Genomic DNA, 72,089 nt, shown 5'->3' with positions numbered 1-72,089 from the left:
TCAATGCCGCCCGTAGTGTAGATCCAAAGCTGAATTCAAGCTGTGAACCCTGCTGTCCGCAGTGTAGATCGAAGGCAGTAGTTGACACAGAAATCGAGAATGCTTTTTTGTCACATACTTTAACAAAATCTGAGGACACAGTACAATTGCCTCTGCCTTAAATAAATCGAGACTGAATTCAATGTTGTCTGTAGTGCTGATGCGCCACTGGTATCAAATTGTAAACTCTACTGATCGCACTGTAGATCGAAGGCAGAAGTCAGCACAGATATCGACGAAGAATTTCTATCACTTATTTTACCAAAGTGTGAAGACATAGGGGGTCATTATGATGACGGGCGGACTTAGTCCGCCCGCCATCATACCGGGACCCGGAAACGCCCGCCATAGGGGCGAGGGTTCCGATCAGGGCACTAGGATGTGCCTGCCACACAGGCGGGCGCATTCTGTATATGTACCATTGTGGCGGGCGGAGCAGAAATCTCCGCCCGCCGCAATGGTAAAAGTGCAAGTGGTGCTTTTCTAAGCGCGACATGACAGGTACCGCGTGGTGCCTGCCATGTTCACTTAGAAATGCGGAGGTGTTCCATAGGTACCCCCCATGTGCACCCCCCAAGCCACAGACTCCCAGGGGGCCCGCAAAGGGCCCCGCAGGCAATCTTCACATGCCTTTCCTTGGCGGCGTTGCCGCAACGGAAAAGCATCAGCAAAAGCCCAGTGTAATATGGCGGGCAGTGTCTAACAGACACTGCCTCCACATTAATGATTTTCCGCCCCGGCCGCAAGGCGACCGGGGCAGAAAACAGGTGGGCGGTGTGTCACACCGCCACGGTCCCCTCCGCCATCCTAATATGGCGGGGGGAATTGGGCAATAGATGTCGGGCCGAGGAAATTCGCCCGACATCGTGATGGACCCCATAGAGTAGAACTGTCTCTGCCTTAAATAAATCAAGGATAACGTCAATGCTGTGCGTAGTGTAGAGCCAAAGCGGAATTCAAGTTGTGAACCCTGCTGGCCTCAGTGTAGATCGAAGGTAGTAGTGGATACTGACATAAGTCTGCAGTGCTGTGGCGCGGAGTTCGGAATGGGCCTGTATTAAAGAGGCACGTGGTTATGGCTGCAGCCACATGGCAGGGTGAGGACATTCGCTGTGGCAGAGTCTTTTCTCCTTGCAGTAGTGAATCACACCCAAAGCGTATTTATACTCTTACGCTTGAGTTGCGTATGTTGGACCAGCCCACTCTGCTTCTGCTTGAAAGGGGGGGAGACAACACAGCTACATGACCAAGATATTCCCCAGAGTCTGAGATAATATGGTTGAGTTATGTTACTTTGTTTATTGTATAGCGCAAATCATCACTGGTCTCTAAGCGCTTTGAAAAAAGAGGAACACAACCAAGTCACTAATACTCCGCCTGCTGCCGGGCTAACCATTAGGCAAGAGCAATTGCCTTTTTAAACAGGTAGGTCTTCAAGGCTTTCCTAAAGGGGAGCAGCACTGGTTCTCCTTGTAGAGCTTCCGTCAACTCATTCCAGATTTGGGGAAGGAGAACCGACAAAGCTCTACCACCTTTGGATTTAAGTTTGAATCTCGATGGGCAAGCTTACAGGCCTTGGAAGAGCGTAAGGCCCTACCAGGGAGATATTTTACCAGTCGGTCTTTAATGTATTTTGGAGCATTCCCATAGATGGCTTTGTGGGCTATGCAGAGGCACTTAAATTGCACTCTATGTTCAATAGGCAGCCAATGCAGTTTAAGTAAAAGGGGGGTAGCTCGTGTTCTCCTTGGGAGGGAGAAGACGAGCCTGGGTCCATCATTCTGGACTACCTGTAATTTTCTGAGAAGTTTCCGAGGGAGACCAAGGTTAAGAGCATTACCATAGTCCAGCTGAGAAATAACTATGGCCGACACAATGGATTGTAGTACAGGGACAGAGAGGATAGGGACCAATTTCCTCAGTTGCCTAAGTAGACCTGTACAGGTGCCTACCACTGCGGATACTTGAGGGGCCATGGACAGGTCTGAGTCAATTTTCCGCCCTAGGCTTTTTACCACTGTCCCTGGAGTTGGTACCTGCCCCATTTCGGGAGGCCAAAAAAGCTCACATCAAGGGCTGTTTTGAGATGCGATGGTAAGCACCTCGGTTTTATCAGGGTTAACCTTCAGGAGATTGTTTGCCATCCAGTTTACCATGAATCTCAGAAGATTTTTTACCCGGTTTTGGGCTTGGCTGGTGTTGTCCATCTGGACCAGCAGTTGAGTGTCATCCGCATAGTTAAAAACTTGGCAGTTTCTATGTGTTAGCTGTTCCACTAAGGGCTGCAAATAGATATTAAATAAAAGAGGGGATAATGCTGAGCCCTGGGGCACACCACACGTTACTGGGCTGGCCGATGACAGTTGATCTCCCATTTGCACTCTCTGGGTCTGACCGGTTAGAAAGGAGTTTAGCCATTTAAAAGCTTGCCCCTTTATCCCCAGATTCGGCACAAGTGTTGAATGCTGCTGACAGATCTAAGAGAATCAGGGGGCAATACTGTTTATTGTCAGCCCTGATTCTCAAGTCGTCAACAACAGATGCCCTCACCAGCTCAGTACTGTGGTGTGCCCTAAAGCTTACCTGTCTAGGGTAGAGTAGTTCATGATCTTCCAAAAAAGTGGCCAAGGTGGTCAAGACTTGTTTTTGTAGGATTTTAGCCAGAAATGGAAGTTGAGAGATGGGCCTGTAGTTTTTTAGAACTTTTGTATAAGTTCCTACTTTTTTTAAGAGGGGGATAACCCTAGCTTCCTTCAAATTCACAGCCAGGTACCCTGAGTCTAATGACTCATTAAGTGGATCCAGGAGTTGCTTTTCCAGACCCGGCAGGGCCATTTGAAATATCCTCTGCGGACACGGGTCCATCCTAGAGCCCGATTTGGTCTGGTTGGCTATTGCCGCCAGACACGTAGCGTCAATGTGGGGAAAGCTATTCAAATTCAAATTCAAAGTCCCACTCTTGCCGGGAAGGCTGGGCGGGTCTACAAAACTGAGATCAGTCGAGGTTGTAGTGATGTCCATGATAATGTCCCGGACTTTCTGAAGGAAGAACTCCTGAAAGGTATCACAGTTAGGGAGGTCGATTGAAGCAACTCTGCCCCTCCTCTGTGTGAGTTCCTTCAAGATGGCAAAGGTCTCTTTTTGTTTATTGCCGGCCCTGCCAATTCTATCCTCATAGAAAGCTGCCTTCCTTAGTAGGATATCTGATTTGTACTTGACCAGGAGGGTCTTATAAGACTCAAGATCCGTAGACTTATAATTGAGTCTCCACTTCCTCTCGGCTTGACGGGAGGAGTTGTTTTTCTCCTCTTAAAGTAGCATCAATCTAAGGGGCTCCTTTCCCTTTCACTTTAGCTCTCTCAGTCCGTTCCGGGGCTAGTGCATCAATTGCGACCAGCAGCCGAGATGTTAAAGCTGCACTTTTTTGGTCTAGATTACCCTCACGTATGGGTGGAACGGATATTGAATTAAGCATGGAAACTAAGGATTCAGCTTCTATTGACTCCCAGGCTCTGACCTTCTTCCATAGGGGCGCAGTCAATACAAGAGGGCCGTCACACTGTACCCAACATCTTATCAAGAAGTGGTCCGACCACACACAAGGACTGATATCAGTAATCTCCACCCGGGGTATAGAAGACCAATTCAGATCCAGAGTGTGGCTCCTGACATGAGTGCAGTAGTCCACTGTGCAGTACACTAGAGGTATCAATACTATATTTTCACATGGAAAAGTTTTTTGTTTCTATAGTGAGTTGTGTATAGCATATCACCGGTACCATTGGGATTCTGAAAATTATTGTTAATGTGCAAATTTACTCCCTTATACATAGTTAGTTGCCGCATCTCCTAACATTCAGCTATTGTGCGTTTGAGAGGATATGGTATCTTGGGAAGGTCCATTGTCCTGTTTTGTGCTGCCTCTGAGGTAGTAGGGGGGGTGGTTGTGGTGGTGGTGCTGGGTGTTGTGATTTTGGTGGGTGTCGGAGGTGCATGATTAGTACCTCTATCACATATTCGTCTTTAAATATGGGTGTGAGTTGGGTGTAATTGACGCAGTAGATAGTCGACCTCCTTACACCAGTTAAATGTTGCTGTTAATTTGTTACTGGTAAGTGGAGCTATCGCCTGTTTTTTTAGTGGTTTGTGGCGATTTTGGTGGCGGAAGGAATCAATTGAAGAGTGGTGATATTTGCAGTTTTCGCTAGGTTGAGATTGGGATGATAATTAAAAAAGATAGAAAAAACAGATTTGCTTAATGAACATTATAATTAAGAATTATCATTTAATTAGCCTTTGAAATTCACTGAAAAAACCATAGGTTTCAGGCAGGTTATAGTTAGGAATTATTGTTTAAAAAACCTTTGAAATTCACTGAAAAAAACATAGGTTTCAGACATGGTATAGTTAAGATTAGCATTTATAAAATCTTAGAAATTCATAAAAAATACATAGGTTTCAGGGGTGTTATAGTTAGCTGGACATTTCACTCATACAAAACCATTGAAATTCCTCTGTTATAGTTAGTTTTTTTAACTGTAACCCTCGCACCCACAATCCACTGGTGTTGATGTTACATATTACATCATTCATGACATGGTCAGTGACATCACTGATGACATCACTGATGACATCTCAAATGACATTTCATCCGCCGAAACGCGTCTAGGTGATCATTTTGGAATAAATACTTTTCTTTGAAAAAACTTCCTCCGGAGTCAGCGCCTGCTTTGTATTTGTGATCAGGACAGGTACAATATATATATACATATATAAATTCACCAAAAAAAACATAGGATTCAGGAACATTGGGATTAAGAATGTCGAAGCTTAGGAGTTTGGGAGCGAATGTCCAGATGAAGTTCCCGGCACTCCTGAAGGTGATGTGGGGAAATAAGCTTCACAATTTTAGTTCTCCCTAAGATGAAGACACCTTCCTGATCTCTATGAAAGCTAAAAAGTTAACTAATGCAAAATATTAAAAATAAATTAACATGCATTGAGCACAATTATGAAGGAGCAGAAAACTTTAACACAACGCTATAAAGGGGTTAACGTTTTATAGGGGTCACCTCTTTCTTCTTTTGCTTAGTTTTGGGGGTTATGCTTATTTTTATTTATTTTTTATTAGGGGTTTGTTTCGTGCTGGTACAAGAGTGGTCCTGAATAGGCAACAATGACCGCCAAAAGGAAGTTTGGGGGGTTCCTCAGTGGGTGGTGGGGTGGGAGAAAGGGGGGGGAAGTAAAATAAAAATTAGTCCTGATAGTACCAAAAGTAAAAGAAAGCTAAATATCAGCTTGAGTATGGAGCTTGCTTGTTTGAAAGTTTTAATAAATGGCCAGTATTAATAAAATAAAGTTTATAAGCTGGAACGTAAATTGCCTGAGGGATAGAAGGAAGATGTCGAGAGTGATCGAATTCCTTGATAATTGCAAGGCCCATATTTGTATCCTAAAAGAGACTCATTTAGAGGCGCTCAAGTGTAGGCTGGGGTTTGGTAAGCTCAGATGGGTTCAAGAAGGTTTTTACTCGGTGGTAGCTCCAGGGGTGTTGCAATTATAATTAGAAGTAACACAGGAATATAGGTTGAAAAGTTTGACACCGACCAATCCGGGAGATGGCTTGTGGCCACGCTTTCATTACGTGGTGTCCCCCTAGTATGTGCAGTCTACTATGGTCCAAACAAAGACAACCCAGGGGCCTTGCTAAAGCTTAAGGCAAGCCTCCTGGCCTCATCTGCTCCTATTATTTTGGGGGGGAGGGGTTTCAATCTGGTATTTGATGAGTTTTTAGACCGCACCTCTAAAGCTAAATATATTGTCCCTCGTAGATCATACGCTGAGCTGAAAACTATTATCAAGGAATTTAATCTTTTAGATATATGGAGAGTGAAAAACGGTTCTAAAAGGGATTTTTCTTTTTACAGCAAAAAATATAGACATTATTCTAGAATTTATTTTTTCTGTTAGATCAGACTATTTTTTCAGACGTTGATTCAATCTCCTACATCCCTGCTATTCTCTCAGATCATTCGGCTGTGCTATTGGTAGCTAATCTAAAGCAGAATAAATGCCAGAGGAGGTGGACTCTAGATAGGTCCCTACTATCAACGGAGGGGGTAAAGGCAGAAGTAGCAGCGCAAGCAAAAGAATATTTTAGGTATAATCTTGGAACTACAGCGATCAGATAAGAAGGGAGTCCTTTAAGGCTTTTCTAAGAGGCCTCTTGAGCTTGCTGATGATCAGACAAAACAAATCCATGAGACAGCTGGAGGAAAACCGGCTGTGTAAAATCAAAGAGAAAGAACAGGAGCTGCAGTGGGCCTCAGTAGTTGCTCAGAACTTAGTGCCTCATTTACAAACTGAGCTCGAAGGCCTCGGGGCAGAATTTCAGGCCAACCTGGATAAGATCTTGAAAGCCAGGTGGGATGCCAGTAAACTTCAAAATTTATCATATGGGGAAAGATGTGGCTCTCTCTTGGCATGGAAGGCTAGTGCAGACAACGTAAGGAACCAGATAAACTGCCTATGTCAAAGAAGTACAGGAACCACCCTATGTGATGATGATGAGGAGATTCGAGAGGAGGCCAGAGTATAAATGCAGGCCCTGTATAAGGAAGATCTTAATTTTTGATCTCAGGACACAAAGGAGTTGGTAAATCAGATAGACCTTCCCCAGCTGTTGCAAGCGGTTCTGAAAAAACACACACTGAGCAAAGGTCCTGAGGCAAGAGTGCTGCATCAACTGAGATGTAGAGCATCCACCTATGTATGCTATGGTACAGGGTTCACCACTAATACCAGAGATCTTTAATATATAATCATTTAGCTTCAGTACAAAGGGTGGGTAGTCTAATCTGTTTTATAACATGACATGCCTTTTTCTGGTAAATGTTTAAATACATATTATAAACTTCTTTCATGTCTCTTGTTTATCTTATTGTGAACAAGTTCAACTGAGAGAACAAAAGGGTGTTCCTCTTACCGTGAACCCTGAGAGGATCAAGGGTGTTGTGTCCTGGGGTGCCAACTCAATTGTTTCTCTGGAAAGGTTAGGAGGGCATGTGAGGCATTATAGCTCGGCGGACTCAGGCTCAGAGATACCCAAGTGGTATGGTGACTCAGTCCCTACATGCTGATATTCTATGGTCACTAGCATAGTTCTGTTCCTTAGATCATGGGCCAGTTTTTGAATATTTGATATATGATCTGATTTTAATCCTTGATTTTGATTGAAAGTTAAGTTTTCCCTCTTAATATGGAAATCATGGATATTGAATAAAATAATGTTTACTCTTTTAAATATTAATTTATGAGCTATAGCAACATCAATAAACTAAAGAAATGTGATCCCTTGTGTAGTTCCTGCTTCATTTCTTGCTTCTCTGCATGCTCATGCTATGTTCTACTAAATAGTGCAAACAACACATTGCCTTCCTAGCACACCCCGATTATAGTTTATCGCTCAGCACTAAAGAGAACACTAAGGTGAAGTATGATATTTCAGAAGTGGTAAGGGGCCTAAAATTAAGATACCGCGACAAGAGACTCCAGTACGGAATATGAATGTTCTAGCCTGTAGATAAGGACTAGATGTGACATCACTGTGGTAAATGAGTGAGAAAAATCACAGCAACTCTTGAGTCACTTCTGAGAACAGAACGCGTTAATACGGTCTGAAAGGTGTTCCGCAAGATGTGCTGATGTGTCTAAATGGAAGTGCAATGTCTGCCACACTTGCAAAGAACACAGTTTCAAATGTGGCTTCAAATACGATATGTGATAGATTTTTTAAATTGGTTTAAGTGTTTTGTGTAGGCCAGTAACACAACATTTTTGTAGTACGCAGCAAGAATCTGTATGGGGTAATATGCCCAAATCTTTTAAAGACTGTGCCAAGAACTGCTAGAGCACATGTTTTTTCACATATACAAACAGAATATTATTGCAAAGAAAATAAAAAAATGTTCTCCTAAAGAGTTTTATGTCAAGGGGTGATTCACAATTGTTTCCCAGGCTTAAATGAAGTGTCATCTCACGAAAATTCTAAATTTACGTATGCATATTTTATCAGTGCTCTAAAAATGGGATGTATCACAAAGTGTAAAGCACATGCCAAGCCGCATAAAATGTATGTTCATGGTACATGGTTTTTTATTTTGAGTTAGATTTCAAAAGAAGTGTCCGAGGAGTGGTCACACATAATGAGTGTAATGAGGCTAATATATAATACACACTCCTCTTTAGGTATATGAAAACATCTCGTAATACATGTCACACGCTTATCAAAACACTTAACTAACACCCAGGCTAATGAAGCATAAGCACTGTCAAATGGTTGGAAAAGTACAGGAGTCCGTCCGTCCACTTGTCACAAGATATGTCTGGAAGGTGGGCATTTCGACTGGAAACATTGCTTACAGAAAAAATGGATGTTATGGAATAAAAGAGACATATTTAGTACGCACACTCAGGTATTTTTCACACACACAAAAAGGCATAACAAATGTTTGGTATTAGGCAGCCATAAATGATTTTATTACAATTGAGGTGGGGTCACACACTGCTCACACACCAGCGGGATTGCCCCTAAGGACTGTGGTAAATGTAGTTTGTGTTCTGCGATGCATCTTCTTTCGATTCTCTGCTATCTTCGCTATCTTCGCCATCCCTGTACACGTGTTACCGGGTATTTACCCCTCATCAGCAGGGATTAGGCCATCTTCTAGAGTTGTCGGTGGCTGCCAAATATTACCAGGTTTAGTACCACTCCAGGTGCGCAGGTGCGGGGTCCCAGGCTCGTCAGCCCGCTGCTCGAGGGAGCATTTAACATTACAATTGGGGTGGGGTCGCACACTGCTCACACACCAGCGGGATCGCCCCTAAGGGCTGTGGTAAATGTAGTTTGTGTTCTGCGATGCATCTTCTTTCGATTCTTTGCTGTTTTTGCTCTCTTCGCCATCCCTGTATGCGTGTTTCGGGGTACTTACCCCTCATCAGCAGGGATTAGGCCATCTTCTGGGGTTGCCGGTGGCTGCCAAATATTACCAGGTTTAGTACCACTCCAGACGCGCAGGTGCGGGGTCCCAGGCTCGTCAGCCAGATGCTCGAGGGAGCATTTAACATTACAATTGGGGTGGGGTCACACACTGCTCACATACCAGCGGGATCGCCCCTAAGGACTGTGGTAAATGTAGTTTGTGTTCTGCAATGCATCTTCTTTCGATTCTCTGCTATCTTTGCTCTCTTCGCCATCCCTGTACACGTGTTTGGGGGTATTTACCCCTCATCATCAGGGATTAGGCCATCTTCTGGGGTTGCCGGTGGCTGCCAAATATGACCAGGTTTAGTACCACTCCAGGCGCGCAGGTGCGGGGTCCCAGGCTCGTCAGCCTGCTGCTCGAGGGAGCATTTAACATTGCAATTGGGGTGGGGTCGCACACTGCTCACACACCAGCGGGATCGCCCCTGAGGACTGTGGTAAATGTAGTTTGTGTTCTTCGATGCATCTTCATTGGAATTCTCGTAAATAATGTGGCATTCCAGAAATTTACAAGACTGATGTAAAATAACCAGGGAAAGCCACCATTTATAGAGGCAGATCACTGACATAATATCGATCCATATATTAACAAACTACAAAAATATCAGAAATTAAATATTGATAACAAAAATATTGTTACCTTTAAATAAATATATAATATGTCAGAAATTTCAATTACATAATATCGTCTACAAATAGTATTGCCAAAATAATTCAATAATCGCTAATAAAAAGATATAAACACTATTTTCACATAAAACTATTACTTTAAAAAAAACTAGAATTGTTATATATATATTTAAATTAAATAAATATATAATATTAAAATATATACAATAAAGCCTTACAGAAATTAGCATTAACTACAAACATTTAAATACCAGCCTAATTATTACTAAATATATTTATATATAAATGCATTTATAACCAAACATATCATACTACATAAAAAGTAAATCCTAAAATTGCATTTACCATAGAAGGACTTAACTGAAAAATTCAAACTGTATTAAACCAACCAATAAAATAGAACTATAATCAATTTTAACCTATAAAATCAAACAAACAATTAAATCAACAATATAAAAGGCACACTATTTTGAACAACTAAATACTTAAAAAATGACAAACACTGCAAGACTAGGAAACCCTGCCAAAATCTCTAAACAAACCATTAAAGAAGAAATATAGACATCTGAACAACTATATAACCAAGTAAGTAATAATTCTTTCAAGTACAATGTAACTGTTACAAAACTTAAAAATGTAAAATAGCGGGGCGTGGCTTGGCGCCCGATGGCGATGGCGGCGCTGGCGGCGCTGGCGGCGCTGGCGTGAGGCTCTGCAGAGGCACGGGAGCTTTGCTGTATGAATCACTGCTTTTCTCCTTCTGGAAGGCATTTTCCGACGTCGGAGCATCCCTGGAGGCTGGCGCGGCTGTTCTTGACCTGAAATAATGCCCTGACAATTCAAATTACGCATTTGTGAGTTTCGCAGCTTCAGGTACGATCCGGCCGCCATTTTGTGACGACGCTCTCTCTATGCTCTGACTCCGTTTCAGAGTGCGTTCTTCTTCATTTTCACCCTTATCGGCACGCAAACTTCATACTTCGCCAGCACCCTTCAGATATTAATTTAGAGCTGCGCTCTATTTCCTCGCCTTATCTCTGACACTAAACCAGCCTGATATTCAAAGCCCGGCTTCTAATATCCGCCATTTTGAGTGGCTCTCTTCATCTCCCTTTTACAATTATTTCCCAAGAATCCGATACCAATGGCAGATGGACGCATGTCAAACTATCGCTTAGAGGTGTTCCAATCTCTCTCCTTAATGTTTATGGTCCAACCACCGGTGAACCCCTTTTTTGGGCAGAATTTTCACCACGCATTACACAATTTATGGATGTTAATTTCATCCATGCAGGGGATTGTAACCAACCTCTAGATCCATTTGTTGATAGAAAATCTGATGCCACCTATATCCCTATGATTCAGAAAAGGGGGTGGTGATGAACAGAGTGTCTGAATTAAGCAGACCACTCTTACCCAGTCCAAAGATCAGGGCTTGATCCATCACCGTTATTTATCTCACTGCACCATCCCAGCTCAGAACCTGGCTATATGCAAATCAGCCTGTCCCTGGCCCAGTGCATCATGGGAACAGGGCAGACTAAACTACCAAGCCAATTCTTCACCAGAAAGGAGACAAGCTACCGGGGACCGGTTTCTGGCATTTCAGCCTTCTTCGGCCCGGCTTGCTTGAATCCTGATGGTGCAGTGAGAAAGGGACTCATGTCTGAGTATACCCTGCCACACCTATAGTGGCCAAAAACGATTCAGAAAGGTTGGGTGGGTGAAGTCTTTTATTCGCAAGGTGATGGTAAACGCAATGGTGTTGCAATTTTATGTCGTGGGTCTCTCCCTTTTACAATTATTTCCCAAGAATCCGATATCAATGGCAGATGGACGCATGTCAAACTATCGCTTAGAGGTGTTCCAATCTCTCTCCTTAATGTTTATGGTCCAACCACCGGTGAACCCCTTTTTTGGGCAGAATTTTCACCACGCATTACACAATTTATGGATGTTAATTTCATCCATGCAGGGGATTGTAACCAACCTCTAGATCGATATGTTGATAGAAAATCTGATGCCACCTATATCCCTAGTGACACAAACTTTTTACCCATGCTATTTCTCAGCATAAGCTTGTTGACTCCTGGCGACTTTGTAACCCGACTTTGCAGGAGTATACCTACAATTCACCATACCACCGTTCACAGTCACGGATTGAGTACATTTTTGTCTCCCATGATCTTGCTCAAACACTTCACTCGGCGGATATTGGTCCAATTTTGCTTTCGGATCATGCCCCTGTTATATTTAGTCTTGATGTGCTTCCTAAACTTGATGGGCCCAGAAGATGGCGTTTTAACAATTCCATCCTTCTGGATCCCAAATTTTCCACTTCTTTCACCGCATTCTTTGACAAATTTTTACTATTGAATGATATTCCGCCCATTTCTAAACATATCGTTTGGGATACTTTCAAAACAGCTGCTCGTGACTTCATTATCAACTATGTTGCTAAGAAGCGCAGAACTGCTCGCCACTCTACTAAAAACCTCCTTCTTGACATTAAGCGATTGGAGCACGCCTATTACACCTCACATTTCAAGGATAGTTTGACATCTCTGGTCGCTGCCAAACTCAAGTTTAATGAAAAATCTACTAAGGATGCTTCCTTATACTTACTTAAGTCAAGTGCTAAATTCTATGGGGGTAGAAATAAAGCCGGGAAAATCCTTGCTAATTACCTGATGGTTAAGCATAACAAAATAAATATTGAATCTGTTTATGACACTAATGCGCATTTGCAACACAAAGATGCTGATATTCTTGCTACTTTTTCCCGCTTTTATGAGACCTTATACACCTCTGATACCCAACCTTCTCTTCACTCTCTTACACATTTCTTCTCATCTATTCAAAAACCAACACATTTCCCTCATGACCTTACCTCTTTGGAGACTGATATTTCACAGAAGGAGCTGCTCACTGCACTTCAACGTCTTAAACTCAACAAAGCTCCAGGCCCAGACGGTTTCACCATTGAATTTTACCTTCATTTCTCCAAAATACTAATTCCAAAGCTACATTCCCTTCTTCACTCCTTTGCTCAGTCAGGTGCCTTCTCAGGGACTTTCTCAGATGCACACATTTGTTTAATACCCAAACCCGGAAAAGATGTGCAATATTGTAAAAACTATAGACCCATATCTCTTGTCAATATTGAATATAACATTTTCGCTAAATCTTTGGCAATAAGATTAGATCATTTACTCCGTGACCTCTTAGGTGAGGAGCAATCTGACTTTGTTAACGGTCGTTACATTACTGATAATACCAGACTTTTATTTAATATTTTATCAAAATCCTCCCATCTCCAACATTCCCTCGCAGAAATTGACCTAGATGCCAACAAGGCCTTTGATAGGGTTGAATGGCCTTACCTCTTTCATACTCTTGGTTGGTTTAGGTTTGGCCCTAACTTTATCTCTCTGATCTTACTACTCTATTCTCACCCAAGAGCTGCAGTTTATGCTAATGGTCAGATCTCACCCTACTTTGATCTCGGCAGAAGAGTTCGCCAAGGTTGCCCTCTCTCCCCTTTTCTTTTTAACCTTGCCTTAGAACCCTTCTTGTCCAACCTACGCCAGAACCCTGATATCCACGGCTTTCAGGCCGCGGAACCCTCCATCAAAATTGCCGCTTACGCAGATGATATTTTACTCTTCATCTCAAACCCATTAGTTTCCATTCCTGCTTTCCTGGAGGAAGTTCGTCAATATTCCTCAATTTCTGGTTACAAACTTAATGATGATAAATGCGAGATCCTCCCCCTAACAAAATTCACTTTTAAGCCTGATTTCAGTGCCTTTAATTTTACCTGGAGCCCTTCCCACATTAAATATTTGGGTTTGCACACTACCCCTTCCATTCCTGACACTATTTATCTATGTCTCTCTAAGTGCACTCAGAAACTTTCCGACCTTACAGCCAGGTGGCACCCCCTCTATTTTTCCTGGTGGGGTCGCTTGGACACTATCAAAATGATGATATCCTACATTGTTCTGTACACCCTCTCCAATATCCCGGTTTCTGTTCCAGCAAAATTCTTAAAGGAAATCAATTCAATTTTATCCTCCTTTCTATGGCATAACAAAAAACCAAGAATGTCCCTTGCTAGACTTATACACCCAGCTTCTGAAGGAGGAGTTAACTTTCCTGACTTTCCAGCATACCATGAAGCCTTTCTTCTACGTCAAGCTTCCTTTTGGCTACAAGACTCTGATTCCCCTTGCCCTTTATGGACCAAGATTGAGCGTCTCTTTCTTTCCCCTTTCTCTTTTGCTGAATATCTCTCTTTTTCTCGTAAGCCCTCCTTGATTCCTACTCCCATTCATAAATACACTGTTAAACTCCTCCTATCTTCCAATCATCCCCCCCCTACGACGGTTGCTGATTTTCTCTCCTCCCCTATTTGGCACAATAAATATCTTCTAATTCGAAGTAAACCCTTTTACTGGAAATCTTGGAGGTCCAAGGGATTGCTCTGGATTTTGCAGTTTTTCTCCCATTCCGTATTTTTGCCTTTTTCTGCTCTAAGTTCCACTTTTGATTTACCTTCCTCATTTTCTTCCAAATATCCTCTTCTCAAAGCAGCGGTTATGGAGGTTTATACGAAGCTCTTGCATGTGTCCTCTTCCCCTACTCCACCTAACCCTACCCTTCATCTTCACACTATTCTGCAATCTACTCCTAAAGCTTCTGCTATTTACAAGCACCTTCATACGCACACACTCCCCAGACCTAAATCCAAGGTGGAGGAACAATGGGAGAATGTTTTTTCTACATCGTGGCCAATATCTCTATGGGACAAGATTTGGACAAAAATCCGTAAAACTTCTAGAGCGGCGTCCTTGACGCAATCTATATTTTTCATTTACAATAGGCTACTTCACACACCTAGTACTCTTCATAAGCGATTTCCTGTCACTCCAAACTCCTGTTGGTCTTGCTCTTTACCCAATGCTAACCTATTTCATATGTTATTTCTCTGCAAGAATGTACATGCTTTTTGGTTACAGATTTGGGCACAAATTAATGTTATTTTTCACACTTGTATTCCTTTTTCCCCCACCCATGTCTTCTTGGGAAGTCTTTCACCCTGCTGGGATGTTACTGATTCTTCTGTTCGTATTGTTGATTTGTTATTAGCAGTTGCGTTTCAACAAATTACTATTAATTGGAAGTCTTCCTCAGCTATTACCTTCCAAGCATGGTGGTATAATGTTTGTCATAATCATAGGCTTGATACTGCTTTTGTATTTCCTGCCCAGATAGCAGCTAAACGTGCAGATTGTTGGCTTCCTGTTACGATATATTTAGATAATTGTACAACCCGTTCATTTCGTCCATGACCTGCCCAGCAAGAAGTCTCCAAACCCCCTTGATTCCCCCTTTTCATTCCATTCCTTATGTTAACATACTTACTTGCATACCGTTATTTGCATTTGTTGTTTATTTTTAATGATTATGAGTTAATTGTTTACTCTCCATCCTCCTATTGCATACTGATTTCCTTTTATGCCTTCCCTCCCCCTCATCCCTCCCCTCCCATGCCTCTTTCCTCACAATTATTTTATTGTATTATGCATTATTACCTTTTCTTATGATTAATAAACTTTTCTTGAACTAAAAAAAATGTAAAATAGCAAATACATATTAATACACTCTCCAACTTTTATCTTTTTACATAGACTTCTTAAAAAAAGGTTGTACAGATTGAAAACAGATAAAATTGCAAAAAAATACCAACTATCGCAAACGTAACTTACATTGTTTTTTTCATTCATGAGAAAACACCTGCTCTCATTAAAACGCCCCCAATGGCAAAGCTGCAAAACCGTACAAAACATCTCAACAGAACATACATGATAGTATATAAAATAGAAGTAATTGTGTTTTTTAACACATAACAAATGTGCAAATGGTAAAACATATTATATATTTTTACTATTACACTACTTACAGATTCAAAGACAGAGGCCGACAAATGTATCACTTCACAGAAAGGAAAGCCGTTACTAAATCACATAGGCTACTCCTACAGCCAAGAAAGTGCAACATCAGAATATTATTCTAATGCATGCTATGGGAGGGCAACTTTAAAAGATGATGTTATAATTTATGTAAGAGAGCATAACCACCCCCATAAAGAGACAGAAAAAGAAGTAAGAGAAATATCGCAAGATATAAGAGAGGCAAGCGCTAACTCCCAGGACCCATGAAGCAAACTCCTGAAAGAGATGCTACCTAGATACCCAAAATACATAAAAGACCAACTACCACCTATTTCCACTTTAAAACATATAAAACGTTTAGGTGCACAAACTAAAAAAGCCACCAGCATTTTGTGGTGGAATTCCGCTGAGTTATCTAAAAACTCCATAAAATTCGGTGGAGTTGCGCCTGCGGCGGAATCGCGCCCATTCCTAGTTAAATGTATCTGAAAAGTAACACTTCCCCTGTACAGGTGATAAAGCACGCATTTTGGCTTACAATGAGTAGTACCAGTATTCAATGTTCACTAATAGGTATTTTAGTAAGTTACATCAATTTGGTGTGGGAAGCAAATTGGCCCATGCATTATTTTTATTCAACGTTGAGCAACGTGGAAAAGTTTGAAGATCTCTGCTATTGAACATTGAGACTTGTGGCAGCCCAACCGAGCTTTGCCTCCACAGAGGTGGTGAGCTGACAACCACACCCAGGGAGCGGATGGTACGAACCCCAGTACTGCTCAAACCAATACCTGAGCAGTCCCTTTTGACAATCGCACTCACCACACTGGCATATCCCCGTAATCTCATAAAGAGAGTGCTATTTGGAGGGGAAGATGAACCGTCCAGGTGAGGGCTGGATGGTGGACTCACCCTTGCATTCAACGGGAATTTCAGTCAGCACCAGTAAAGAGGTCTATCACCAAACAAGGCGGCATCTCAAGAGAAGCTCCAGATTAAAGAAGTGGGCTGGAAGACTTCTGGCAAAAGAACAATCCAAACGATAGATGGGATCCAGGCAAACAAAGCCATATTTCGAGAATCTTCGTGCAGCATCGATCTTCTCGGGAATTTGCTATAATGTTAATGTTTCACCCAGTAGCAGAGAGATGACAGAAGCTAAAAAATCTAAGACGATATGAAACAGAAACTCCGCTTTTCTTTTATTAAAAATTGCAAAATTACCAAAATGTATTTTGAGAGTTGTGAGTTCCTGCTTGACATGGATTGTTTCCTGTATATTGTGTGACACCAGAAGTCAGGCCTGCTTATTACTCAGCAGCATCTTGAATTCAGGGTTATTTAATCTGCTTTATGTAATAGGAAACACTGAACTGCAAACCTCAGCTAGCAAGGTGCTGTAGGTTAAACAATCAGAACTATCTAGGGGAAACACATGGCATTATGAAACCTCTCAATAGCAATGTTTGCTCCTCTCATGCATACACCCTCTCAAAGCCAATTGCAAAAGGCGTCTTCCAGGACTTTTTCAGTAGCTTGCAGGTCAGTGTGGAGTTAGAAGCTGATGTGGGAGCTCCCAAGCGCAGCTGGCCATCAAGTAAGAGCAGTCACAAGGCAGGGTGTGAAGGGGATTCTATGCCATACAACTTCCCCAAACTTATTATCTGGCATGGCTGCGCCGAGTATGCGGATAACAATTGTGATGCCACATTGGACACTTTATTTTAACCTTTATTTACCAAGCACAAGCCAGCATGATAGCATTTTTTGCAGCTTTAATATGGGTAGGTGCTGGTAAACTCCGCCACATGACAGTTGCAGAGATTTTGCCGAACTCCACACTCCAAGCTGAGAATGAAGTGGCAAAACTCTGTAAACTCCCCAAACAGAGCAGAGTTTACCACCCACCTCTACCAGTGATGCCCCACCTGCGTCTAGAAAATACCAAGAAATAGGACATCACCACCTGCCCGTCCAATCGATTCAGGGATAGGTTCTCTTCCATAGACTTTTGTGAATTCTTCCTCAAGCCTTTAGTTCAGGACACCTCCCCATACTTAATGACAGAAAAGATTTACTGAACTTGCTCAAAGAAATTGAGTAGGATCCAGTAGTTGAGAAGGCATTCGACAGGGTTTCCTGGCCATATATGTGGCAGATCTTAAGATTGAAAGGTTTTGGCCCTGCAATTCGACAGGCATTAAAATCTTTATATCTGTGCCCAGCAGCCTGTATTCGGATAGCTGGTCAAGAGTCGGGCCTGTTTTCAATTAGGCACGGTACACGGCAAGGGTGCCCGTGTTCACCTTTATTATTTGCTTTATATATTGATTTTTTGGGGTTAAATCAGACTATTGATATTAAGAATGTTCAAGTAAAGCATATTGACTACAGAGCTCTAGCATATGCTGATGACATTGTTGTCGTTACCAAGGACATTGGTACCGCATTACCAGCAATTGATGGTTTGGCAGCTAAGTTCGGGCTCTTTTCTGGGTACAGGTTAAATATTTCAAAAACACAGGTTTTACTTATTGGGGTGAACCTCCTGATAATATAACAACAGTCTCCGAAGTCACTTATTTAGGAATACAAATTTCTTTACCAATTAGTAAGATCCCAGTGCGAAATATGGACCCAGTGCTCACCAAAGTAAACTCAACACTGGAGAGACTTGATCATTTGCATTTATCTCTTTATGGAAGATCAAATGTTTTAAAAATGTTAGTACTGCCCAACTTTCTTTACATGTTCAGAACAATCCCAATGGAATTTCCAGTTTCTTGTTTTAAGAGATTAGAGTGGATTAGTTCTAGGTTCTTGTGGGGCTATAGGCATCAGAGAAGGGCCTATAAAAAGATGGTACTGCTGAAAAATCGTGGGAGCTGGGGTATCCCGTCCTTTTTGTTCTATTATTGGGCAGTGGCCCTGCAGTTTATTAGTCCGTTGGTAGTGAGGGAATGGTTAAAGGCGTGTCATAGTCCTTCAATTTAGAGCTCGGGCTGGGGGAAGAGGCCAACGGCTGCCTTGTTAAAATTCTAGTACCCAGTTACTTTGAGAAAACTAAATTTAAAATTCTTAACGCTGCATACTCTGTGTGGAGACTAGTAAAGAGATATCTTGGGGTTGCAAATCTTAATGCATATACTCCTTTTGCAGCTGCCTAGCTACTCCCACTGATTTTCCGTGACCAAACCTCTTATAGATGGTGCTTAAAAGGAATTCTATGCTTAGGTGACTTATGTGACAATGGTCATTTGTGATCATTTGCTGAGCTACAAACAAAATACTGTTTGCCTAAGCATTACTTTTTTAAATACCTCCAAATTCGTAACTATTTAAATTCGTTAGGTAGGCCCTGGTGTGGATTATCAATTGAGAAAGATCCCTCTCATCGAAAGATTGCGCGAAAAAACACTTATCGGTCAATTTTATTCTCAATTGATCGATATGCTACCAGAAGATGTTGAGGCGTGTCAAGATAAGTGGGTTATGAAGCTAGGGCAAGAAGGAATCAATGTTAAAGAGTCTTTGCGCCTTGCGAATCAAGTCTTGATGACAGGGAGGATGCGTACTCAGCATTATATGGCTATATATGATTTATATTATACTTAGGCTGTGGGGTTTTAGGTTTAAACCTATAATAACTGATAAAACCCCACTGAAAAAAAAATAGCCCTCACTGGTGAAAACATATAAACACTGAAAAAACACCTGCACAACCACAAAAAAAATGCCAGTCAAAGAAAGGAAAAAGAGAGTGAATGAGTAATTTTTTCTTCCTTAAGGGTTCAATACAATGTAACTTTGTTATACAAGCTAGCAGTAAGAAAGACTGGCTAACATTATTCTGCTTGAATTTTGTTCTTTAGGGATGCCACTAAAATATTGTTTGTTCTTCCTTTGACTTTTTTCAGTTTTGTGCCCTTTGGTCTAAAGATGCAGGGTTTAGTTTCATGATTTAGGTCTAGTTTAATTATTTTATGAACTGTAGAGAATCAGGAAATATCAAACTCATATTTGATATTTTGGCTGCATTTGATTCTTTCACTGATAGGTAATATCGCTGGTTTCATAAAAATCTTTCCTAATATTTGTCATCACATTTACCCACAGAGAATGGGTAAAAACCCTTAATACATCAGACCATAGTTTCTAGTGGGTCAGTATTGATATATTAGGTGAATTTCCAACACCTCAGGCGTTAAACATTGAATGCAAGGTATAGTGACAAGTATATATAACACCAAGCATCTGGGATAGTGGTGAAAACATGACACCAGACTTTTGGAAAACAATAAACGCAGTGTCACTTGTAAAGCCCAGCAAAAAAGGTTCTTTCCAAGTTCAACAAAGCTTGAAGTGATATTGTTTGTATTTGCAGTGATTCAGCTACGAATATAAAAAAGTTGTGTGATGACCTGTCAAAATTGATACCCAAGTTGAAGTGATTCCCTGTATGAGATCCTTGCCACTTGTTAGATGGTATGCTGAAAGCATCTTTACAATCTTCAGAGTTAATGAGGGATGCTATTGACTTTTTAGTCCATTCTGGTGCACTGTTTTCTTATGCACAGGAACTAAAACGCAAATATTTATCATTTTGTGCTTTATGTGGCATCAAAGAAAGAATCATCCCAACTGTGTCCATTAGCTGATGGTTCTCAGCCCAAGGGGCTAGGAATGCTGACAGGGCATTTTCATAGAAGTTTACATGGGAATGGAAAGAGCGAGCGCACATGACCCAAGGACTCACGGAAGAAGTATTGTATGGTGCACTACAATAAGATTAATTTGCAAAAATCTATTTGGATCTCATATACACTATAAGTACACGGTCTATATACCATGTTATTTCAGTGCAGAAAGCAAGCAATAATAAAAGCAAAACGTTCCATAAACACTGTAAAAACACTTTTTCTGTTGTTTTTAGTGGCGCGAAAATGTGTAACCACTGATAATAACTGTTTTTTAAGATATCGAAAACACTGAAAAAACCCCACCAGAATTAACCAAAAATAGAAACTGAAAACAGGGAAGCCTAATTATACTCCAAGAAAGATCTCTAAATGGACCACATCTGCTAGGACTAAATGTAATAGATGTGGTTTGTTTGCTGCAGAGGCAGTCAACATGTTTTTTTCATGCCCAAGATTAGCTGAATTATTTTTGTCTATTGAACGATTTTTAGGATTGATAATCGGATCAGCAGTGTGTATAACTGGGGAATTGGTGCTGATTGGTCTAAATTCAGATACCAATGTTCATACAAGATCCAATGCAATGATTTATTTTCTGTTTATCTGTATGGCAACGGTGCGTGCTTGTATTACGAAGGAGTGGATTAACCCTGAACCTCCGTCTTTTTTCAGCTGGCGGGCAAGATTACTGTCTCGGCCCCTGATACCGACTGGATTTAATATGCAACAGAGTTTGGATATATCCCCTTTTTGTAGTGGACATGGCGTTTTGTTTTTCATTAATACGGGTTATTATATGTGGAGATATGCTTATTGGTTTTTTGACCCCTGCTGCTGTTGCTTTATCCCTTTCCTCTTTTTTACATTATTTTTCTTGTTTCTTTTAGATGACTTTATATGTGACCTATAACATGATGTATATATTCCTCGCATAAAATGGGAAAAAAATACAAATAAAAAATAGAGTAGGATCCAGTAAAAAACCTACTGGTGAGTCTTGATATTGAGAGCTTGTATACAAGCCTTGCACAGGTATGGTCTAAAGCAGGGTGAATGAGAATACAACACCCCGAGGACAATTATATTTATGCTAGACTGTGCCCACCTAGCTCTGATGAGAAACTTCTTTGAGTTTGAAGAGACTTCGAACCTTCAAACATTTGGGACTTCAATGGGCAGCACATTTACCTTCAGCGTAGATAACTTAGGAATGAAACACATTCTACATGACAACAATGCTTACCAGAACAACATACACTGGAAGCGGTATATATCCTGATAATTTGGGATGTGGACTGAATGTTGACAACACCCTTCCTAGACTGGATTAATGGCTGTGACAACAATTTGAAGTTCACGCACACAATGGACAACTCATCCATCACATTTCTGGATGTGACGATATTTGCGGAAGATGGAAGAATATAGATTAAGAGATATCAAAAACCTACAAACATGAAGACTTGCTAAAATTGAACTTAACAGAGAGCACTAAGGAAGAATCATACCTAATGGACAAATTTAATTTGAGGAGAAACTGCAGTAAAACAATGGCCTTCAACCAACAGGCCAAATCCCTCACTGAGAAATTGAGTGTGCACTATTATCCCAAGAGGATAATAAAAACAACTCTGAAATGAGCATGTAATCAGAACAGTGAAGCCCTGTTAGAAAACCATACTCACATGAACATCACAATCCCTCTCACATGAGCCACTACAATTAACATTATATCAAATTAAGTGAACAAAGTCATTAATGAACACTGGTGCATCTACAAATAGGAAAGCTCAACGGAAGAAATTACTATTCTCTTTCGAATGAGCATGAAGCGTAAAAGATAATTTGGTATTCAACCACCACAAAGAAATACACAGAAAAACGGAATACTGTGCTTAAAAACTTGGGCCTTGCAGATGTAGTGGGACACTATGCACGCAGGAACTGCAACGTGTGCTATGTTACTCCAACGACAAAAACGCTCAACCTAAAACCAGAGAAAGTAAGGGTAGTAAAGAAACACACAGCCTGCAACTCTACTAACGTAGTCTACATGATAACGTGCCCCTGTGATCTCCGCTACATGTCGATGACAAATAGTAAAACCATGACATGGATTTCCGAGCACCGGAGCAACCCCTGAAGCAAATGCAAAACACTTCTTCAGAGAGGGCCACACACCAATGACATTAGGTGGGTTGTCATTGAACAACTAGAGAGACATTTGAATAATCGAGAGAACCTCCTGTTCAAGAAGGAACAATGGTGGATTTACTGCTTGTTCACACACAAACAGGAGTAAAGGATAACATACCATGGAACACCATTCACTTGTAACAAGACTCCCCATCACTGATCACGTCCTTTTGCATATATCTTGCGAGTAATGAGCTCCCCCCGATAACAAAGGTTTAGGAGGTGGACTTACAACACAATCCACTGCTAATATGCTATGCGCCAGTCATATACAGTGGTACAAGGTAGCTTGAGGCATCCAACATATAAGCTGTCATTTGACCAACAGACATACTGATACATATATTACTAGTGCTCTTGTCCCTATTAATGTGTATTTTGGATATTGACGATTACATGTAAAAGTAAAAAATAGGTGGCACGACTATTTTGCATGATGCATACATCATGCACATACCAATCAGCATTTTTATCCATTGTTCCTATGTTCTGTTGCCACGTTGATTGAAAAACAGAAGTTGTGACATAATCATGCCCCTTTGGGACGTGTATCCAGGCTAAGAAGGGGCAGGGAACACCTATGAGCCTTGGCTCAACACAAGTTGTACAGCCCATGACATATACCAATGTCCATGTGTGGATGCGACAATGCTCAGCCCAATAAGTCATTGGGACTATTTAGTCCATGCCTTGTTCACTTGGCCACTGGATTCAAGATAGCCTGGCTGATGAGGTTTATGAATCCGAAACCGGTCCCAGGAGGCTTGTTTCCGGTCCAGGGAAGACATGGCTTGGCAGTTCGGGCTGGACTGTTCCCATGAGGCACAGGGTCAGACTGATTTGCATATGGCCATGTCTGAACTGGGGTGGTTGAGTGAGCTAAAGAATGGTGATGGATTAAACCCACATCAGTTGACTGGGGGTGAGTGTTTGATTTGCTCAAATGCTCCGTCTATCATCCCCTTTTGTATCGCTATATCCTACACATGAACACATTTCTTGGGGATACATTTACCCCCCCCCCCCCAATGGAGACACAAACAACACCCTACTGCATGATATTCTTCTTGGTGGGCCATATTGTGTAGTTACCACATGTGTGCATAATTGGTGTGGAGAAATGTGCTAAAACATGATGGGCACAGTTGCATGGCACTGGTGTGCTGGGCTGGCTTTGCATAAGTTCTACCATGCTATGCGCTACCATGTTGTCTGAAGAATACCTTTTTATTGTGGCTAAGGCAAGTAAAAGTCGCTCCTTGTGAGATGGGATTAGCAGTTTATGGGCATACCCCATCGATAGTACCTTTCCAGCAAAGAGTGACTTCAAAGCAGCATATTGGAACTCGCTAGTTATGAAGCGGTTCACTGCCCTAACTGTTCCCTCACTATCCAGAGACTTCCTTGAGATAAAGCCCGAAGTGGAATATGAAGAGTATTGGGATCTAATCACCATCCCCATTTACTATTCATACTCCTATATTGGGGGAAGATAATGGACACTTAAGGGGTGACATTTACAACTCCTGCTCCAATCTAGCCAAACTGGGGAAAGGTGTTGGACACTAAAGTTGTGAAGAACTGAAAAGGGGTGATTATGCAACCCAAATCCTTAGTTTCTGCTGACATTTAGGTGGTGGTCCGACTGCTGCAGTCGGCTCATTGGGAAGTCAACTTGTAATACAGACAACGCTGTTGTCCCTTTGTACCACCCTAAGAAGGCTGCCTTTCCCAGACTGCAACCACAGTGGTTGGCTATGTTCTGGCAAGTGCCAGCGGTCCAGCCATAGTTTTTGTAAAGCCAATTAGCACAATGGGTAATACGGGGACGGCTCACTGCCGTTGGACCACTACTGCCAGGATGTCAGTCCACGGACTGCCAAACTCATAATAAGTCCCTTAATCTTTAAAAATTCATAACTCTGGGTCTACTTATTGGATTTTTGTCATTTTGGCCTTGTTTTCTTCTTAAAATGTTCTATTTTCTAACTCTTTGTGGAGTATTTTTGTGGTGTTTTCATTGTGTTACAATGAGAATGTGTTGCCAAAAAACTTTCCACATTGCTTCTTTAGATAAGCCTGACTGCTCTATGCGAAGCTACTAGAGGGTGAGCACAGGTAATTTTTTAGTGTGTATCTAGCTTACCCTGACTAGAGAGAATGGTTCCTGTTTGGACAAGGTGCATATTTCTACCAAACAGAAACCCCAGGTCTTTCAAGCTTTATTAGCTGCTAAATCATTTTTGAAAAACTGTTGGAACTTGGGAGCATAGCCCGGATGCCAATTGCTCTATGTGTTTACCGACTTCGACACCCATGTCTGCTTCATGTTTAGCATTTGCAAAACATCATCCGTATAATGAGTTGAACTGTGAATATCACTCAAATCCTTTCCTGCTTTTAACCACCCATCCTTCATGGCTGCTTGTCATTCTATTATATAATGCTTAAAGGTATTATAACAATATAGTGGTTACAAAAACTTTTTGAACAAGAATATTGTGTCAAAAATATTGTCAACTATATCATAAAGCTTACATATTTTGTTTGTAAATATAGAATTTTTTAACAGAATCACATTATAAAGGTTAGTATATTGAAACGTACATGTACATAGCTTTATATTTAATTTAGTTAAAATATTAAACTACAAAGTAATAATAAAATGACAAATAAATAGTTTACATTCTCAATGTAAATCACTATTATATATATATTCTTCTAAAATGTATAAACAGTAATTAAACAATTAAAGAATACATTTGAAAAATTGACTATAATTTTAAAAGTTCAATAAAAAAATATATAAAAAAGATAAAACAATTAAAAAATGAAATGGACACAACACTAACAAAAACAAAATGCAAATAAGGAATTGCATATTATGAATTATTTAAACATAGAAAACAAAATAATAAAAAAAAAAAACAATGCAAAATGTGTTTAACTTTAAAGATGTCGGATTTTTGGTTTTGAGTTTTGTATAGTGCGAACTCGACCGAAGGGATCAGATTGCGTTACCTGAGCACCAGTTGCGTTACAGATGGACACAGTCTTTTTTTGTTAGGCACGGGGGATTAAGTGGTTTGCCCAGAATCTCAGGATTTTGAGTGTCCCTGCCAACCCTTGAACCTAGTTCTCTAGCTTTGAGGTTGACTGCTCTAGCCGTTATGCCACATTCTAACTCCAAAGTAAGCAAGAGCAGGAAAAGTATTAGACTTTTGAGGGGTTAGATTTACTATTTCCAATATAAACAACAGAAGGGAAAATGTCAGGATCGGGAAGAGCAGAGAAAGCCGTAGGAGTGGCGTCACCGAATCGGAGTGAGTGGAGCATGACCACCCTGGGGCAGAAGACCCTTAAACTGAAAGCAGCCAGACGCAAGGAGAAATTGAAAAAGAAAAGGCTGAAAAAGCGAACCCCTCTCCTAAAGGTAAACGGGACCTGGGGGCCAATAAGAAAAATATGGGGAAGCCCGGAGGAGCCAGTATGCTAAAAGAGGGTGTCGTGGGAGGCGCAGGTTTATCACCCTCTATTGCAAAACACTTCTCTGTCGTTAAGGGGCCCTCGATTGCCACAGAACCCAGTACACCAGCAGGGATTGATTCTAATAATCCAAGGGTGCTGAGTCAGGGGGCCACAGAACAGGGGATTGTACATCAGAATGCCCTGATTTCACAGTTAGCTTCGTGTGATACTGGGATTGAAGGGACTAGTGACATAATGTCTTTAGTACTGATCCCGTTGTCTTTCACCAGCACCTCAGACGTTGCTGGTGCTATTGCTGCTATTGATGGTGCAGGAAAGAACCCCCAGGGCAGTAGGGACAAGGAGGCTAATAATGATCTTGAAGAGAACCTTGGTCCTGGACCCACAGACCGCGGACCTTGTTGGTGAAAATGTTTTCTTTGTATCTGACGGGTCTATGTCTGGCACAGAAAACAAAATCATTAGCTCAAGCGAAAGTAGTATATTAGGAGATAACAAATGCAATCCCACTACGAGAACTATTCAGTAAAAAAAAATCCCAAAGCAAAAGGCTTAGCCATCTCAAGTGGGACTATTCTGATTCTCTTAGCTCATTTCCCCTGGGGGGAGCCTCTAATCTTCAGCTTGAGGAGAGCCCACAGTCAACTATCAGTCATCTGCCCGAGCCCGCCTTGGCCTCTATATTGGACTCTATGAAGCAATTTCAAGAGGTAGTACAATCTGATTGTCTCGCCGCCAAAGGAGCCTCCAAAAAACTTCAAGGTGGCATCAGGAAATTAAACAAGATCTCTACAGACATCGGCGACCGGGTCTTTAATGGTTGAAGCACGGACAGAGACTTTGGAATCAGAAATAGCTAATGTAAAAGGCCAAGGAACATCTCATGTGGCGTGTCTAACTGATCTAATGGCCAAAATAGAGGAGCAAGAAAACAGACAACAGAGGGATAATCTGTAACGACTTGAGATTCCCGAATACGTTGAGAGTGAGGATCCCAGATGGTTTATTGTTGACTTCTACGAGCTGCCTTCCCCGCGCAGACCAGTTGGAACTGGGACCAAGAGATCCAGAGGGCACATCGCTTTCCTTTCAATCTGAAGCAGCGGCGAGATGGCAGTGAGAAACCCAGGATTTTTTTTGTTTTTGGGAACTTCCTTCTGATACACCTGGTCTATGACCAGGCCAGGCCAAATTCCCAAAAAGAAGCAGATGGAATAAAATGATTTGCCAAACCTAACTTCTGCCATGCAACAGTAGAGTGCAGATGGAGACTACGCCAATTGATAACTCCATTTCAGCAGCAAGGCGCCCAAGTATACTTAATAAACTCAGCTAGACTGAAAGTTATATTTGACGGCTTTACCCGGGTCTTTCTGTCAGAAATTAAGGCTGGGGAACATCTAAAGGACATTACGGGGAGAAAAAGACTGAACGAATCTAAGACTTCTACTTAGCGCAGTAGAGTAAGGCCTGTAGGGGTTGCAACAGTTTCTCTTTCACTTCCTTTTTTTCTTCTGTTCTTGGTGTGTTCACTGCACATAGGCAGATTAGACCTGCAGAAATATGCCGCTTAACAGTTAAGTTTTCTGTGGTTTGGCAACTGGAACTCACACATGCTCACCATCATTCAGGGTTTCCCTAACTGCTTGTTTGTGGGGGGGTTTGGAAGGGAAGGGGGGCACGAAATGACTGCAGTGTGGGAAAAAGTGATGTTTCAGTTCAAATCTCTGGTTGGTTACTTTGGGATGGGATAAAGGAAATCCAGCACAAAAGCTGTTAAAAAAAAAAGAAGACGAGCATGGAGTAGAGAAGAAACCAAGAGGGCAGGAGGTGGGCGGGATAGGGGAGGGTGGGTTTGTGAAAAGGAGTAAAAGAGGAAATATGATTTGCTTAGTTGTTGTTAGAAGTATGATCCCTATATTTTGTCAGATTGTGGCCCAAATAAAAAAAGGGATTGGATTATTACGTAGGGTCAAGTTATTCAGAGTAGAAAATGAGCATGTTAAATAAACTTAGAATCATCTTGGTAAACATCTGTGGTTTAAATGACTCTACATAAAGGCAAAAAGTTGCACAGGGTCTGCGTTCACTGGGGGCTGACATTGTCTGCCTCCAAGAGACACATATCGAAGGGGCTCAGAAATATTTGTTGAATTCACTAGGATACAAAGTTATTGGGGCAACCGCACAAGGGGCCATGGTTAAGGGAGTTGGGATTATAGTCTCAAAGAAATTACCTACAAGAGTCAATCGAGTAAAATCTGACTCTCTAGGGTGATGGGTGATTGCAGGATGTTCTCTTCCCCCAAACTAAGGGGCATATTAGCAATAACCTCGTTAAAATTATCGTCGTTTTACCGGCAGGAAAATGCTGCTAAAATGGCGATAATGGACTTGCTAATATGCGTTATAGAATTCCAATAGAAGCCCAGGTTAGACATCCTGCACAACTAACCTGGGCTTCTATTGGAATTATACAATGCATATTAGCAGGCCCATGATCACCGTTTTAGCAGCAGTTTCCTGCTGCTAAAATGACAATAATTTTAAGAAGGTTCTTGCTAATATGCCCCTTTGTTTTTACAATTTGCTCTATTTATGGAAGCAATTTAGGTGATCCGGGGATAATCAATGGAGTAAATGAGGAGTTAGTACATTGGCCACTCCCTATAATCCTCTGTGGCAATCTAAATCTAAATCTGCTTAGTACTTGGACATCTGATGAATCTTGGAAGTACAGAGACAGGAAACCAAAGGTTTTCCATGCAGTGCTCAATTTGATAAGCACCCATGGCTTAAATGATGTTTGGGCGCATTCAAAAGCCGAACAAGATGGCTTTACTTTCTTTTCAGCCCCTCATCTGTCACTGGCAAGGATTGATTACTTTCTAGTTTCTTCTTCTGTGGTCCACTGCCTTATTGACACCGCACCCCCATTTTTGTCATATCACAACTCACTCATTTTAAACCCAGAGGGACGGGGTACAGAGGGCCAAGTTTGAACTGGAGCTTTGAAAAAGCACTTTTATATGGCAGCAACTATCAGGAACACATGCAGGGTTGGATCCAAGAGTTCTTGGAGATAAACATTGGGTCAGCCTCGATAATGGTTGTGTGAGACACATTAAAGGCAGGTATTAGGAGGAACAAGAGAGAGAAAGCGCAGGTTAAATGTTTACAAGATCAAATGATAAAAGCTGAAAAGATACTAATACAGGCCATTCAGTCAGGAGTAGGAATTGAAGCAGCACAAATGATGGTAGCCGTTGCCAAAGCTGAGATTGGGACCATATTTGCAGAGAGAGTGGCTGCAAAATGGGCTTCAGCCCGAAACAAGCTATATGAATGCAGTGAGCTTATTGGTCATCAACTTGTCATTTCTACCAGACAACAGGCAACTGCTAATATAATTTCTCAATCCAAACAAATTCAGAAGGGGTTATTAATGATCCTATAAAAATACAGAAGGCTTTTCGGGAATTTTACGAAACACTATATACAGAAGAGAATATGAAGTCCATGGAGTACAGAGAAATAGAAATTATTGATTATCTTGAAGCAAAACTAAATAATAGTAGGGAAATCTTTAAATTTTTGATTGGTTAGATTTACTATTCCCACTCCAACTTGAGCAAAAGCAGGGAATATGAGGAACTTTGGAAGGGTTACAATTACTATCGGCACTCCACTCTAAGCAAACGTAGGGAAAGTGTTGGACCTTGGATCGATCAGATTTACCATTCCAAATCAAATGTAAATAAAAGCTGGGAAAGTGTTGGATTTTGGAGGGTTAGATTTACTATTTCCACTCCAATCTAAGCAACAGTAGGTAAAGTGTTAGACTTTGTAGAGGAAAGATTTACAGTTCACACTTTAAGAGAAGCAAAAGCAGTAACGGTCGGTGGTTGAGAGTGCTGCCGGGCGGTGACCTGGGACAGGGGAGTTGCAGGGTAGAGGGTAGTAAACTACGGAATACGGCCAAATACAGGTAAGTAAACATATAAATAAATAAAACTAATTATGTTGCACGCACTGCATCGCATTTGGCGATGCAGTGTGTGCAACAAAATTTATTTATATGTTTACTTACCTGTATTTGGCCGTATTCCGTAGTTTACTACCCCCACCCTGACCCTCCCCACCCCATGTCACCGCCCGGCAGGACTCTCACCAACGACCGCTACTGAGGAATGTGGTAGGGGAAGGTTTGGTCTTCGAAGCGGTTAGATTTACAATTCCCACTCAAATCTAAGCAAAATTAGGGATAGTATTGCAGCATGTAGTGCTACCATTCAAATTACTAAATGTTAAAGAAACATTTAAATATATAACCAGTTGAAAATAATTAAATATATTTCCAACAACAAATGCATTCATTGTAGAGAAATAAAATTAAACGTAATGAACAATCACATTTAATTTTCAGAAAATAATTTCAAAACATAAAACTAATTCAAAATGCACTTCCCTTCCCACTAGCCAAAAAACACCAACCAAAACATACTTTAAAAAGTTATCATTAATATTAAATTAACAATAGAAATTAAAGCAAATATTAAATATCCAATGCTTTTAAAACATGTATTATTAAAAACTACAAATTAACAATGCATTATAAAACAACAATTAATTAAAATAAGACTAAATTTAACAATTTTGCATAATTAATGTTCAATTCATATTTTAATTAACATACTAAATTAATTAAAACATAATTTATAATTACAATAACTTTCCAGAACCTAATAACCCAATACTAAATTAAAAATTACAAATGTCATTAAAAATACTAAATTACACATAAAAAATTGCAAACTATACTAAAATATCTAAGATAATTCCTCAATGAAATAACTGAGATAATTATTGAGCAATTAAGCATTTATTTTAAATAACAATAATTAACAATTAAAAAGCAATAATTTATATTTTAAATAACCTCCTACTCTAATCACGTCCAACCCCAACAATCTAATATTAAATTAAATATTACTGATTTTATTTTACGTTTTTTAATTACACTTATATTGTGCCCTGCATTTAAAGACAATTCCTCACCTACCTCAATGTTGTGTTATTTGTCCTGAGAATACATTTCTGTTCATGATCCTTATTTCAACAGACCTTGTTCCCTGTCTGACATATTACTCCTCAAAAGTGCATTTTAAAATATAATTCATATTCTTACTGGTACATGTTAAAAAAACATTTGGATAAAAATATCCTTAGACAATTTTAAATGTTTCCAAGATGGACCACTGATTACATTGTTACAGTTGACACATTGCAGAGAGGGGTATATTCCCACTGGCTGCGAACCCAAGTACAGTTTATGGCCTTGGTCCTTTTTTGTACATAGTAACAATGTTTTTTGACCCAATGCATTTTACCACTTCATCATTTTCAACTATTTTACAGTGCCTTAAAACAGACTGGAAATAATATTGTTTTTTAATCAACAATGTATAATTAATCTGGTGTGTTTTTACATTTCGTTAAATCTCTTTTGGATATTCATGGTTGATGCTGTTTGTGGTGAACACATTTTTGGTTGTGGCTTTATTGTGAGTACAAAGTTGCAGCAGTCAAGGAAAGTTGAGATGAAATAGTTTAATTAATAACAGAGAGAAGTACAGGTCTTCCTGCCTCAGCAACCGCCTCTGCCGGAATAGTCAAAGTCCGGAATCAAGTTGATTCTACCACATGATTCCAAACTCTAACACATTTCAAACGAGACAGAAGAGAGGGCAACTATATAACATATCTCCTTTTCTTACAGAACAAATAGAAACAATCATGGAAAGGAAACAAAACACAAAAATGCTTGACAAGCGAATAAAAGTAAGAACAATAGATAAAATAGTACAAGGATATGCAGAATCAGATTAACACTCTACTGTTATGAATCATATAAAACATAAAAACATTGAATAAAAGTAGCACAAGAAAATGCAGAATCAAATTAGCACCCTACAGATATGAATCATCTTAAAGTAGGGAAAAAGACTAATACATGACAAAATCATCATACTTCTTGGGCACAATGCGCTGCCTTGTAGAGTGTACACTATCTTGCACAGTTTTATTTTCTTGCACAAACTTGCCAGAAAGGTTTTCTTTAAAACCAACAAAACTCGGAACAGTCTTAGAACTAACAACAACCTTGAAACCAGAAACGTCCTTACTAGAAACCACCTCCTTAGGAGCGGCAGCACCACTGCCTCCGTTCGAATACAAAGCAATTCTTCTGAAGTTCCAATTCTGACCATTCTCCAAAACAACATGCCACTAATGCACCTCTTTGACCTTAAGAGGTTCCGAAAACTTGTTTACACCAAACTCCCTTCTACCCAATTTAATCTTGACTTAGTCACCAACATCAACTCTACCAACCTTACCCTTGAACTCACTAGGAAATTTCCTACAATCAGTACTAGAGTTGTTAACATCATGAGAACTTTCTTCAAACAACCACTGAGGGATCATCTTAGTCTTAGGAAGCCTACCGAGCATGCGCTCAAAAGGAATTTCATTGGTGACACTATGAACAGTGGTATTATAAGACCAAACAGCTTCTTCCACAGCACTGCAAACATCACGTTGACTTTGCACAGCCAATTGAATAGTGCCCTTAACCAACCTATTCATGCGCTCCACAATACCGTTACCTTGCGGATTGTATAAAGATGTACACATATGCTTTATACCACGATTAGATAAAAACACCCGCAAAGAAGAAGAAGTTAACTGAGTACCATTATCCGTTAACAAAATGCAAGGAAAACTTTCTTTCATAAAAATGGATTTGAGTTGTCCAATTACACTTTCAGTAGTTATATTTTTCATGAACTCAACAAACATCCAACGTGAACATACATCCACCATGACCATTGCAAAACGACAATCACTAGACAAGTAGTCCATTGGACCAATAAAATCCAAACAGACCTTGCCCCAAGGCAAATCTTCATCACATGCAATTGAACCTAAAGGACGTGAATCAATCTTTAACCTCTTCTCCCTCTCCTTGCACAAAGAACAGTTCTCAACCCATCTCCTAACATCCTCATCCAACCCAGGCCACCAGAAATTGGCCTTCAAACGTTTTCCAGTCATACTCTGACCTAGGTGACCTCCGTGTGCCAAAACAAAAAGTCTTTTTTTAAGTGAATGCGGAGGTATAAATCGTTCACATCTCAACACAAAATCATCAGAACTACCCAAACTAACTTTGTCTTGTAATTTCACAAAACAACGTAAAGAAGGCTTCAAATCACCTTCCCGTTTCCAACCGAGACGAATGACACTAATTAATTCACCAAAGTCAGGGTCCTCAACAACAGCCTGATGCCACTCGTCTCTAGAAATAGAACTAAAACCATTTGAACACAGATCACCAAAGCCAGCAACCAAACAGACAGTCTCATCATCAAAATCAATACACTCTTCAGATGTAATAGGTAGGCGGGACAAGCAACCAGCTTGCACATTTTTCCAGCCAGAGATATGCTGCAATGAAAAATCATACTCTTGTAATTTTGCAGCAAACCTCATCAGACGAGGAGAACCATTATTAGCTCCTCCAGGTGACAGAATCCTAATAAGCGGTTTATGATCCGTTCTCAACCAAAAATGCATGCCCCACACATAAGTGTGAAAATGAGAGACTCCCCAAACCGCAGCGAGCGCTTCACGCTCTATCACCGCATAATTACGTTTAGAGGCACTAAGAGTACGTGAAGTGAAAGCCACGGTTTTCTCTACACCATTCTTCTTTTGTAACAGGATAGCACCAATACCATGAGCACTGGCGTCAACGGTAACAAAGGTATCTCTACCAGGTTCAAACGTGGAGAGAATGCCTGCATTAACATTTTCAAGTTTAATCTTTCCAAAAGCATCGGATTGTTGTGAACACCACTCAAATTGTACACCTTTTCTAAGTAATAATCTCAAAGTTTCAGTTTTGTGGGCAAAATTTGAAACAAACTTGGAGTAATACTCCACTAATCCCAAAAAGGATTTCAATTGATCCTTATTTGAGGGAACAGGAGCACACCTAATAGCTTTCAACAGATCCTCTTCTGGCTTCACACCAGAATTAGAGATGGTATACCCTAAATCGTCTATCTCCGTTAATAAAAACTGACATGTATCCTTTCTAAGGGTGAGACCAGCATTAGAAAATACATGTAACACTTTGGTCAAATTAACATTGTGCTTCGATTCATTAATTCCAGTAATCAAAACATCATCTTGAAATAAATGAACATGTTTCAAATCTTTTAACAAGGAGTGCATAATGCGTTGGAACACGCTGGCCGCAGAGGCAAGCCCAAACGGTAGCCTTTTAAATTGGAAAATTCCCTCAACAGTAACAAAAGGAGTCAGTTCCCTGGACTTGGAATGCAAAACTACCTGATGGTATGCTGAACGGAGATCGAGTTTACTAAAGAACTTTGCCTTGTCCATGAGAAGAACCATTTCAGAAATGTTTGGGAGAGGGAACTTATCCACGATAATATTCTGGTTAAGGGACCTAAGGTCCACACAAAAGCGAAGTTTGCCATCCTTTTTTTGAGTGACAACAACAGGAGAAAGCCACTCCGAGACTTCAACAGGCTCTATTATATCTTGCTTCTGCATATCATCTAGCATATCCTTCACTTCCTTACGAATGGCAATAAGGATTCTTCTAAGGGCATGTCTCACAGGAGAATATTTACAACAAGGGGTGGTGAGGGACAGAGTCTCTGAATTAAGCAGAAAGCTCTCACCCAGTCAAGAGATCAGGGCTAGATCCAACACCGTTTTTTAGCTCACTGCACCATCCCAGTTTCAGAACCTGGCTGTATGCAAATTAGTCTGTTCCTGTCCCAGTGCATGATGGGAACAGGGCAGACCAAACTACAAAAGCCAATTCTTACACTGGGAAGGAAACAAGCTCCCGGGGACCGGTTTCTGGCATTACAGCCGTCTTCGGCCCGGTTTGCTTGAATCCTGATGGTGCAATGAGCAAGGGTCTCACATCTGAGAATACCCTTCCACGCTTAGGGTGGACAAAAATATTTACAACAAGGGGTGGTGAGGGACAGAGTCTCTGAATTAAGCAGAAAGCTCTCACCCAGTCAAGAGATCAGGGCTAGATCCAACACCGTTTTTTAGCTCACTGCACCATCCCAGTTTCAGAACCTGGCTGTATGCAAATTAGTCTGTTCCTGTCCCAGTGCATGATGGGAACAGGGCAGACCAAACTACAAAAGCCAATTCTTACACTGGGAAGGAAACAAGCTCCCGGGGACCGGTTTCTGGCATTACAGCCGTCTTCGGCCCGGTTTGCTTGAATCCTGATGGTGCAATGAGCAAGGGTCTCACATCTGAGAATACCCTTCCACGCTTAGGGTGGACAAAAATATTTACAACAAGGGGTGGTGAGGGACAGAGTCTCTGAATTAAGCAGAAAGCTCTCACCCAGTCAAGAGATCAGGGCTAGATCCAACACCGTTTTTTAGCTCACTGCACCATCCCAGTTTCAGAACCTGGCTGTATGCAAATTAGTCTGTTCCTGTCCCAGTGCATGATGGGAACAGGGCAGACCAAACTACAAAAGCCAATTCTTACACTGGGAAGGAAACAAGCTCCCGGGGACCGGTTTCTGGCATTACAGCCGTCTTCGGCCCGGTTTGCTTGAATCCTGATGGTGCAATGAGCAAGGGTCTCACATCTGAGAATACCCTTCCACGCTTAGGGTGGACAAAAATATTTACAACAAGGGGTGGTGAGGGACAGAGTCTCTGAATTAAGCAGAAAGCTCTCACCCAGTCAAGAGATCAGGGCTAGATCCAACACCGTTTTTTAGCTCACTGCACCATCCCAGTTTTAGAACCTGGCTGTATGCAAATTAGTCTGTTCCTGTCCCAGTGCATGATGGGAACAGGGCAGACCAAACTACAAAAGCCAATTCTTACACTGGGAAGGAAATAAGCTCCCGGGGACCGGTTTCTGGCATTACAGCCGTCTTCGGCCCGGTTTGCTTGAATCCTGATGGTGCAATGAGCAAGGGTCTCACATCTGAGAATACCCTTCCACGCTTAGGGTGGACAAAAATATTTACAACAAGGGGTGGTGAGGGACAGAGTCTCTGAATTAAGCAGAAAGCTCTCACCCAGTCAAGAGATCAGGGCTAGATCCAACACCGTTTTTTAGCTCACTGCACCATCCCAGTTTCAGAACCTGGCTGTATGCAAATTAGTCTGTTCCTGTCCCAGTGCATGATGGGAACAGGGCAGACCAAACTACAAAAGCCAATTCTTACACTGGGAAGGAAACAAGCTCCCGGGGACCGGTTTCTGGCATTACAGCCGTCTTCGGCCCGGTTTGCTTGAATCCTGATGGTGCAATGAGCAAGGGTCTCACATCTGAGAATACCCTTCCACGCTTAGGGTGGACAAAAATATTTACAACAAGGGGTGGTGAGGGACAGAGTCTCTGAATTAAGCAGAAAGCTCTCACCCAGTCAAGAGATCAGGGCTAGATCCAACACCGTTTTTTAGCTCACTGCACCATCCCAGTTTCAGAACCTGGCTGTATGCAAATTAGTCTGTTCCTGTCCCAGTGCATGATGGGAACAGGGCAGACCAAACTACAAAAGCCAATTCTTACACTGGGAAGGAAACAAGCTCCCGGGGACCGGTTTCTGGCATTACAGCCGTCTTCGGCCCGGTTTGCTTGAATCCTGATGGTGCAATGAGCAAGGGTCTCACATCTGAGAATACCCTTCCACGCTTAGGGTGGACAAAAATATTTACAACAAGGGGTGGTGAGGGACAGAGTCTCTGAATTAAGCAGAAAGCTCTCACCCAGTCAAGAGATCAGGTCTAGATCCAACACCGTTTTTTAGCTCACTGCACCATCCCAGTTTCAGAACCTGGCTGTATGCAAATTAGTCTGTTCCTGTCCCAGTGCATGATGGGAACAGGGCAGACCAAACTACAAAAGCCAATTCTTACACTGGGAAGGAAACAAGCTCCCGGGGACCGTTTTCTGGCATTACAGCCGTCTTCGGCCCGGTTTGCTTGAATCCTGATGGTGCAATGAGCAAGGGTCTCACATCTGAGAATACCCTTCCACGCTTAGGGTGGACAAAAATATTTACAACAAGGGGTGGTGAGGGACAGAGTCTCTGAATTAAGCAGAAAGCTCTCACCCAGTCAAGAGATCAGGGCTAGATCCAACACCATTTTTTAGCTCACTGCACCATCCCAGTTTCAGAACCTGGCTGTATGCAAATTAGTCTGTTCCTGTCCCAGTGCATGATGGGATCAGGGCAGACCAAACTACAAAAGTCAATTCTTACACTGGGAAGGAAACAAGCTCCCGGGGACCGGTTTCTGGCATTACAGCCGTCTTCGGCCCGGTTTGCTTGAATCCTGATGGTGCAATGAGCAAGGGTCTCACATCTGAGAATACCCTTCCACGCTTAGGGTGGACAAAAATATTTACAACAAGGGGTGGTGAGGGACAGAGTCTCTGAATTAAGCAGAAAGCTCTCACCCAGTCAAGAGATCAGGGCTAGATCCAACACCGTTTTTTAGCTCACTGCACCATCCCAGTTTCAGAACCTGGCTGTATGCAAATTAGTCTGTTCCTGTCCCAGTGCATGATGGGAACAGGGCAGACCAAACTGCAAAAGCCAATTCTTACACTGGGAAGGAAACAAGCTCCCGGGGACCGGTTTCTGGCATTACAGCCGTCTTCGGCCCGGTTTGCTTGAATCCTGATGGTGCAATGAGCAAGGGTCTCACATCTGAGAATACCCTTCCACGCTTAGGGTGGACAAAAATATTTACAACAAGGGGTGGTGAGGGACAGAGTCCCTGAATTAAGCAGAAAGCTCTCACCCAGTCAAGAGATCAGGGCTAGATCCAACACCGTTTTTTAGCTCACTGCACCATCCCAGTTTCAGAACCTGGCTGTATGCAAATTAGTCTGTTCCTGTCCCAGTGCATGATGGGAACAGGGCAGACCAAACTACAAAAGCCAATTCTTACACTGGGAAGGAAACAAGCTCCCGGGGACCGGTTTCTGGCATTACAGCCGTCTTCGGCCCGGTTTGCTTGAATCCTGATGGTGCAATGAGCAAGGGTCTCACATCTGAGAATACCCTTCCACGCTTAGGGTGGACAAAAATATTTACAACAAGGGGTGGTGAGGGACAGAGTCTCTGAATTAAGCAGAAAGCTCTCACCCAGTCAAGAGATCAGGGCTAGATCCAACACCGTTTTTTAGCTCACTGCACCATCCCAGTTTCAGAACCTGGCTGTATGCAAATTAGTCTGTTCCTGTCCCAGTGCATGATGGGAACAGGGCAGACCAAACTACAAAAGCCAATTCTTACACTGGGAAGGAAACAAGCTCCCGGCGACCGGTTTCTGGCATTACAGCCGTCTTCGGCCCGGTTTGCTTGAATCCTGATGGTGCAATGAGCAAGGGTCTCACATCTGAGAATACCCTTCCACGCTTAGGGTGGACAAAAATATTTACAACAAGGGGTGGTGAGGGACAGAGTCTCTGAATTAAGCAGAAAGCTCTCACCTAGTCAAGAGATCAGGGCTAGATCCAACACCATTTTTTAGCTCACTGCACCATCCCAGTTTCAGAACCTGGCTGTATGCAAATTAGTCTGTTCCTGTCCCAGTGCATGATGGGAACAGGGCAGACCAAACTGCAAAAGCCAATTCTTACACTGGGAAGGAAACAAGCTCCCGGGGACCGGTTTCTGGCATTACAGCCGTCTTCGGCCCGGTTTGCTTGAATCCTGATGGTGCAATGAGCAAGGGTCTCACATCTGAGAATACCCTTCCACGCTTAGGGTGGACAAAAATATTTACAACAAGGGGTGGTGAGGACCAGAGTCTCTGAATTAAGCAGAAAGCTCTCACCCAGTCAAGAGATCAGGGCTAGATCCAACACCGTTTTTTAGCTCACTGCACCATCCCAGTTTCAGAACCTGGCTGTATGTAAATTAGTCTGTTCCTGTCCCAGTGCATGATGGGAACAGGGCAGACCAAACTACAAAAGCCAATTCTTACACTGGGAAGGAAACAAGCTCCCGGGGACCGGTTTCTGGCATTACAGCCGTCTTCGGCCCGGTTTGCTTGAATCCTGATGGTGCAATGAGCAAGGGTCTCACATCTGAGAATACCCTTCCATGCTTAGGGTGGACAAAAATATTTACAACAAGGGGTGGTGAGGGACAGAGTCTCTGAATTAAGCAGAAAGCTCTCACCCAGTCAAGAGATCAGGGCTAGATCCAACACCGTTTTTTAGCTCACTGCACCATCCCAGTTTCAGAACCTGGCTGTATGCAAATTAGTCTGTTCCTGTCCCAGTGCATGATGGGAACAGGGCAGACCAAACTACAAAAGCCAATTCTTACACTGGGAAGGAAACAAGCTCCCGGGGACCGGTTTCTGGCATTACAGCCGTCTTCGGCCCGGTTTGCTTGAATCCTGATGGTGCAATGAGCAAGGGTCTCACATCTGAGAATACCCTTCCACGCTTAGGGTGGACAAAAATATTTACAACAAGGGGTGGTGAGGGACAGAGTCTCTGAATTAAGCAGAAAGCTCTCACCCAGTCAAGAGATCAGGGCTAGATCCAACACCGTTTTTTAGCTCACTGCACCATCCCAGTTTCAGAACCTGGCTGTATGCAAATTAGTCTGTTCCTGTCCCAGTGCATGATGGGAACAGGGCAGACCAAACTACAAAAGCCAATTCTTACACTGGGAAGGAAACAAGCTCCCGGGGACCGGTTTCTGGCATTACAGCCGTCTTCGGCCCGGTTTGCTTGAATCCTGATGGTGCAATGAGCAAGGGTCTCACATCTGAGAATACCCTTCCACGCTTAGGGTGGACAAAAATATTTACAACAAGGGGTGGTGAGGGACAGAGTCTCTGAATTAAGCAGAAAGCTCTCACCCAGTCAAGAGATCAGGGCTAGATCCAACACCGTTTTTTAGCTCACTGCACCATCCCAGTTTCAGAACCTGGCTGTATGCAAATTAGTCTGTTCCTGTCCCAGTGCATGATGGGAACAGGGCAGACCAAACTACAAAAGCCAATTCTTACACTGGGAAGGAAACAAGCTCCCGGGGACCGGTTTCTGGCATTACAGCCGTCTTCGGCCCGGTTTGCTTGAATCCTGATGGTGCAATGAGCAAGGGTCTCACATCTGAGAATACCCTTCCACGCTTAGGGTGGACAAAAATATTTACAACAAGGGGTGGTGAGGGACAGAGTCTCTGAATTAAGCAGAAAGCTCTCACCCAGTCAAGAGATCAGGGCTAGATCCAACACCGTTTTTTAGCTCACTGCACCATCCCAGTTTCAGAACCTGGCTGTATGCAAATTAGTCTGTTCCTGTCCCAGTGCATGATGGGAACAGGGCAGACCAAACTACAAAAGCCAATTCTTACACTGGGAAGGAAACAAGCTCCCGGGGACCGGTTTCTGGCATTACAGCCGTCTTCGGCCCGGTTTGCTTGAATCCTGATGGTGCAATGAGCAAGGGTCTCACATCTGAGAATACCCTTCCACGCTTAGGGTGGACAAAAATATTTACAACAAGGGGTGGTGAGGGACAGAGTCTCTGAATTAAGCAGAAAGCTCTCACCCAGTCAAGAGATCAGGGCTAGATCCAACACCGTTTTTTAGCTCACTGCACCATCCCAGTTTCAGAACCTGGCTGTATGCAAATTAGTCTGTTCCTGTCCCAGTGCATGATGGGAACAGGGCAGACCAAACTACAAAAGCCAATTCTTACACTGGGAAGGAAACAAGCTCCCGGGGACCGGTTTCTGGCATTACAGCCGTCTTCGGCCCGGTTTGCTTGAATCCTGATGGTGCAATGAGCAAGGGTCTCACATCTGAGAATACCCTTCCACGCTTAGGGTGGACAAAAATATTTACAACAAGGGGTGGTGAGGGACAGAGTCTCTGAATTAAGCAGAAAGCTCTCACCCAGTCAAGAGATCAGGGCTAGATCCAACACCGTTTTTTAGCTCACTGCACCATCCCAGTTTCAGAACCTGGCTGTATGCAAATTAGTCTGTTCCTGTCCCAGTGCATGATGGGAACAGGGCAGACCAAACTGCAAAAGCCAATTCTTACACTGGGAAGGAAACAAGCTCCCGGGGACCGGTTTCTGGCATTACAGCCGTCTTCGGCCCGGTTTGCTTGAATCCTGATGGTGCAATGAGCAAGGGTCTCACATCTGAGAATACCCTTCCACGCTTAGGGTGGACAAAAATATTTACAACAAGGGGTGGTGAGGGACAGAGTCTCTGAATTAAGCAGAAAGCTCTCACCCAGTCAAGAGATCAGGGCTAGATCCAACACCGTTTTTTAGCTCACTGCACCATCCCAGTTTCAGAACCTGGCTGTATGCAAATTAGTCTGTTCCTGTCCCAGTGCATGATGGGAACAGGGCAGACCAAACTACAAAAGCCAATTCTTACACTGGGAAGGAAACAAGCTCCCGGGGACCGGTTTCTGGCATTACAGCCGTCTTCGGCCCGGTTTGCTTGAATCCTGATGGTGCAATGAGCAAGGGTCTCACATCTGAGAATACCCTTCCACGCTTAGGGTGGACAAAAATATTTACAACAAGGGGTGGTGAGGGACAGAGTCTCTGAATTAAGCAGAAAGCTCTCACCCAGTCAAGAGATCAGGGCTAGATCCAACACCGTTTTTTAGCTCACTGCACCATCCCAGTTTCAGAACCTGGCTGTATGCAAATTAGTCTGTTCATGTCCCAGTGCATGATGGGAACAGGGCAGACCAAACTACTAAAGCCAATTCTTACACTGGGAAGGAAACAAGCTCCCGGGGACCGGTTTCTGGCATTACAGCCGTCTTCGGCCCGGTTTGCTTGAATCCTGATGGTGCAATGAGCAAGGGTCTCACATCTGAGAATACCCTTCCACGCTTAGGGTGGACAAAAATATTTACAACAAGGGGTGGTGAGGGACAGAGTCTCTGAATTAAGCAGAAAGCTCTCACCCAGTCAAGAGATCAGGGCTAGATCCAACACCGTTTTTTAGCTCACTGCACCATCCCAGTTTCAGAACCTGGCTGTATGCAAATTAGTCTGTTCATGTCCCAGTGCATGATGGGAACAGGGCAGACCAAACTACTAAAGCCAATTCTTACACTGGGAAGGAAACAAGCTCCCGGGGACCGGTTTCTGGCATTACAGCCGTCTTCGGCCCGGTTTGCTTGAATCCTGATGGTGCAATGAGCAAGGGTCTCACATCTGAGAATACCCTTCCACGCTTAGGGTGGACAAAAATATTTACAACAAGGGGTGGTGAGGGACAGAGTCTCTGAATTAAGCAGAAAGCTCTCACCCAGTCAAGAGATCAGGGCTAGATCCAACACCGTTTTTTAGCTCACTGCACCATCCCAGTTTCAGAACCTGGCTGTATGCAAATTAGTCTGTTCCTGTCCCAGTGCATGATGGGAACAGGGCAGACCAAACTACAAAAGCCAATTCTTACACTGGGAAGGAAACAAGCTCCCGGGGACCGGTTTCTGGCATTACAGCCGTCTTCGGCCCGGTTTGCTTGAATCCTGATGGTGCAATGAGCAAGGGTCTCACATCTGAGAATACCCTTCCACGCTTAGGGTGGACAAAAATATTTACAACAAGGGGTGGTGAGGGACAGAGTCTCTGAATTAAGCAGAAAGCTCTCACCCAGTCAAGAGATCAGGGCTAGATCCAACACCGTTTTTTAGCTCACTGCACCAAGAGTGGTCTGTTTAACTCAGACACTCTGTTCATCACCACCCCCTTTTCTAAATCGTTTTTGGCCACTATAGGTGTGGCAGGGTATGCTCAGACATGAGTCCCTTTCTCACTGCTCCATCAGGATTCAAGCAAGCCGGGCCGAAGAAGGCTGAAATGCCAGAAACCGTTCCACGGTAACTTGTCTCCTTTCTGGTGAAGAATTGGCTTGGTAGTTTAGTCTGCCCTGTTCCCATGATGCACTGGGCCAGGGACAGACTGATTTGCATATAGCCAGGTTCTGAGCTGGGTTGGGGCAGTGAGATAAATAACGGTGATGGATCAAGCCCTGATCTTTGGACTGGGTAAGAGTGGTCTGTTTAACTCAGACACTCTGTTCATCACCACCCCCTTTTCTAAATCGTTTTTGGCCACTATAGGTGTGGCAGGGTATGCTCAGACATGAGTCCCTTTCTCACTGCTCCATCAGGATTCAAGCAAGCCGGGCCGAAGAAGGCTGAAATGCCAGAAACCGGTCCCCGGTAGCTTGTCTCCTTTCTGGTGAAGAATTGGCTTGATAGTTTAGTCTGCCCTGTTCCCATGATGCACTGGGCCAGGGACAGACTGATTTGCATATAGCCAGGTTCTGAGCTGGGTTGGGGCAGTGAGATAAATAACGGTGATGGATCAAGCCCTGATCTTTGGACTGGGTAAGAGTGGTCTGTTTAACTCAGACACTCTGTTCATCACCACCCCCTTTTCTAAATTGTCTCACAGGAGAAACATCTTTTTTAAGTTTTATCTCATGCATATAACCCTCTAATTTGCCTAAATTTGTGCGAAACACATCACTGTATTTATCGAGAATAGTATCAATGTTGGGAACATCATCAACAACAAGAACACTTTCTAGAGATCTTGGATCTAAAATGATGTGCAAATCATATTCTTGTATCCAGCCTAAGATAGCTGGACCCTCATCAGAAATGTATACTTTCCCAGACGAACATCTGCCTTTGAACTCAAATGAAGCATCCATAACGCCCTTAATATTGATAACCTGGCCTCCATATCCCTTAGGCGTAATGTCACTTTTATGGAGAGGTAAATTGGGCCAGTATTCATTAAATAAACAAAAAGGAAAAATAGAAAACATAGATCCAGGGTCAACCAAGAGCGTTAACGCAACTCCATTTACCACAAAAACAGCTTTCGGTCTTTGAAGAGAAACACAGAAACAATTCTCTACATCAGAAGCCTCATCTATGCATAACAACATTTCATTTGAAATTGTGTCATCATCAACATATGCAAACTTATTGAGTGAAGGAAATCTACAGGCCTTACTAATATGACCTCTTTTCACACATTTCATACAAGTTTTATCTCTAGCAAAACATCCCGCAAAGTCCGCTGCATGAGACATGCTCCCACAGCGAAAGCAACCCACAAATTTACTTTTGCCAAAAGGAATAACATTTTTAGTTTTCTGCTTAAAATTTGAAAATTTAGGTTTAGCATCAGAATAGGCAAAGTTTTTAGGCTTAACATCCGTGGAAAAAAATTTTTTATCCACTCTGTTCACGACATTAACAGAGTCATCCTTCTTTAATTCTAAACTGTTCATCTCTTCCATGCACTTATCGGACTCCTCCACGACTTCGGCATTAGCAATACCTTCCATTAAGCTTGAATTTCTGGCCGCCCAAAGTTTTTGTAGCATTCACTTATTTTTACATTGAACGATTAACTGATCTCTAATCATTTGATCAGTCATGGGGCCAAAATCGCATTTTAACGAGAGTTCCCTTAAACGAGTGACCATTTGATCAACAGATTCCTTGTCTTTTTGCGGCATAGAGTAAAATTTGTGTCTTTGCATGACAATGTTTACTTTTTGCCAAAGTATTTTTCAAGTCTCAATTTTGCTTCAATGTATGGATTATCAACAGGTTCACCATCCGCACCAAGTAATTCCAGGTAAAATGTAAAAACGTGTTGGCCTCCTTTGCCAAGTGAGTTTAATAAAATTGCTTTTTTGCGTGTCAAAGGAAATCTAAGTCCATCGATAGCTTCCAAATAATTTTCAAAAATACCTGTCCATTCTTCCCATTCAATGGTAGGTGTATCACCATCATTCAGAAATGGAGGAGGCGGTGCAATTGTAGAATTAGCAGTTGTAGCCATTATAATTCAAAAATAAGGTAATCTACGCGGAATTAAGCTGAGGCAGGAAAATGTTCAATCAAAAATGGCCCAACTGAAAGCAAAAATGAAATTCAAAAATTTTTGAATGACAATTCACAGTCTAGATATGTGTTTCTTAGATAATATGTAGATATTATGTTTATAAATTGATGTAGGAATAAAGAAATACAAAGCTGGTGGCACTGGTAACGTTAAAACATGATAACTGTGTAAAATGTAACGTGGTTGGCAATATCTGGTTGGCAGAGAACAGAATGGCCGCTGTGCGTGAGCGCGTGATGACGCAGTGGAGACGCGGGGCCAAATGCAGTGACGAGCTGCTTGCGCGTAGAGATGGAAGTCTCGCAGTCAGCACGTGAAACGAGGGTGTTTCAAACAACGCGTTCAAACAACGTCCTGCCCGATAATGCCGAAAGTGCCAAAAATATGCGGAGGTTACCTGTGACAAGAGCTAAGGGGGAATTACTCACGAAGAAGTTCAAGAAGAGTTCACAACGAATCCCAGATCGCTGAAGTCTTTTCAAAAGCTGGAACAGACGAAGAGAGAGGATCGAAGTCCAGGTGAAACGTGGTGGCAGAACCAGGATCGTCACCAAATATTGTGAGTACAAAGTTGCAGCAGTCATGGAAAGTTGAGATGAAATGGTTTAATTAATAACGTAGAGAAGTACAGGTCTTCCTGCCTCAGCAACCGCCTCTGCCGGAATAGTCAAAGTCCAGAATCAAGTTGATTCTACCACATGATTCCAAAGTCTAACACATTCCAAACGAGACAGAAGAGAGGGCAACTATATAACAGGCTTCCTGCGGCTAGTTGATGTCTGTTACCATCCCTCTTTGTTTAGAAAGTCTGGAAGCTATCCCCATATCTTGTTGAAGAGAATTAACATAAACAACATTATCATTTGCCTTGCCTTCTTTCCTAGCTCCCTCAGTTGCATAAGAAATGTACTTTCAAGATGAAATATCCTGAACCTTTGTAGGAGATTTGCTCCCCCGCATAAAGAACATCTGACAAGGATAGGACTCTGGAATTTGATGGTGCCCTCTAAAGTTAAGGTCATGTCTATAACTCTGGAGATAGCCCTGCTGATGTGGCAGGTCGTGGAAGAAGAGAAAGGGACACTGCCTAGTGTAGGGAGCAGTTATGCCTCGACTACGTGGACAAAGGAAAGGGCCAGTGGACTGATTGTTGCATTGATGTAAATAATTAATTTACTCTCTTAATTTCTATGCAGGTAAGTACTTAATCAATAATAACTCAATCGGAAAGAAGGAAAACAGAGTCCGTGGTGTAAGAGTTTCTAAGGGTTTTATTCCTCATAAAGGAATCAGGATATCATGTTCTGACCACCACACAGGGTGTCAGAAGGGATGGATGAGCGCGCCGTCGTTTATTGACAATACATAGCTTATATACTTGATTTACATCATAATGTTCAATGTAAGAGGCGTAACAGCTGAGAGAAGACAAGATAACAGTATACACGTGGTGCTAGTACATCATCAAGAGGCGTAAACTAGGCGTGTGTGCTAGAAACGTCACTGATAGGTGACGCAAGTGGGTGGCACCAAGGGGTGGTGCTAACAGAATGTTGCAATGTCAGCAGAAATCGGAAGCTTGGATGCGTGCGCAGCTGCATGACGTGTGATAGACGGGGTGCAGGGGACTTGACATTTACACTGACGGAAAGAGACAGAAGTCTGGCATGTCAGATCAACTTGTGCTTCTATCATATCTGATATCTGATGTTTAGGAACTAAGCTATCTGGGCAGAAAGGTCTCTAGAGCGGAAGCTATTCTATACTTGCTGTGAGTGCGTGTATAAGCGCCTGAGTGTCTGTATGAGAAGCGTGGGGGCATGGGGCCTTCCATGGAAGCATGGCAACAGAGGCTATGAATTACTTGCATAAAGACAGGTCGGCCCTTTAGCCCTGTAGCTGAGGAAGGATGTTTACTGAAGCTAGCAGGCCGGAATGTATCTTCGGGGAGGAAAACAGATAACTCGAAGGTTATAGTCAATCTTGGCAGGCAGCAGGCTGAGCTGAGCACGGAGGGCCGCGCTAGAAGTAAGTCAGAGTTCACGGGTACGGGGGCTGCTTGGGCAGAGGCCCTCGCAGTCAGAAGCCAGAAAAGAGGCTCGGTGGCAGAGATTCAGGGCCTACTTTCAGCCAGGCTGAAAAACGTAGGAGTACACTTCAAAAAGACGTTGGCATAGCATACTTAGGAACGGACCATCAAACCCATTCATGGTGGGTCTGAAAGAGGACAAGTTAACGTTGGACGCAAATGTATTTGCGTCTTCATAGCTGGTACAGGAGGGAAGTTACATGCACTTTTAACTCGTACATGGAGTCGGTGGGGTACTCGCTAGGGAACACAACATGACCATAGAATTTATATTACCTCATTCCCTCCTTGTTCCCTACGGACCCTTCATGATATGTCGATCCTCATAAATCGATCGGTTTGTTCTTGTAACATTATATGTTCGTCTTTCTTTCTTTGACTGTTTGAGAGGCAACTGGAATGCTCAATGCAGGATGTGGCACACAGTCCACATATCGCTGGCCCACACTGCAGGCATAGGCAACAACTGAATACTATAACAAGACCAATGCCTAGGAAGGATAAGATCTTCCATCCCCAAGCTGTTAACGTAGTCCAGAACCAACCGGACCAAGTCCAGGTGCCTGGATTCTGATGTATCTGATTTGCAATTTTATGTAAACGGGTGATAGCTTGATAGACAGATGGTGCGTTTTGTGGAATGAAAACACAGCAACTTGACCCGATGACCTTACAGGCTCCACCTCTATCTGCCAAGATGACGTCAATCACAAGACGATTTTGAAGGACAACAGTCCGTATAGCAGACTGCTCCTCTGTTAGGTTACCTAGAGCGGAGGCAGTTTCGTTCACTACTGCTTCAAGTGTTCTCGTTAATCTGCGTATTAATTTACTGTTTTGGACAGGTCCTAGGAAGAAAAAGAATCCTTTATTGAAATCAGTGTACTGTTCCCATGCCGTTTCTGTGTAGTCGACAAGGGGAATATCTCTTTTGGGTCTATTCGGTGCTAGATTCGTATTTCTATGGTAATCAGGAGGAGCTAGGAAAACAGGTGGCAGAAGGAAGGCAATGTAACAGGTACCATCCCAATCTGGAGGCAAACGTATGTATGCGGTATGACCACAAACAAAGTAGGAATGACTGATAGCTTTAAAGGACGATTTACCATGGTCACTGAACTCGACCACAGTAGTGCATTTACTATGACCTACGTGTACTGAACCTTTCTTGCTAACACATAATTCACCTGTGACTGGTAGTACTAACATATGGGGCAGAACTGGAGCAGTTTCAGATTCAACAGTGAGGATCATAAGGCTAATTGTGTAATTACCTAATCCATATACTTCATTTTCTAGATCAGTTCCTATTCGAGTGGGAAGTCCTTCTTTATCAGGATAACAGACGTTGAGCAGGACTAAGTTCAAGTTTCCCCAAACCCAGCCCCCATCGAAAACAGCAATATCAGGATCTAAAGAATTAATTATTTTAAACCATGCTCCACAGGAGCCATTGTGAGTGAATGGGTACGGAAAGAGAGGCAGAGCTCCCTTGTAATTCTGGTAGGGAGGGAGTCGACCACATATCCAACAGTCTGTAGCATTATTTGTCTGATGGGAATGGTGTAACATACTAATGAATGTATTGTTGCGCAGCGCAAGTCTGTAAGATAGTTCATGTGCGGGAAGTTCACTAAAAGTGTGTTCAGCAGAGACATTGTAAGCAGATTGTTCACGCCTGAAAATAGGCCAGTACATAGGAAGCAGAATGCTGGCAATAATAATTAGAATACTCAGAATAAACATGATTATTAGTGTCACTATGCAGTGACTACGAAGTGATTTGCAATATGTTCTTCTCTTTTCCTCTCTCTCTCTAACTCGATCTAGGGGATACATGTCAGAAACTATTTAACCGATTCACCTAAGGGAGGACTTAAACAATTAAACTGTCTGACTTGCTAGATCGAAGCTTCATTCGGTAAAGTTCTTGAGGAGTCTTTTCTCTTTTAGGCACAGTAACGTCTTGTGCTTCGACACAGTCTTTGGTGGGGGTGGACGAGTCAGAGTCCTGTTTCAGTCCGTTTTTTAGTTCATTGCATAGTTTGATGTGACTCGTGTGGACCCACCCCTTTCTCCCCTCGATTTTCACGGCGGTCCTGGTGGTAAGCAGAACGGTCTTTGGAGACTTCCAGCGGGGCTCCAGCGGACTTTTCCGGTCGAAATTCCGGACGACTACCAGGTCACCTGGGCGGACCTCATGCGCCTTTACATCGGTGTTGTCAGGGAAGGCTGCGGCAACCTGTGAACGACATGATTGGAGTGCAGACATCAAGGAGGCAAGGTAATCTGTCAACATGTTACAATCAATATCAGTGATCTTTTTCGGAACGGGCGTCCCCCACATATTCGGCGGTCTTCCAAAGACCACTTCGTACGGAGATAGCCCTGATCTCGAGTGGGCAACCATCCTCATGTAGAATAGTGCCACGGGCAGGGCGACTATCCAGTCGACCCCTTTTTCCTGACAGATCTTGGCCAGACGGATTTTTAGTGTCTGATTATGCCTTTCTACAAGGCCAGCTGCTTCGGGATGTCGGACACAGTGGAACCTCCACTGATATCCTAGCAAGAGGGAAACTTGTCTCATCAGCTCGGACGAGAACGGCTGTCCGTTATCTGAGTACACGACACGGGGCAAACCGTACCGTGGGAAGAATTCACGAACCAACTGTCTGGCAGTGGTCGGAGCAGTGTAGTCTGGGACTGGGTATGCTTCGGTCCAGCGGGACAGAGCACAAACAATTACAAGGACATACTTAAATCCTCTACAGCTATTCATCTGGATATAATCCATCTGGAGGACTTCAAAAGGGTGATCGGGAGGATGAAATCCACCTTGCTCAACAGGGACGCTTTTACCTGGATTGAACTGACAACAGATCATGCAAGTACGCACTTTCTGTTTTGCTGCTGCTCGTAAGTGTTTGTTGTACCAGAGATTCTGTAAACTGTCTAACATGGCTTTCTCTCCAAGATGGGCAGGACTATGTGCTGTATTTATTATGACTTGAACCATTGAGTCGGGGAGAAACCATATAGATTTTCCCTTCGTCACCCAACCTTGATCTGTCTGAATCCCTCCTAGTTCAGTCCATTTCTTTATCTCCTCTGGAGCAGCATGTGTCTGGATATCAATTACATCTAGGGTGGGATCTCTAACTGCCATACACTGGGTCTGGACTATTGTCTTTGTCACATCAGTAGTCTGGGTGTGAGTCAGTGCTGTATGTTTTGCTGTCTGGTCTGCCAGGTCGTTACCCTGGGAAACGGAATCTGTGACTTTAGTATGTGCCTTACACTTCATGACTGATATGCCCGAGGGCAAATGTATTGCTTCTAACAGTGCTTGAATGAGGGGGCCATGTTGTATCTTGGCCCCATGGGAAGTCAGAAAACCTCGTTCTTGCCAGAGGACTCCGAAGTCGTGTACAACTCCGAAGGCATAGCGGGAATCTGTGTATATGTTAACATTTCTGTTCTTGGCTAGAATACAGGCTCGAGTCAGAGCGATGAGCTCTGCTGCTTGAGCAGACAGTGTGTCAATACGATGTGTTTCTTTAATTTCAGTTTCAGTGGTCACGGCGTACGCGGCCACTAATTCTCCTGTACTTGTTCTCATGCATGAACCGTCCACATAAAGTGTCAGGTCTGGATTTGTCAATGGGACATCTGTTAAGTCTCGTCTAGGCTTAGTTACTGCATTAATTATTTCTATACAATCATGCGGAGCTGGATCTGTCATAACTGTAGGTAACAGTGTTGCGGGGTTCAGGATGCTGCAACGTCTGATTTCTATGTGTGGCTGGAATAGTGTTAATTCATAACCTGTCAGTCGTGCTATAGTTAAGTGTTGAGTCTGGGTTCTGTTTAACAAAACCTCTACAGAATGTGGTACTTGAACTGTTAACTGATGACCTAAAACAATTGAATCACTTTGTCTTATTGCTAACGCTGTTGCTGCTACTGACTTTAAGCACGCAGGGAGTGCTTGAGCTACCGAATCCAATGTACTAGAAAAATAAGCACAAGGCTTATGTGAACCTGCTTGGTCTTGAGTGAGGACAGACAACGCTGTGCCATCACGTTCTGTAACAAAAAGTGTAAACGGTTTACTGTAACATGGTGTCGCTAAAACTGGTGCTTGGCATAAAACTTTCTTTAATTCTTCAAAAGCTTGTGTGTGTTCCTGAGTCCAAGGGAGGACAGTCGAAGTCGCTGCCTCCTGTGTCGTTAACTGGATGAGTGGTTTAGCTAAGAATGCATACTGGGGAATCCATTGTCTGCAGTACGAGGTGAGGCCTATGAAGGCCCGCACTTCCTTTTGTGTCTTGGGTTGCGGCATGTTCACAATTAACTGAATGCGATCGGGAGTGAGCTGTCTCCCCACTTTGGACAGCAAGTGACCCAAGTACACAACTTGCTGAACACAGAATTGTAGCTTCGAAGGAGACACCTTGTGTCCCTTGTCGGCCAGGAAATGTAAAACTGTCAGTGATGCTTTTTCACATTCGGGCTCACTTCGTGCGGTGATCAGCAGATCATCGACGTATTGTAGTAAAGCGGTGTTAACTGGCATTTGAATACAATCTAGTTGTCTTTTCAGTGCTTGACTATAGATGCTGGGGCTTTCTGTAAATCCTTGAGGTGCGCGCGAAAATTTGAAACTGCGTCCATTTAAACAGAATCCGAAGAGATATTGGCTCTCTGGATCAATAGGCACGCTGAAGAAGGCGTTCTTGAGATCAATTACAGTAAAGAACGTTGCTTCTGAATCAATAGCAGTCAAGAGAGATGATATATCGGGGACCACAGGATACTGTGGGATAATGCATTTATTCAATTCTCGGAGATCAATCACCAGCCGATATACTGGCGGTGCATTGGGATCAGTACGTTTAAGAATCGGAATGATGGGTGAATTACAGATATTGGAGTCGGTCTCGACGACCACTCCTTGGGCAATGAGCTCTTCAATGATTTTCAGTAAAGCCGCTACAGCATCGGGTGGTAACTTGTATTGTCTGATTCTGGGTAATACAACACCTGCCTTGAGGGTAACGCGGTATGGTGTAATGTGCATACATCCTACATCAGTTGGGCCTTTTGCCCACAAGTAATCAGGTACATTTTTCAATCTGACGTCAAACTCACGAAGGACGTAATGACCCTTGAAATCCCGCAGAAAGAGTCTAACCCCCTCCGGGGAGCAGCATATTATAGCCCCTAGAGCCTTCAGTGTTTTAATTCCTAACAGATTTTCCGGACATGATTTTGTTAGTAACAGGTCTGTAACACGTGATAATGGACCCACAGCCAGGGGAACTGGTTCTGATACTTCATTTACAATAGGCTGTCCTGAAAACCCAAGGGAAACATTTTGTGAGCCTGAGAGGGGTGCCCCTGGAACTTCGTCATGACTTATTGTAGTGCGACTTGCCCCTGTGTCAATTAAAAACTTTCTATCTTTCCCCAATACTTGACTGTGTACATAAGGACCTTCTTGATCTACAGGAATCTCGATAAGAGGCAAGCCACCTTCCCTCTCTAGGCTGTTTCATGTATATCGGGAATATTCGGGGTAAGCAGACTGGGCATACTGGTACATCTGTTGTGAGACTTGCTGAGTTGCAGCAATGGGCTGTGGCTGTGGTACTGCTACGGTCTGTGCTGTCTGTGCGGATGCATGCATGGGCTGTGTATTCTGTGTAGACTGATGCTGGTTATGGTCTTGTCTAGGCGGATGCGGTCTCTCTTTAGTTTTTCCTGTCGCTATGTTATGTTTCAGAACTGCGCATTCGTGTACGTAGTGACCTGGCTGCTTGCAATAATTGCATGTCCCTTTCACAGGAGCTGCAGTGTGACTTGTCTGGGTCGTACCTTTTCTGTGACTGTCGGATGGAACCGTCTGGGCTACTAACATTTTCATTTTCGTGTCTTTCATGCGCTTCTGTTCCTGGTCTTGTTCTTCCCTAATTCTATTCTGGTGATATTGTAACATTTGTAACATCTGGGATGGCGTATTTGCTTGCCATGTACTCTCGACTTTATACACTCTATTTTTAACTAACGGTAGGGAATTCTCGACTAACTTTGATACGAAAAGATGTGGGTACGACTCGCTACTTGGCTGGAGGCCACTATTGATAATAAAACATTTCTCGAATCTAGAATAAAAGTCGCTAGTATCTTCATCATGTTTCTGTTTACAGGACGAGATTGCATCCCAATCCTCCTTTCTAGTTGTCAATAATCTGGGCAGGACCTGTACTATTAAACCTGGTAATGCTTTAGTTTTGTCCCCAAGGCCTAACCCTGGAACCCGTTTCTTTTCTTCATCCTCTATTTCTGCCCAGGCAATCTTTGCGTCTCCCACCTCCCAGTCCTTTTCCTTTAATTTCTCGAATATACCCGTAGGCAATAATACTTTCAACATTTTCATGATATCATCATATGTGTAGTCCCCCATCAGTAACATGTCTTTGAGCTCTCTATGAAAACCTGCAGGGTCTTTATCATGGCACGGTACTAATTTCTTCATTTCTAACAGTTCTAATTTAGTTAGAGGCGTGTGTACATACACGCGTTTCAAAATTTTATCCTCACCCATAACAGGGTGCACTTCTCGCAAGGGGTTCTGACTTTCAATACCACCCCCGCACTGCATATGGTACATTTTCCTTTCTGGAGGTGGGGCGGGAACATATTCAGGACTTACAAAGGTGTCATATCTGCGTCGTTGTTCTAGAATTATTTGAACTAATTTAGTGCTTAGGCCTCTCCATCTATCCATCAGTAGTGCTTCTAGTGTCTCATGTAAGGGACCTGGATCGGAATAATGTTTTCTGTACTTAATGAGAAGGTGCTGAATCATATATATACCTGCTAATTTCTGTTCGTCGGGGGAGAGGTTCAGAAATGTCTGTGCTACCGTGTCATCATTATATATGTTTGCATTTTCGGCCCATGATACCGCTGATCGGGCTAATTCTTGTTCATCCATAGAATTGAGTACATGGTACCCAACTCGATCTCGAAGCCGTTTATCAGTTTCCTGGAACTGATGCTCAGCAGAATTCGGATTCGTTAAGGCAGAGAAGAAAACTCTCTTGCTTTCTGGACGGATACCCTTCCTAAGATAAGTTCCCTTACCTACATATGCTATAGTGCTTGTAGTTGGTTCTGGTTCTTCAGATTCTTCTTCCTCCTCGGAGGGAGCCTTTTCTTTCTCTTTCTCGTGTACTGCTATCACTGCTTTCTTAATCTTTTTATACATGGCCTCTATGCAATTTTGTCTGTCATGTTTTCCATCGGCTATATTTTGACCCCACTTGTTCAATGCATCTAATTCACTCTGCTCTGTTCCGGGCCTGTCTCGTTCTCTTATTAGACAATTTATGAAAAATCGTAGTATCAGTGCTTGCATGGTAACTTTCTGTTTCTCCAGGGCATCCTTAATACTGTCGGGGTCCTTTCCCGTTTGAACGAACTCATATATTCTATCTAGGTGCTCCTTCATTCCTGCATAACATAACAAACTATCAGTAGCAGATCTTAACCGTAAAGACGCTAATATCATTAAGTCGTCCTGTCCAGGTTCTGGATCATATCTACAAACTGACATATTTTCTTTTAGTGCATCAAGACGGGATGAATTAGAAGAACGGGGGGATCTGTGCGTAAAAGGACTCTGCATACCTCTGAGATTTAATCTGTGAGTCGGTGGCGGGGTCTGGAGACCCGCGGTCGCACCTTCTGAAGCGGAAACTTGGGCATTATCTCTGTGTGTAGTCAGTATCTGAATTTGTCTTTTAGTAGGATCTGATTGAAGTGGTTTCGGCAGATCAGTTTTAGGTGAGGGAAGTGGCGGAGCTGGCGGAACGGGACTAGTCTTTTTCGGTGTCGGCTGAGAGTGATCTTGGGGGGCAGTACCACCCCCGGCCCTGTCAGTAGGCAGGGCACGAACAGGCAGATTGGTGTAAGCTGGCGCTACATCTTCGAGATATGAATTTAGGAATATGTCTTTAGTAGTCTTATGCATTACTTTAGTTGGAACTAATGGTGACGGCAAATTTTTCGGTATTTCTGAAATGGCGTCAGGGGTACCATCGGCCAAAAGATACATGTTGTTCACTTTGCCATTTAGGATACGATCTATTTGTTCTACTTTTACTCGAATTCCCTCAGTAACTAATTCGTTTTCTTGGGCCTTTTCTGATTCTTTAAGCCTGTCTTCTCTACGGAGTGCTCTATCAGCACGCTTACGTGATTCCTTACGCCAAAATTCTATGGCGTCTTTCTGAGATTGTCTAGCTTTCTTTTTCCGTAATATTTCTTCTACTTTTATGATGCACTCGGCATCCCATGTTCCGTTAACTGGCCATCGGTATCTTTCCTCTAAGTGCTTGGTATAATCGGTCCATAACTCTAGATACAGGATGGCGTCTATGCCATGTTTATTATACATAAAATTACCTGGAGTGTCCCTAGGGGGGATTGGAATCTCTTCCTCTAACATCCCTTTCCTAGTTCCTATCTGCTTTAATTTGTTGAAAAACGGCATTGTGCCTACTTGATACTGGAATGCTTGATCCTTGATACTTAATGTCAACTGTAACTATTTATACAAAAACACAATAATGCACAAAAACAATCACATTCATACCACGACATTAATCACATGAAACATTTAAAGACATAGCTAACTTCCCCCTACTCTGAATGTACCGCTCAACGATACAGATACACTGCTGTAACAGTGCAGAAATTCGGAATACTTTATATACTGCTAAACAGTACAGATACACTGCCTAAAAACAGTGCAGACCGGACTTGCGTACCCAAACCCGTCTAGATACGACCCAGCAATGGTACTCACCGGGAAGCACGGAAAACAGAAGGCCTCGGAAAACTCGACTGGACTCGACTCGGAACTTCGGAAAACTTCGGAGAACTTCGGAAAACTTCGGAAAACTTCGGAAAACTGGTGGGCCTCTTCACACCTCGGACCTTGCTTCCTTCGGCTGGGCTCTGGTCGGGATCCTCCGCACTCCTCACCGCCTCGTCTGGGCACTGATCGCAGTCTTCGTCACCTCCGTGTGTCAGAGGGGGATGCAGGAAATCCTGCCAGTACACGTGTTGTCCGTCTAACTGATGGCAGGGGACACGGATTGCAACGCACCTTCCGGCGCGTGAGGTGGGGGAGGGGTCCCTGTTCGGGCGCCAAAATGATGTAAATAATTAATTTACTCTCTTAATTTCTATGCAGGTAAGTACTTAATCAATAATAACTCAATCGGAAAGAAGGAAAACAGAGTCCGTGGTGTAAGAGTTTCTAAGGGTTTTATTCCTCATAAAGGAATCAGGATATCATGTTCTGACCACCACACAGGGTGTCAGAAGGGATGGATGAGCGCGCCGTCGTTTATTGACAATACATAGCTTATATACTTGATTTACATCATAATGTTCAATGTAAGAGGCGTAACAGCTGAGAGAAGACAAGATAACAGTATACACGTGGTGCTAGTACATCATCAAGAGGCGTAAACTAGGCGTGTGTGCTAGAAACGTCACTGATAGGTGACGCAAGTGGGTGGCACCAAGGGGTGGTGCTAACAGAATGTTGCAATGTCAGCAGAAATCGGAAGCTTGGATGCGTGCGCAGCTGCATGACGTGTGATAGACGGGGTGCAGGGGACTTGACATTTACACTGACGGAAAGAGACAGAAGTCTGGCATGTCAGATCAACTTGTGCTTCTATCATATCTGATATCTGATGTTTAGGAACTAAGCTATCTGGGCAGAAAGGTCTCTAGAGCGGAAGCTATTCTATACTTGCTGTGAGTGCGTGTATAAGCGCCTGAGTGTCTGTATGAGAAGCGTGGGGGCATGGGGCCTTCCATGGAAGCATGGCAACAGAGGCTATGAATTACTTGCATAAAGACAGGTCGGCCCTTTAGCCCTGTAGCTGAGGAAGGATGTTTACTGAAGCTAGCAGGCCGGAATGTATCTTCGGGGAGGAAAACAGATAACTCGAAGGTTATAGTCAATCTTGGCAGGCAGCAGGCTGAGCTGAGCACGGAGGGCCGCGCTAGAAGTAAGTCAGAGTTCACGGGTACGGGGGCTGCTTGGGCAGAGGCCCTCGCAGTCAGAAGCCAGAAAAGAGGCTCGGTGGCAGAGATTCAGGGCCTACTTTCAGCCAGGCTGAAAAACGTAGGAGTACACTTCAAAAAGACGTTGGCATAGCATACTTAGGAACGGACCATCAAACCCATTCATGGTGGGTCTGAAAGAGGACAAGTTAACGTTGGACGCAAATGTATTTGCGTCTTCATAGCTGGTACAGGAGGGAAGTTACATGCACTTTTAACTCGTACATGGAGTCGGTGGGGTACTCGCTAGGGAACACAACATGACCATAGAATTTATATTACCTCAGAAAGTTGAGATGAAATGGTTTAATTAATAACGTAGAGAAGTACAGGTCTTCCTGCCTCAGCAACCGCCTCTGCCGGAATAGTCAAAGTCCAGAATCAAGTTGATTCTACCACATGATTCCAAAGTCTAACACATTCCAAACGAGACAGAAGAGAGGGCAACTATATAACAGGCTTCCTGCGGCTAGTTGATGTCTGTTACCATCCCTCTTTGTTTAGAAAGTCTGGAAGCTATCCCCATATCTTGTTGAAGAGAATTAACATAAACAACATTATCATTTGCCTTGCCTTCTTTCCTAGCTCCCTCAGTTGCATAAGAAATGTACTTTCAAGATGAAATATCCTGAACCTTTGTAGGAGATTTGCTCCCCCGCATAAAGAACATCTGACAAGGATAGGACTCTGGAATTTGATGGTGCCCTCTAAAGTTAAGGTCATGTCTATAACTCTGGAGATAGCCCTGCTGATGTGGCAGGTCGTGGAAGAAGAGAAAGGGACACTGCCTAGTGTAGGGAGCAGTTATGCCTCGACTACGTGGACAAAGGAAAGGGCCAGTGGACTGATTGTTGCATTGACTTCATCTGATGGAAGTGAGCCACACAGTGGCCATGAGTATGGTGCAACAGAGCTGGTCAGAACAGAACTGAAGGCATCTGCTTTGAAAGAGGGTCCCTCCAGTAATATTGGTGCTGTGAGCTGAATCGCCTTTATCAGTAACCTGACACCCCCTAAGTTTATGGGAGCTAGTATCACTCGCTATAGAGCGCTAGAGGAAAACGCATGGGTTCCTTCTCAACCAAAGATTTAGGGAAAGTGCCCTTTTGGTTGAGGGCAGGATCCCTTGAATACTAAACTATTAGAATGACCTTTCTACCTCTTACGAGTCAGCGGGTAATTATTTGAAAGGACACATTGGACTCCAGCACGACACCTAGTTCACCTTTTGCTAGTTGCAAATGTTTTATACAAAAATACCCTCCTAGAGAATCCCAACTAAAAAAGTTATGAAATAATTGGTTTTGATTGTTAGCTTTCAGTTTAATTGATAATTCAGGGTGCTCTAGGAACCGACACAGCAGATGGGGTTTACTCTCTGTAGATGAATCCTCTCAACCTGCACCTTTGCTTATCCCAGGGTTACTGTTTGACGTTTTACCTTGTCCTCGAAGAAAAGCGATGAGTGCCTGTAGATGAGCGTATGGCCTGTGGTCTATGGGAAACGGTACCTGTGTCTTTTTACTGATCTATGTGCATGAATGCCTCTATGTGTGTTGCATTATTTGCATATTGGCATTCAACTATGATCCAGGAATGGATGTGTGTATGTATGCTGTGTGCCTCTGTGTTCATGCAGTACACAAAAGTCAACCTTATAGGTTGTTTTTTTTAATTGTTAAGTACTTTTGTGTTTCCCGGTGCTTTCATGAGCCATCGGTTCATGCCTTATGCAGTCTGCCGTTCCTCTCCTTTAAGATGTCATTCACTTCTTGACCCCATTAGCATACTTTAGGCTTATTTAGTCTTCTGTATCGTTAGTACTGCAGGACCTGGTGAAATGGATTTCTATTGCGAAAATCTCTTGGGACCCAGTGAACATTTTATGAAAGCTGAGTGTTCCTGACCCCGAAATTACTTCCATTAGAAAGAAAATATTGAGACACAAAGCTCTTCTCCGTGCACTATTCCCGAGCTAGGAGGTCTGATAAGTGAAATTCATCCTATACTTTAAAACAAGAGTTGCAAAGAGGCAAAAACGAATGCATTTATTTTGCTGTTTACTGAGTCCATCATACTCTTTAGAAAAAAGGCTTTTCAAGCTAATGTTTACACAAATATAGAGGAAATACCTGTTTATGGCATTCTACAGGCATGCATTTATGGCTAGTGCCAGTTTATTCAGTTTGTTCCGCAAGAATGTGGAGTTGCAATAATGTGCCGATAGTCACGGACGCTCTGGTAGAGAAATTGAAAATGATTAAACCTCAATATTTACAGAGATCTACCACTATTACATGAAAAATGAAAGGCATCGGTGCATACGTGTGTTGCCTTTAACCAATTGAAATGTAGCGTGTAAATATATGGCATTCACATACATTTCAGGTGCATGACTGCATTTGATAATTCTATTGGAGCAGCATTTCTACATTGAGGAATTTAGTGTGCGATTTGAGAAGGGATCTTGTTTCACCCCAAACTTTTTTTCCTCACACTGAAAATATGGAGCTGATTAGGATGGCAGGCGGACATTCGTCTGCCTGCCACCCTATCGTAAACGGGACCACCCGACATGCTGTTGGCAGTCCCGCCGGAGGCATTACAATGCAACCACCACCATAGGGTCACAATGCCTATGTTTTGCATTGCAGCGGGTGCTGCTGGCTGCAGCACGCGCCGCAATGCAAAAAGGAGATACATTACGTATCAGTGCAATGCCTGGCAGGCACCATGCAGTACCTGCCACATGGTGCAGGGATATGTAGGGGTACCATAGGTGACCCCCACAACCCACCGCTTGGGGCAAGGGGGCCCGCTACGGGCCCCCAAAGTCCCTTTCCACCTGCCTTTTCATGGCAGGTTACCCGCCTTGAAAAGGCGGGTGGAAAGGGACATTGTAATCCCTATGGCAGTGCCTGGCAGGCACCGCCACCATTGTAGGGTATACAACTCCCACTGATGCACCGGCGGGCTCTAGGAGCCTGCCGGATGTGTGGAGGTCGGTCTTTCCGACCGACAACAAACCGCCCGTCATTGTAATATGGTGGGAGGGAAACTTGCTTACAATGGCGGTGAGACCACCACCTACAGGCTGTTGTTGGTGGTCTCACCGTCATTGTAATCGGCCCCTATGCTCCAGGGCAAAGTCTTCCCTCACATGCCTAGGGGAAATGTGAGAGTTGCCTGCAATATGCCACACTTTCCCACCCTTGTGCTTGAATCTTTTAGATTAATATTTTAACCCGTTCGGCGCTTATGACGGAACCGTTCCGTCACGCGCCTCGGGTGAGCTGTGCTAGTGACGGAACGGTTCCGTCACGGCCCGCTCGACGCGCCTGTGCGGCGCTGATTTCGCGCCTGCGCGGCACGTTCTATTGAGCGGGCGTGTTCATGACGGAACCGTTCCGTCACTAGCACAGCTCACCCAAACGCGTGATGGAGCGGTTTGGTCACAAGTGCAGGTGAGCCGTGCGACACCCCCCCACCCCCAGCACTGCGGCGGAATTGCCGCCGCAGTGAAGGGGTTAAACCTGAATATCTTGATTTGATAGACTTTGAAAAGGTTTGAGAAAACATGAAAATGTATGCCTCTATTAATGTTCACCTCATTTCTATTGCATTTCCCAGATCACTCTTTCCTGGCATTCCACATACCTTTCAACTACTAGCTATCCCATCTATCTTTATAAATACCCACAGTTTGATGGAATTTCTCTTGTAAGAGACATCTCTGCACGCCAATATATGCCAATCCTCTTTTAGGGAATTAGGGTATATGTTAACATAAATAGTTTGGAACTTTTTCTGAATGCCATTCTGGCTTACACAGGAACATTCTTGAGAATCAGGCCACAGTGGCCAAAGTGGCCTATACACACTTTGAAGTAGTGACCTCCTACAGATCACTTGTCATCCATCCCAGACTTCCATGTAGCAGCAAGTGGTGTTTTTAAACAGGAGGTAGGTGTCAGTGTGGGTAGACAGTCAAAATATCGAGTTGGAAATATCGACCTACCATAATATCGAGTCTGAAATATCGAAGGAGCATAATATCGAAGGCAAGAATATCGTAGGACAGAATATCGACCCAAGGTAAGTAATATCGAAATACTTAATATCGATGTAAGTAATATCGAAGTTAGTAATATCGATAGCATATATATCGATGTTAATAATTTCAATGACACTAATATCGATATTTGTATTATTTTATAGTTTTTTATTATGTATGTGTTATATGTTTAATTTAAGTATTTAAAATAATTACTATTATATGTGTATACATTTTCTATAATAATATATAAATTTATAAGGAAATTTGATATTTTAGTACCGGAGCGGGTTGTGGGTTTATAGGGGAATAGGGTGGGAAGTAATTTAATTATGGTAAGTTAATTAATAATTAGTAGGATTAATTAATTAATTATAATTATTTGCTAATTAATATTGATTAATTGGGAAATAATTAATTGATTAATTGATATATATTTTCTGTAGCGGGATGTGGGTTTATAGGGGAATAGGGTGGGGAGTAATTTAATAATAATTAATTAATTAATGTATGTTTTTAAATATTTATAGCTAATTAATTGGCAAATAATTAATATTAATTAGTTAATTAATTAATATAATTTTGTACATATTTAAAATTAGTAATTAATTGGTAATTAAATAATATTAATTAGTTAATTACATTAATTAGAGTAATTTATTTATATATATAATTTTTAGTTACTGTTAATTAATTAATTGGGGAAAAATGATATTAATTATTAAATTATATTAATTACAGCTTATGTGCTAATATATTTACTTTATTGTTATTGTTAATTAATTATTAATTGCTAATTAAATAATATTATTTAACTTTGGGTTAAGGAGTATTTTTAGGGTTCAGGGTCATTTTTGGGTTTTTGGGTAAAGGGGTATTTTTAGTGTACAGGGTCAGTTTTCAGTTTTTGGGTAAAGGGGTATTTTTAGGGTTCAGGGTCAGTTTTCAGTTTTTGGGTAAAGGGGTATTTTTAGGGTGCAGGGTCAGTTTTCAGTTTTTGGGTAAAGGGGTATTTTTTGGGTTTTGGGTCAGTTTTCAGTTCATGGGTAAAGGGGTATTTTTAGAGTTCAGGGTCAGTTTTCAGTCCTTGGGTAAAGGGGTATTTTTAGGGTTCAGGGTCAGTTTTCAGTTCATGGGTAAAGGGGTATTTTTAGGGTTCAGGGTCAGTTTTCAGTTCTTGGGTAAAGGGGTATTTTTAGCGTTCAGGGTCAGTTTTCAGTTCTTGGGTAAAGGGGTATTTTTAGGGTTCAGGGTCAGTTTTCAGTTTTTGGGTAAAGGGGTATTTTTAGGGTTCAGGGTCAGTTTTCAGTTGTTGGGTAAAGGGGTATTTTTAGGGTTCAGGGTCAGTTTTCAGTTTTTGGGTAAAGGGGTATTTTTAGGGTTCAGGGTCAGTTTTCAGTTCGTGCGTAAATGGGTGTTTTTTGGGTTCAGGGTCAGTTTTCTCAACTGATGCACTCTCTGGAGTGGGAATAGTAATTTTATCCCTACGCTATCAAGCGCTTTCCCTACTGTTCCACTCTCTGGAGTAGGAATAGTAATTTTTACCCTTACGCTATCCAACGTTTTATATAATTAATTGTTAAAATATCACATGTTTATTTTATTTTTTATATTACTTACATTTTATTTATGTTATTGTTTTATGTTTGTAAATGTATTAGTAAATTAGAATATATTTCATTAATTTATAAATTAGTAAATTAATTATTAATACATATTGTTCAGTACATATATATTATATCTTTACTGTATATATTTAATTAATGTATTATTAATATATATGTATTAATTATTAATTTTAAACATTATTAGATACTTTTAAATATGTATATTTTATTTATTAGTGTTATATACTTACTTTTACATTTATATATATATAAAAAATCGATATTTTTAACATCGATATTTTTTACATCGATATTATTTTTTCGATATTTTTGTACTTACCATGTTGTAGATAGGATGTCGATATTTTTGCCCTCGATATTGTTGACTCGATATTCTTGTAGGTCGATATTTCTGAGGTCGAAATTCTGTCAGTTATCCGTCAGTGTGAGGGAGTTCCCCAGTGCGACCAGAATGTCAAAACCCTACAGCAGCTCCTCCACAAGAGTGAAGGAGCGTCACCCCACCGGCTGCGAGTGAAGCAGGCAAACACAAAAAAATAAAATGGCATAATAATGCTATTTTATTTTGCCACCAGCTCACATTGTGTGCATCCTGAGCATGAAGAAGGGGGCAGGGCTAAATCCTGCTAATGCAGAATTACTGCTGCCCCTTTCAGTGCGCATTTCGAGTTTGTCTGCTGGCTACCTACAGCCAGACTGACAAGCGCACAATAGACCCAGCAAAGCTGGGGGGATTGGTGGCACCGGCACCCAGCCTCAAAATGAGCGTTGGGTTAGCCTGCACCCACCAATCCTGGAGCTGCTATCATGCTGATGATTGCAGTTCCAGGATTGAATGGAGTTGTGTTCCACCGAGCAGGAAGAAAGTCCTTCCATTCCTCCTCATGGAATGCCGAGGGAAAGGACAGCATTTATGGTGAGTTTGACGCCATCGTACCCCACAATATTTTTTAATGTGTAGCTGCCACTGTCAAAACCTAGTTCTACCTGGAAACTAGGAAGTGGAGAATTTGCAACTGAGTCTCAAAAAGGATGTAAGCTTACTGATGAGAGAACTTGTGGAGACTACAAGGAGAGGACTCCCAGGTTGTTGAAGAAAGAGCCCTTGAGACTAAATTCACTAATCACCCCTACAGTGAAAGCTTTACCTCTAGAGGTGGGCCTGCATGTAAATGGATCTTAGCCTTATAAACAACTAACCTGCGAACCGAGGGCTCCATGTACAAAGGGCTTTAGGATTCACTGACCCTCGGATTCAGTACATCAATGCACTAAGCCCATTTAACGATTCGGAAAAGGTTTTCCATAACGTTAAATGGGTTTAGGAAACTTAACTGTTTCAGCATTTGAAAGGGGCTTGTTCAGGGTGTCCATTCCAAATTCTGATTCCTTACGGTATGTATTAAAGTTTTTGGAGGCTGAAATTTGATAACAAAATAATAATATTCTACTGACTACATTCACAAATGGGAAGAAGTACCCATTGAACCCCTTCCCCTTTGTGAATGTTGACAAAAACATTTTTTTAAAGGATGTAGTGATTTCATGGACCACTGACTAGTCTTAAAAAAAGTTTGTAAAACGGTTTAAAATGTGTTTTAATCGTATCCCATTTTTCTTTAGGGACAATGGGGCTGCATTTAAAATAAAATATTGCTTTATTGAAAAGAAATCGCAGACATGGTCATCTGCTGACCCCAGCAGGCCATCGTCCCTGTCATGACAGAGAATCATTGTGGGTCACATATTGCAAGATTCCTGATGAATATTCATAAAGTAGGTCGAATTGCGACCTACTATGATTTGGAATGTTGTGAACCTTGCTATTAGTACATAAGTCAGTTTGCAAAACAACAGGGCATTTGGTATAAGTTGGTATGCAAATTGCAACCCCTTTTACAGAAGGCATTCTTCGTACATGAAGCAAAACACTGTACATACATTTGCAGCAGTGAGGGTACATTTTTCATTCATGTGTGCAGCAACTGATCAATCCCTGCAAAGTGGCATCTGCTCGCAGTCACTGCTGTGGCACTTGGCAGCATTTGCTTTGGAGTAGAGAGGATAGATGATTTTGCAACAAAATGGTTGGTACAACTGTCACTTTTGTTCAGGTGGGTTGATGAACATGTCAACATTAAATTGTCTTGCACTAATGCAACTTTGTGCTATGGGTTCAAACCCTGGAAGTTCTTTGGGGCCTCATTATAAGTGGACCTGTAATGTTTCTGAACCTCCCTCCACCGCCCATCTCATCATGAATAACTACCACTTGGAACTCTGAGGAACTGCTTAGAAAGTTGGAATTACCAGGAGAGACACCAGTGTCAGTGCAGATTCCCCTGGCTATTCCCTAATTCTAACTGGTACGTCACCTGGATGCTCCATATGCTTTAAGTTCTATTGAACATCACGAGATCCACAGAGCCGCAGCAGATAACATAATTCCAGTAGGGCATGTAACTCCCATCAGAATTAAAAGGCCACTCAGAAATGAGGGCCTTACGATGCGATGCAATTCACATTTTTGGTGCAAACTTGCTTTTTTGTCCAAAATAAGAATACAAGTAGGGTGCCAATTGCATCTGATATGGGTGTTTGCTCTCACGATTTGTACAAAAAACACAATTGCTGGACTGAATGCAGAACAATGACAATCATTCACCCCAGAATAGAGATCTGGGCCTAAATCTATAATCTCTTTCCTCCCCATGCCTTTCCAGTTTGAACCCAGCCATATGCAAATCAGTCTTGACCCTGCACCCAGTGGTAACGGTCCAGCCCGAACTGCCAGGCCAGGTCCTCCCTGGACTGGAAACAAGCCTCCTAGGACCGGTATTGGTGTTTCACCCCTCATCAGCCAGGATAGCTTGACTCCAGTGGCAGGTAACAGTTGGTACAATTCATAGGAGGAAATGGCACAAATGTGCTGTTTGCGAACACTTTAATGTAGAACAACTTGAGGTATCCTGTTCTACAGTGTACAACTACAACTGGGTGCAAAGTGTGCACCTGCGGATTAGGATACCTCCTGCTACTGCAAATTAGCGGGTGCAAAACTTGCAACCACCTTTTGTGACCCAAATATACTGCTAGATGCATCAACGTTCGATTTTGCAAGTCCTTAATTGCAAAGTTTAAGGATTCGCATTTAGAGACTCGCAAAATCAAATACAGTTAGGATTTGCTAAAATATGAGCAATTCCTAAATATTCCTTATCTGCGACTCGCAGAGTGCGATTCGCAAACAAGGAATGACATCTCATTGGCCCACATGCATCAAGCATTTTTGGAGTCACAAACGGTGCGATTCCTTAAAATCGGCCGTTTGCGATTCCAAAAATGCTTTTTGAGATGCATCATGCTTTTTTAAAAAATCGCAACTTTTTTGCGATTTCTAAAATTGCGATAGCATTTCAGAAATCGCAATTTTGCGATTTCTAAAATGCTATGCATCATTTGATTTCAAATTGCAAAATTTGAAATTGCAAGTGCAAATTACCACGAAGTTGAACCTCGTGGTAATTTGCGAAATTGTTGAAAAAAGCAAAAACATGCATTTTTTAAACTGTAAAGTTACAGACACACATGTCCTTAGGACATGTGTGTATGTAACTTATACTCAAAAGTACATTTCTTGGGTGAAGGGGGGGGGGTCTTTTGGACCCCCCTCTCCATCCTTGAAATGCATTGCTGAATTGCGATTTCAAATTGCGAATTCGCAATTCCCATTAATTCCTATGGGCATTTCAGCCCATAGGAATGAATCGGGATTGCGAATTCGCACTTTGCTAATCACATATTATTTGAGAATCGGTAAAAATTGCGATTTTTACCGATTCTCAAATATTTTGCGAAAATGTACATGCATCCCATTTTGCATTTCCTAATTTGCGATTCCCTAAAAATCGCAAATTAGGAAGTACAAAATGAAAGAATGATGCATGTGGGCCAAGGATTCCTATAGGCCAAGAGGCCCATAGGAATGAATGGGGAGGAATTCTCAATTTGGGATTAGCAATTAACTAATCGCAATTTGAGAATGCAATCTCAAGGGTGACGGGTGTCCAAAGGACATCCTGTTGCACCCCTTAAATTGACCTGGACACTGGTATTGCACACACACATGTCCCAAGGATATGTGTGTGTGTAACATACAACTTTGAAAGATGCACTTTAGTGCATTTTTCACAGTCTTCGCTATTTACCATGAAGTTTGATTTCACGGTAAATAGCGACCCCTATCAACGAAATCGCTAGCTATTTTACATTCATGCATTGCATTTAAGGAATCTCAATTTGAGATTGCTTAAATGCAATCGCAAATAGCGATTTATGCATTTGGGCTGATGCATCCCAAATGCATAAATACCGGTCGCAGAGGGGCAGATTCTGAGAATCTGCCCCTTTGCAAACGGTATTTCGCTTGATGCATCTAGCTGATAGTCCCTTGCGCGGACCATTAGTGCAAAACAGAGACCATTCACTACTGAACGGAATATACGGTAGCACACCAGTCAGAAAACAACCCGTGAAAACAGAAGAGCGACAACAAATGCTTGTATTGGAGAATGTGAAAATCAGGATAGGCTTGTGCCAATGCGTTAGCAGCCGCCTACCAGATGACTACGTGCAAGATTCATCTCCTCTCCCCACTTGTGTTTATCATGTACTGAAGCTGTCAGAACATCAGCTTTACCGATCAAATTCCCTATCGTAACTATTCAGTGCAAGTAACTCAACACGTGGACGAAAACAACGCAGATAGGCTTATATCTTGATCTTGCCAAAGTAATCACCCCAGGAAAACTCCACTGGTGATGCAGAAGCGAGGTGGTGTTTCTTTCCAGTATGGCTGATGAAGCTTGGAAGTGTGAGAAGAGGGCACATGGATATTTTTGGGAACTATCATAAAATGTACTATAGTGTAACATGTGCAACTATAATATAAACCGCATGGTGGCAGCAAGGAAACTGAAAACCAGCTGAAGCGTTGTCCTCGTTTGTTTTCTGACATGAGTCAGCCAGATTTAAAGTAATCAGATAAGCTGCTGGTCCAAAACATTTGTTAAATGTTTTCTGGTCCGTAGGTTGAAGAGCTAACACATTACATATCAAGAGCCTTAAAGCCTAAGTGGAAGAATGCAGGGACAAAAACCATAGCACGCAAATGCAAATACCACGGAACGCATCCTTATTCTTTTACTAATGAACCAGTTCACGTTTGATTAGTACTGTCTTAAAGATCAGGCATACAACACTGTGCTTTAAATGGGTATGTACTGAGTACCTCATCTCCTTTAATCCGAAATTAAAAGGACCATCGCTTTCCAGCATTGGTGCAAAACTTTTAATAGTAGAGTGCCAAAGGGACCAGTTGCAAACAGGATCGTGCAACCTAAATAACGACACCAGAATATCAATGGGAGACAGTACTCAGGAACAAATATCGAAAATAAAATATTGAAAGGTAAGTCTAGATTTTCTATACCTAAGTCCACATATATGCCCCTTGGTGATGTGATGATTGTATGGATATATATATATATATATATATATATCGTGTGACCAAGACACCGCTGAATGTCGAAACACGTAACGGTATCATGGATTAAAACCTGGTGATTGAAATTCCCCTCCGAGTGTACATTTTCATTTCTTGTAAAACTTTTTGACATTTTATACCGGCTTGGGTTTCTGCCGGAATTGCGCCAACTGACAAAGGGACTGATCTCAGAAGGACCTACAGCGTGCATTTATATATATATCACGCTCTGTTTCTGCACCGGTAATCGGATCACTCTCGGACAGGTGCTCCTCACCGTGGCGGTGCCACATGTAAAATTAGTCCAGAGTCATCCACCAGCAGTACTAAGCAGACCAGGAACACTCAGGGATATGAAAGGTTTTTTCTCCTGCGGGAAGTGTCAGGTGTGTGCCAATAGTAAAAGGGTACTCTCCTACCAGGTAGCAGGATTGAAGAAACTGAAGCTGATCAATACATTTCTGACATGCCACACAACACACTTTGTCTATTGTATGACAAGCCCTTGCGGGATCAGATACATAAGAAGTACCATTCATAGTGTCAAGATTTGCGTTCTGGAACATCTAGGCACTATCACCAATAAAGATTTTGATTATCCTGTCGCCAGGCACTTCTCCATTAAACACCAGAACAACAGGGAGCTGTTTCAGTATTTTGGTTTAGATCAGGTACCCATTGATCCAAGAGGAGGAGATAGGGTCCAAAGACTACGGAGGTTAGAATCCCGCTACATCATTGATCTACAGACTTAGGGCCCGATGTAGGTAAATCTACATTTACCACTTCATAAATACCGAATCATACCGAATCGGTATTTATGAAGTGGTAAATTAGAGGGGGGGAGATGTAGGTATTTCAGATTCGGTAAATACCGAATCTGTAAGATTCGGTATTTACCGATTCTGTAAATACCGATTCGGTATCCCCCATTGCTTCCTATGGGCCTTGAAGCCCATAGGAATCAATGGGCATTACCAAATCGGTAATTACCGATTCGGTAATTACCGATTTGTGCAAGGGTGCAGGGGGTGTCACTTTGACACCCTCCAGCACCCCAAAAAAAAGGCATGTGAGCCATGTGGCACACAGACATGCCCTAAGGGCATGTATGTCTGTCACATGGCATAGGTGTGCATGCACACATGTGCATGCACACCTGGATTCGGTATTTTAACACCCAATTGGATTGGGTGTTAAAATACCGAATCTGAAGGGCCTGTGGGACTGAAAGTAGTCCCACCTACATCCCAAATTAAAAAAATCGGTAAAATTACCGAATCGGTATTTTTGCGATTCGGTAATTTTACCAAATCGGTAAAATACTGAATCGGACAAAAAAAGGTCCCCTACATCTCAGTAGGCCAAATACCAGTCGGAAACGGCAGAAATCGGCTGTTTCCGACCAGTATTTGGTACCTACATCGGGCCCTAAGGTACCTAATGGTCTTAATATTGGCCGATTCACGGTGAAATTATGAAATGTATATCAGGTTTGACAGCATAGTTGTAAATTGTCAATGTTGATTTCGATGGTATTCACCAAGAGAGAGCTATATAATCGCATACACAAAATGGTTGTGATTTGTTTAATTGTTAATGTATGCGCAGATTCACCGCTCCAGGAGGGTGCCGCGTATGATTATGCCTGCAGTCGCTGATTCACGGCGGTATTAAGATTTGTGTAATGTTGCTTTTTGCCTGTTCTCAATTATGAAATGGCAATTATAAGGGTGCCGCGTTTGTTCTCCAACTGCTCATTGAATGCATTGTAAATATTACCATGCTGAATACTAGTAGACTTGTTCATTTGCCTATGTTTGGGTGGATTGACTGCTCCAAGATGGTGCTGCGATCGTAAATATACAAACAAAGTCCCCCCTTTTTGCCTATGTCCATGAAATGATGATGAATTATTATTTAAATGGCCCCTCTCAGTGCGGATGGAAGACACTGAAGAAGGAGTTTCCGAAACTCGTTTGTTGTGATAATAAATTCAAAGCGTGAAACTTTCTCCGGGAGTGCTGTACTCTTTTCAAAAAAGAGAGCTTGAGAATCTGAAGCAGATATATATATATATATATATATATATATATATATATATATATATATATATATATATATATATATATATATATATATATATATATATATATATTCACTGAAAAAACCATAGGTTATAGACCATATATAGTTAGGGATTAGCATTTACAAAACCTTATTTTATTTGCACAAAACCATTGAAATTCCATATATAGTTAGTTGCACTAACTATATATCGCGGACCCGCAATCCACTGCTAATGATGTCACATATTACATCATTCATGACATGGTCAGTGACATCACTGATGACATCACTGATGACATCTCAAATGACATCACTGATGACATCACTGATGACATCACTGCTGACAACACCCAGTGACTGTATGTTTCTGTAAAGTTAAAATATGTCTTACATATTGAAGAATGAGTGGATGTATAAGTGTCTGGATGAAGGATTTAGTAGGTGCATGACTGACTGTATGAGAGAATGATTAAATGTGTCTCACTGAGTGCATGGGTTAGTGATTAAAGTGTCTTAATTTGGCAATCATTATTTATGTTGTTCTGTAAACTGCTGCATGTTTAAATCAGTAGCTATATCAGTAACTATATGGGTTATTGAATGGTTGCCCAAGTATTTGTATGGGAGACTGAGTATGTGTGTGGGTGGCTGGGAGGTGTATAACTCTGTGCATAGATGTGTGAGCAGTTGATTCCCTAGGTGTATGGGTTCAAAAGTGCATGTAGAAACAGCTGTATGGACAGTTGACTGTGTGCATGAGTATATTGGTTAGTGAATGGATATCTCAGTGCTACATGTCAAAGTAAGTACATATGTAAAACACACTCCATGTGAGAGTTGACATATATAAATAACTGAAAATAAGAGCCAGTGAATGTGAGAGTGGCTGTATGAATCATTGTGAACTTGTATCAAGGATTGTATAAGAGAGTAAATATGTGTTAGTATATGTTTGAATAAGTAAGGTGTGTATAACTGTATAGTTGAGGAAATGGAGATGTCATTGATTCTTTGCATGACTGACTAGGTGTGTGAGTAACTCCATGGATGTGTGACAGTCTGTGAGTGCCTGTTTACACTGAGTGTATCTAAGGTTATATTAGAGTCTGAAGATGTATTATCACATAAATGATATCATCAGTGATGTAATCAGTAATGTCAAATGAGATGTCAGTGATGTCATCAGTGATGTCATTTGAGATGTTATCAGTGATGTCATCAGTGATGTCATTTGAGATGTCATCAGTGATGTCATCAGTGATGTCACTGACCATGTCATGAATGATGTAATATGTGACATCATTAGCAGTGGATTGCGGGTCCGCGATATATAGTTAGTGCAACTAACTATATATGGAATTTCAATGGTTTTGTGCAAATAAAATAAGGTTTTGTAAATGCTAATCCCTAACTATATATGGTCTATAACCTATGGTTTTTTCAGTGAATTTTCAAG

The sequence above is a fragment of the Lissotriton vulgaris genome, chromosome 10 (assembly GCF_964263255.1).
Source record: "Lissotriton vulgaris chromosome 10, aLisVul1.2, whole genome shotgun sequence".
Classification (NCBI taxonomy): domain Eukaryota; kingdom Metazoa; phylum Chordata; class Amphibia; order Caudata; family Salamandridae; genus Lissotriton; species Lissotriton vulgaris.
Note: the sequence above shows the minus strand (reverse complement) of the source record.